A 72,089-nucleotide genomic window follows, 5' to 3' on the forward strand; every position below is an offset into this window, starting at 1 on the left:
CTTACCTCTGAATCTACACATCTCCTCTACATATCTGATTATGAAGCTGCTATGTATTGAGCCCTCTAACCCAGTACTTGTCTTCCATGGCTTCTTATGATCTCAGGGAGCGTATTCCCCCAGTCCCACTGCATGAGATCTTTTTACCTAAAGATACCGCCAATTGAACTTGGGGCTTCCTGCATGCAAACCATGCATTCTACTGCAAATCTATGTCCTCTTTGCCGTTTGCAGTATTCAGGATGGCAAAAGCACCTTGCCCCATGGGAGAATGGGTTCTTCAATAGATGTTAAAGCTAGGAGAGGGTTACACTGGAAAAGAATAGAATGAGCAGTGCTTTTTTCTGGGGAGACGCAGAGGTACGCATACTCCTAAACATTTTGTGAATCTAAGTTTGGCCTCATTGAGGGACAGTATTTCAATACGAGTAGGAAAATGAGAGTACCCCTAAACATTTTTTTTAGGGGGGGGGGGAAGCATTGAGAATGAGCAATATATTGGTGCTGGCAGACTTCCGCTTCTGGTAAATTATGTCTTGCAATAATTCTTCTCTGCTCTCGTGTATATTTTCCAGACCTCTGCATCCAAACACTCACTCTGCTTGGTGTATGTGTGCTTGAAGTAACAGTCTGAAATAATAAAAATTCCCTGCTAAGTTTCATCATTCAGGTTATCACTTGGTGGTCAGACAATAGGGCATCCTTGAACGGGAAAGCTGCCACTATTATGCAAATGGAAGATTATGCTGGAGAATGTAAGAGACCCACATCCTGCTGATAAAGCACTGACAGCTACGCTTTAGAGGATTTTCTGTAGCAAGACCATAGAAAAGCTATTTGGCCTTACAGAGTTTACAGAGAAAGGTGTTTACAGAGAAAGGCCTGCTAAATGTCTGCTTCGAAATTAGGCTGGGGAAAGTGCAGCAGGGATATGTATCTTCACACCAAGTTTGGAAGCGAAAAGAAAAGAAACCAGCCACCCCAAATAGCATTGTAACCAACAGGATTATTTGAATCACTGTGTGCACCTCTCCCTACACCCCAAAATTGCAACCTTTTCTTTCTCGATCTTCTCTGCCAAACAGTAGCATCAAGGCTTGTTCATTCTTCAGGTCTGCAGCCAAATGTAGTTCTCACTTTCCTTTTCCTAAAAGAACCATCATTCCCCCTTGCTATTTAGTTTCCCCTTTTCCTTGTTTGCATTTTCAGTACTTTTGTTCTCCTTTATCCTATGGCTCCTTTTTACAAGGTTATTTTCATTAATCTTCAGACACTCTATTACACGTTACCTCAAAGGAAAGCACAGCTCTTTTGGAGTTGCTAAAACAGTACAGTGGTACCTCGGGTTAAGTACTTAATTTGGTCCGGAGGTCCGTACTTAACCTGAAACTGCTCTTAACCTGAAGCACCACTTTAGCTAATGGGGCCTCCTGCTGCTGCTGTGCCGCTGGAGCATGATTTCTGTTCTGAAGCAAAGTTCTTAACCTGAGGTACTATTTCTGGGTTAGCGGAGCCTGTAACCTGAAGCGTATGTAACCTGAAGCGTATGTAACCTGAGGTACCACTGTACAACTTCTGTACCATAAGAGATGGCTTGAAAGAAAAGCAAGATAAGGCATTAACAAGTGAACAGTTGAGTGACCCAATGCAAAGCTATATCTGCCAAGCTATATCTGCTGAAAGCCCCTCTTCAGCACAACTATTAAAGGCACAGGAGACCCACCCAGTCTTACACCTGGTCTCCCTTGCAAACAGCCTTTTCAAGTGCAGACATTTATTCTCCAGGAGGTCTAAAATTCACAGGTGATATTCCACTAAAATCAGCTAACTATGCAAAATTTTAACCATGGGTTGCTCCAAATGACTGCCTAAAATGGTAAATTGACACAATAAGCCTTTTGTAGTAACTATAAGCTTCACGCTCTGTAATTACACAAAGACGGTGTAAGAAGAAACAATATTGCTGTCAACACTTCAGTTCTTTCCTCTGGCTTTCCTCCGGTTCAGGCTAGAAAATTAAACCCATCTATATGGCATTTCATGTATTACCACTTAGACAACAAGAACAACAACGTTGAGTCAGAAGTCTCTGAGCTATGAAAGACAGTTGGTCTGAAATGCATATACAATTATGAGTAAACAATGTGTGTTGCGCTGTGAAAAGCATGCTTAGCATTACCATTGAAGTAATTCCGAGTTGGAAGTACTTGACATTAGGAGGATCACAATGCCTCTTTTTTCCTTGAGCCGTAATGGTGCAATAACAATTTTCCTTTTACTAAAAATATTATGTTTGAATACATAAGCTGTGTTCAAACATTATTTTATCTTAGTAGAATAAAGGTTATTCCGCAGGAGCACAGATGACCATCTAGTGCTGAACAAGATCTTTTTAACACGCCGTAGCTCTTTTATTGTTTCATCCATCTGGGAATTTAAAGATTAATTAGCAGGTCTGCCTCCATCATGCCTTCTTTTCTTTTTCTTAATCCTGGTGTGTAAGCAGTTTCTCTTTACTTTATAAATCTAGATTCTCTAGGCCAGCATTGTGTCCTCAGTGGACTGTGCTGTCATACAGTCCTATTCCTGCACCCAGCCAACATCACCACAGTAAATGTGTCTTCCTGGTCTTCATGAATCAGCATTTCCCAGCGCTAAAAGCATTTACTGGAAGCAGCAAGAATGGGAAGCAAGAGCTCCAGCCTTGGTAAGCAGTTTGGCTGTTTCCTTATGAGGCAGGGGGACACAGGAAGCTGCCGTATGCTGACTCAGACCACTGGTCCATCGAGCTCAGCGCATTGGCGGTCAACAGGTTTCCAGCCTTTACCTAGAGATGCCTGAGACTGAGACCTTCTGCATGCGAGGCAGATGTTCTACTGAGTAGGGAAGGCAGAGAAACTTAAGTCACTTTCCATTTAAAAGCAAACCTACCTAAACTGCTCTTTCCAAAACCAAGGTGTGAATTGAAACGCGGCCATTCTTCGAAATTCACACTGCTGAGAATTTTGCGATTCAGTTATCCAGCCAAGTAATAATAATAATAATTATTATTTATTATTTATTCCCCAGCCACTCTGGGCAGCTTCCAACAAAACACTAAAATACAATAACTTATTAAACATTAAAAGCTTCCCTAAACAGGGCTGCCTTCAGATGTCTTCTAAAAGCTTGGTAGTTATTTTTCTCTTTGACATCTGGTGGGAGGGTGTTCCACACGGCGGGTGCCACTACCGAGAAGGCCCTCTGCCTGGTTCCCTATAACTTGGCTTCTCACAGTGAGGGAACCGCAAAAAGGCCCTCAGCGCTGGACCTCAGTGTCCAGGCAGAACGATGGAGATGGAGACACTCCTTCAGGTATACTGGACCGAGGCTGTTTAGGGCTTTAAAGGTCAGCACCAACACTTTGAATTGTGCTTGGAAACGTACTGGGAGTCAGTGTAGGTCTTTCAAGACCGGTGTTATATGGTCTCGGCGGCCGCTCCCAGTCACCAGTCTAGCTGCCGCATTCTGGATTGTAGTCACCTTCAAAGGTAGCCCCACATAGTACCATATACTGTACAGAAACGCATATTCTAAGGTAAAATGTGCATTAAGATGCATATATTTGTGAAAATAACAAAAATGCATTGCATCAGGGGAAAGTGCTTTGCCAGAATGCATATATTCAGCAAAATTGCATCAAAAACATGTATATGAGGAGACATTCTTACTCATTAGGACATGGAGTTTGGGGGGTTGTTCTGTGCTTGTTTGTTTCAATCGCAAACTGATGTGGAAATGTGGAGCGCTGAAGACTGGGAAGAGAAGAAACAGGTAGAAACAGAAACGAGTCCTTTTCCAAAGGGAAGTTATTTCCATCCCTATGGTCCATTTCACATTATCCATGGCAGCAAAGATGTGTGCACTGGGGAACGGTAGCTAAATCCTGGCTCTCTGATGCATATATTTATGAAACTCAGATAGCTGCTGGGAATGGAGAGCGGGTGGCAGCAGCGGGTGAACATTGCCACATGGGGCATGTCATATTTATGGGACATGTGAAATGATTTGCAGTTGAGAGAGGAGAGGAGTGGGTATTAACACGCGAGGTTATTCGGGTTATTTCTCTCTAGTTACCCTTTGATTAGAAAGCTCCTGCCCTTCATTGGGGAATGGAAGGTGTGAGTGATATGCCCTGCCTAGTTATAAGGGGTCCACAGAAATAGCAACGAAGGGTTGGAGGACACAGGCGACTGACCCCTGCTGTTAAATGGCAGCATCCTCTGCAATGCAGCACTAAGTGCTCTGCTCTTGATAAGTGTACGCTTCTCCTCCCCCTCTCCCTGCCCTCTCCGCTCCTGCCAGGGAACGTGTACAGTGTACAGGCAGCAAGAAGTATTAATAACGCAAACTCTGCGGCAGACTGCTGTAGAAGCAGGCTGGTTAACAGTTTGGCAGGTCCAGGGGAGCGTGCAAAAGCATCCCTCCTGCAACCCTACAATTTGTGGGATCAAAGCCCCAGCCAGCATCAGGTGGTTAAGATGCAGGTTCATCCTTAAACCCACGCTGGTGCTTACCCTTTCCCTGCAGGGGGGTGGGGGGCTTTCAGCGCTGATCACCTCCTTGAAGTTCAAAGGAGCCTGTCATTTGGGTGCCGAGAGAAAGGCTATCAATTAAGGAGGTAAGCAGCTTTTGAGCAGCAAATATAGCTTGGGATCTGTTACGACTCTACAGCAAGATGATACAGTATTTACAGAGATACAGAGAACTGTTTCTTTAAATAAAATAAAAAAAACCTTCTTTAATTTTCAGGTAGAAAGCAGAATTGTAGCCACAATCCTCCTGTCTTTGAATCAGGGAGATTAAAGAAGTTTATTTCTCTCCACAAAATTAATAAGGGTTGCCAAATAGGTCTCCTCTACCTCTGCATCCTACACTTCAGATCACATATGATTATCTCTCATGAGTGTTGGCTTTCCACACTCAGAGTAGGTTCACACCATACACTAGGAACGGAGAACCTGTGGACTGCCAGGCATTGTTGGACTTCAACTCCCATCAGCCTCAGTCACCATGGTGGACAGGGATGATGGTAGATGTAGTCTAGCAACAACTGGAGGGAAACAGGTGCTCCATCCCTGCTGTATATGCTGTTGTCTCAAACATACATGTACTTTACTTAACCCATGAATATTCGCAGGATATTATGTATGATAACTCTGCTGAGCAGCATCATAGAGTTGGAAAGGACCAAAAGGCTCAAAGTCCAACCCTCTACCAATGCCACTTTCTAAGGCATCCTGTTGACTCATGCCACCAGGACATTTCCCTAATCTTAGACACTTAGTCTAAATTCATATTAATTACCCTTTTTAAAATTACCACTATCCTGGCCTGTTGTTCGTGTCCATGGAGTTTTCTTGGCAGGGATACTGGAGTGGCTTGCCGGTTCCTGCTCCAGGTGGATCACGTTTAGTCAAAACTCTCCCCTATGACCTGTCCATCTTGGGTGGCCCCGCACGGCATAGCTCATAGCTTCTCTGAGTTATTCAAGCACCTTCGCCATGACAAGGCAGGGGTCACGAAGAGTTGGACATGACTAAACGACTAAACAACAGCAACTATCCTGGCTCTCCTTGGACACAGAGCTTCACCTGTTACCATGACTTGAAGATTTAAAAGCTTTGTTGATAAATCATAGAGTTGGAAGGGACCCACGGGTCATCTAGTCCAACCCCCTGCAATGCAGGAATCTCAGCTAAAGCATCCATGACAGATGGCCAACCAACCTCTGCTTAGAAACCTCCAAGGAAGGAGAATCCACCACCTCTTGCTCTCATCACAGTATCCCAACAAGGGATGGCACTGTTGTGACGTGGGGTTTGTGATTTCAGCTCTCTTGACATAATATGCTGGAGACAGTTCTCTAGTAACACTTCTTTATTAAAGCAAACAAGACTAAGACTTGAGGAGGGGAGAGCTACATTTATAGGGACAGGGAACAAGCTAGAAAGGATACATTTTGGAGGGAACAATATCAGGCAATCACAGTCCTGCCTTTTGGAGGCAACCAATAAGACAGAGGATCCAAATACAGCAGCCTAAATGAACCAATAGTAGCTGTACCCTCTGGAACCAAAAGGCAGTTACTTTACCCTAATGCAAATACGGACAATAATAATACAGATATAAAATCCTTTGACTCAATACACAACACCCCTCCCCCCCTAGTGAGCACAGCAGACGTAATCTCTCAGGTACTGTGGGGTCCTACAACTTCTACTTGATCTCCTGACAACAGGTGTTGCCAGTTCTGGATTGGGTGTCACCTGTGGTAGGGGGGCTGCTATAGGGGTTTCATCAGGAACAGATGGAGTCCCAGACATCTCAGGGTCCCCTACCTGTACCTCGTCATCCTGAGGACCAGCAGACCCTGGTTCATTTGCTGAGGCCCCTGGTGACTGCACCTCTGGGCCATTTTCACCCTGGCCTTGTAGCTCTGCATCGTTAGCCAGGGATGAATTATCAGACTCCTCTCTGCTGAGCGCCCGGCGCCTCAGCTGATCTATATGTCTCTTCCAAACTTGCCCATTTTCCAAGGTCACATAATAGGACACAGGTCCACTAGCCTGGGTGACCACACCAGCCACCCACCGCGAACCTCGTGAATAGTTCCTCACCCAGACCAGAGCTTCAGGGGCGAAGTACCTTGTTGTGTCAGTCTCAGCCTGGGGGGTTGCTCTTGCATTACGGTTTGGCATTTTATCCGGGTGGACATAATCCAGCACCGTTACCAGTCTTCTACCCAAGAGCAGCTCAGCTGGCGACTTGCCCGTTGCAGTACACGGCGTCGCATGCTGCAAAAATAACATTCGCGCGATGCGAGCTGACCAGTTACCCTCCATTAAGCGCGCAATGGATTCTTTGGCTGTTCTTACCATGCGCTCCGCCTACCCATTGGAGGATGGGTGAAAGGGCGTGGATGTGACCCCTCTTATGAAGTTATCAGCCAAGAATGCCCTGAATTCTTGGGATACAAAAGCTGCCCCATTATCTGATACAATGGTCTCAGGTAACCCGTGGGTTGCAAACAGCTGCCTCAACACCTTGATTACGGCAGCTGATGCCATGCTAGGGACCATCGCCACTTCTAACCATTTGGAATATGCATCGACAATAACCAAAAAGACCTTCCCCTGGAATGGCCCAGCAAAATCTAAGTGCAGCCGGCTCCAGGGAGATCTGGACTGCTCCCACCAGTGAACTGGTGCTCTGGCCACATCTGGCCGCACCTCTTGGCATGCCTTGCATGTTCGTACCCATTGTTCTATGTTCTGGTCCATTCCAGGCCACCACACATAACATCGGGCTAGCGACTTCATCCTGACCATTCCCGGGTGTCCCATGTGAAGCGTCTCAAGAACCCTGTTTCTCAGTGGTGCTGGGATGATCACCCTATCTCCCCACAGGAGACAACCGTTATGCATGGACAACTCATGCTGCCTTGTCGCATAAGGCCTGAATTTGTCTTCATGCGGACCACCTGGCCATCCCCTCCCCACCCAAGTGAGCACACGGGAGAGAACAGCATCTTTCCTCGTTTTCTCAGCTATATCAGTAGCCATTACAGGAGCCCCCAGAAGTGTTTCCAGCATCATTATGTGCTCCGCTGGAGCAGGATCCTCATTGCTCCCGCTAGGAAGGGGCAATCGACTCAGCGCATCAGCGTGGCACAACCGCTTCCCCGGCACATGGGCCAAGGTGTACTGGAACCCGTTCAGGAATATAGACCAACGCAACATTCTGGGGGAGAGAATTTGTTGCGTTTGTTTGTTCGGGTTGAACAACCCTAACAGTGGTTTGTGGTCCGTTTCAATGGAGAAATGGCGACCGTACACATAATCATGGAACAGGAGCCAGTGTGGTGTAGTGGTTAAGAGCGGTAGTCTTGTAATCTGGGGAACCGGGTTCGAGTCTCCGCTCCTCCACATGCAGCTGCTGGGTGACCTTGGGCCAGTCACACTTCTTTGAAGTCTCTCAGCCCCACTCACCTCACAGAGTGTTTGTTGTGGGGGAGGAAGGGAAAGGAGATTGTGAGCCGCTTTGAGACTCCTGAAGGGGAGTGAAAGGCGGGATATCAAATCCAAACTCTTCTTCTTCTTTTTGATTCCTGCCACAATTGCAAGTGCCTCTTTGTCAATTTGAGCATAGTTGCGCTCCGTGGCCGACAACGTACGGGAATAGAAAGAGATGGGCTTTTCCGACCAATCCGGTTCCCTATGACTCAGCACCGCCCCCAGACCGTATTGAGAGGCATCACATGCCAGGACCAGCGGCTTCGACTCATCATAATGAGCAAGGACGCTCCTGCTACTCAGCATTCCTCGCAAGGAGTCAAAAGCCTTCTGCTGCTCCTGCCCCCATCGCCACACATTCTTTTTTTGCAACAGTCTATGTAATGGTTCAGCTACCGAAGCTTTCTGGGGTAAGAACGAATGATAAAAGTTAATAAGTCCCAGGAATGACTGCAACTCCGTCTTGTTCTGTGGTCGTGGTGCCTCAATGATGGCCTTAACCTTAGCACCTGTGGGGTGGATGCCTGATGCATCAATTTTAAACCCCAAGAAATCCACAGTTGGCACCCCAAAACTGCATTTTTCCTTTTTTAGTTGCAATCCCACCTCCTTGAACTTGAGCAACACTGCACGGACACGCGCAACCAGTTCCTGTGGGTCTTTTCCAGCAATCAAAACGTCATCAAAAAATGGCAAGACCCCCGGCAGACCTCTTAACAGGCGTTCCATGAGCCCTTGAAAAATCCCTGGGGCCACACAAACTCCAAATTGTAATCTGTTAACTCTGAACGCCCCTTTATGTGTGACAATAGTCTGTGCTTCCGCTGATTGTGGGGTTACTGGCAGCTGTTGGTAAGCTTGTGCCAGGTCAATTTTGGCGAACACCTTGCCCCCAGCCAGTTTAGCCAACAGATGTGATACGACTGGGATGGGGTATGAGTTTCCCCTGAGTGCCTTATTGATAGTACATTTGTAATCAGCACAGATCCTGACTTCCCCATTTGCTTTAAGGGGCGTGACGATTGGAGTCTCCCATTTAGCGGAGTCCATGGGTGAGAGAACTCCCTGCTTGACCAATTTATCCAGCTCTGCTTCGATCTTGGGTTGCAGTGCAAATGGCACTCGCCTTGGTTTGAGTCGGATTGGGGCCACCCCAGGGTCCAATTCAAAGTCAACTGGGGGCCCTTTATAACAACCCAGTTTTCCATTAAAGAGACCAGCAAATTCTTTGCATAATGCCTCACTCATCTCAGGGCAGGTTTGGATTGAATTAAGCCCTGATATATTCAGTCCCAGGGCGGGGAACCAGTCAGTGCCCAGGAGACTGGGGCGACTGCCCTTCGCAATCACCAGTTTGAGTACCGCCTGTTTGTCCCGGAACTGTACTCTCATGGCACACATTCCCATGACATGGATGCGGCCCGCTGAGTATGACTGCAAAGTTGCCGGGAAGGGCTCCAGAGAGGGCAACTTACCCCTGGGGAAGAATGTCCTCGCGGTCTGGTCCGACACGATAGTGAATCCAGATCTGGAGTCCACCTCCATGTCGCACAGCTGACCCTCAATCTTCACCTTGACGTGTGCCTTGCCTTGCGCTGGAAACTGCACGACCCTCCCGTTGATCTCCGTTACGTAGTGGCAGTCCTGTAGAACGTGGGTTGCTGTGGGCGGTCTGCGATGCTCCAGTCTAGGTGCTCCTGTCGCTCCCAACGCCGCCGATCTACAGACCCTGGCGATGTGACCTGTCTTCCCGCACGTCCGGCACATAGCATCCCGGAAACGACAACTCTTCCGCTCATGGTTTCTGCCACAACCAGGGCACCTGCCTCGGTGATCTTTGTGCACTGTGCAGGCCTGACGCACTGACTCGACCCCACGGACTGGGCTCTGGCTCGAAGTAGCCTCTAGCTCGTCCATGGCATGCACAACTTCTATCTGTGGCTTAGGGGCCCTGCGACTGGCATCAAGCTCCTCTCTTTCATAATTCTCCGTGGCGGTGGCCTCCTTCAAGGCTGAAGCAAGGGTAACCTCTTCTTTAGCCACGATGCGTCTTCTGGCTTTCTTGCTGCTCAGACCACCGATAAAACGATCCAGGAGAGTCTCTTCCAGATCTTGGAAGTCGCAGTGCTGAGCGAGCTTCCGCAGTTCAGCTAGAAATGCAGATACAGACTCCCCAGCAAGCTGCTCGCTCTTATGAAACTCCATCCGCCGGGCCATCTTGGTCTCAGTAGGCGCCTAATGGCTTGTTAGGCAGGCAAGAATATCTTTGAGAGATGTCTCACTTAGCTTCGCTGGAGCAAGCAATGCCTTGGCCAGCGTGAAGATCTCAGGCCCACAGTAGCTCAGGAATGTGGCCCTTCTTTTGCTGGCATCGGTGATCCCTTGAGCCACCGCGAAGAACTCGACGCGTTCGACGTAGTCTTCCCACGTGTGGGGCTCTGATGGCTGGAAGGGCTCCAATACCCTTGGACTCTCCATTGTCCTGTGGGCAGGGTCGTCTTCTCAGCTGGCCAGTGAGTCTTGTTTTAGCTTCAATCCGGACTCTGAGGCAGGGCTGTGTTAACCGCTCCTCAGCATTCCGGATCCCATCCTCGTCGCCAGTTGTTGTGACATGGGGTTTGTGATTTCAGCTCTCTTGACATAATATGCTGGAGACAGTTCTCTAGTAACACTTCTTTATTAAAGCAAACAAGACTAAGACTTGAGGAGGGGAGAGCTACATTTATAGGGACAGGGAACAAGCTAGAAAGGATACATTTTGGAGGGAACAATATCAGGCAATCACAGTCCTGCCTTTTGGAGGCAACCAATAAGACAGAGGATCCAAATACAGCAGCTTAAATGAACCATCTATTCGCTTCCCCTTCCCCTCAGACCTTTGCTGCCACCAGGTGAAAGGGCTATTTTTCTACAAGGCTGCCTTTTATCCATCAGCCTCCTTCAAAGTTGGCTTAGATATGGGGCAATTTTAAAATAAGGGGGTCCACAAGGTTTTATGAAAGAAGACTAAAAGTTTCCAAAAAAAAAGGAATAAAAGGCAGTGAAAGGGTTTAAACACAAGAAAAGTTATGTGCACACGCAATCATTCCTCCACTTTAGAGCAAAAGAATAAACGAATTAAAAGTGAAACACATTCTGCTTTCCCTCTCTAGACTTTGGCTACATACACACGATATATTCTAAAATCAATGGAGACTGAGTACTTGGGTTTTTCTTCTTCTGTGTAGTCCACACAATCTAGGTCTGTTGCATATATTTTTTTACCCTTGAAAAGTACTTCTTGAGAAACTGGTTTCATTCCAAAAATAAAAGCTCATTGCAGATTGATCCTGCATTATGCCCCCCCCCCCAGTGTGTTCATTTGAAAACAGGTGTAGACAGTCCTAACAATGTGGGGAGCAGGGTATATTCACACCTGTGGGTAGGCATATATCAAATTTGCAATTACCACTTCTTCATTCATATGGGGCATTTCAAGGAGGAAAAGGCATGGACCACCTAATCAGTGGGAGGGCTTTAAATGGATATCAGTTATTCACACCACCCTTCTGGATGGCAGGATCTAGCATCAATCTGGATTGAAAGCAGCATGTTGAGGATGAGCTGCTTTCTTATTCCAGAATGAGAAAAACTACATTTTTTGTGCTACAAACAGTTCAGTGTGTTTGCAGCCTTGATCCCTAAAGATACAGACTTACGTCTGACTTGCTGTTTCTTAAGCCGTCCGTCCTGGCTGAATGTTACTCTGTCACTCTGAGATCCTTGCTCTTAACTACCAAAGCAAGTCACTGGCAGGTATTGCTTGGGGCTACATGACTTGCACTCAAACTATTCAAGGCTCAGTTCCCAACTTCAGGCAAGCCTACTTGTTGTTCACCTCATCTTCAGCGAAATTCTTTCCTTCCAATTTTCTGGACAGGTCGGGTAACAATCCCCAAATCATATTACACCAAAGATATATATTTGTATATAACAGAACATTTCCTTCACACCATTCCAACTAATGCTAACTTTTAACTTCCATGCTCTGCTTTTCTAAACTGCAGTAGAAGCTTATCCGAGATGATCGATGGATGCATGGCCCACCAGTAATGAGAAAAGTACAATTTCAATCTGCATGCCTCACTGTTCCAATATCCCAGGGGTCCCAGTAACATCTAATTCCAGCCCTTTAGAATTAGGTTGCCCACATCTTTTGAATCAATCCTTCCTTGTCAGAATATTTGTACTGGGGTTTTTGGTTTTTTGTTTTTGCATGTTTTCCAGTTTTCATTGCATTTTTCTTAAGATGGAAACAGGAATTGCTCTCACTGTGCACTTATATAGATGAATTTAGAAGTTCTTTGGGGTTCTTTTGAATCTCCTTCTTAATGCTTTATGATATTCCATTGCTAGCTTGGCAGCAAAAAAAAAAAAGTGGCTGTTCTCAGAAAATAAAAATACCTTGCTTTTCAACAAAAGGCAAAATCTCTTTCCTGAGCAAAGCCAGTACATTTGGTCTCCAGAAATGTTTACAGAAAGTTATAAAGATTTCAGTGTGCCTCACTTTATACTTGTTGTTTTATCTGCTGTTTCGTTTCCTAGTCAGGCTGTTTGGAAACAGCTATTGTCTATGAGGAGGACTTGTCAGACCCCACCCACAATACGAATACCCAGTGCTTTTTTTCCCTGGGGGGATGCAGGGGTATGCATAACTCTAAACATTTTGTGAATCTTTCTACTTTTGTCCATTTAGTGTATTTATTTTTCCTGATTTGAGCTATAAAATGATGATTTTCTTGAGTCAAAATGAGAGTACCCCTAAACATTTTTTTTAGAAAAATAGCACTGCCAATACCAATACACACACACACACACACACACACACACACACCTTATGTGATGCAAAAGTGGTTTGCAATGGCAAATGTGGGATAATTTGAGATTTTCCACTCCAGGACTTGAAACACCAAACTATTTTGCTCTAGCTGGTGCACTGTGGAGGCTGATTCACTGGGACAACCAAGCGAAAATGTCAAGCAATTTTTTTTTTTTAAAAAAAAATTGTGGTCAAAATCTCATTCGTATCCCCCACACATTTCATACTACCTTGAATTTACAGAGGCGTTTCTGTCAATCTCTTTTATGACCAATCAGCTCTCTGCACCACCCAGCCAATCCTAATCCTGAAGTATACCTATGGCAATGAGGTCCCTCCCATGAGCTCCAAGCAGAAAAGCCATGTGACTGGGTGAGCTGCCAGAAAGCTAGCCCTGGTAGGAAAACTCATATTCCATTTGTTGTTATGAGGCCTGACCAGCACAGCCGCTATGGCATATATGAAGGGAGTCAGCACTGCTTTAAAAACAATGCTTTTGTTGTTGTTTAGTCATGTCCGACTCTTCGTGACCCCATGGACCAGAGCACGCCAGGCACTCCTGTCTTCCACTGCCTCCCACAGTTTGGTCAAACTCATGCTGGTAGTTTCGAGAACACTGTCCAACCATCTCGTCCTCTGTCGTCCCCTTCTCCTTGTGCCCTCCATCTTTCCCAACATCAGGGTCTTTTCCAGGGAGTCTTCTCTTCTCATGAGGTGGCCAAAGTTTTGCAGCCTCAGCTTCAGGATCTGTCCTTCCAGTGAGCACTCAGGGCTGATTTCCTTCAGAATGGATAGGTCTGATCTTCTTGCAGTCTATGGCTCCTCCAGCACCATAATTCAAAAGCATCCATTCTTCGATGATCAGCCTTCTTTATGATCCAGCTCTCACTTCCATACATCACTACTGGGAAAACCATAGCTTTAACTAGCAATAGTCTAGTGCATCAAATCTACTTTAAAAAAAACACACTGAACCAACTCCCTTTTTCTGTTAGGAAAGTGATAGGGAAATGCAATAAATAGTATGGAATGAAATAGGAAGATGTATAAACAATCCACAAGCAAATCAGGATGAATGTTTATTGCCATGTTAGGGCCTCCTAACAAACAAATCAGAATGATTCCTCAGTAAAGACTGCATGGAACCTAGCCTCTGTGTAATGGTAGGAGAGAGTTTCGATTCAGTTTACCTACGAGATCACCTTACCCCTCAGGTGCTCACTTGACCACCTTGATCGGTGGAATTGGCACTACCACAGGTACCATGTAATACCCATTCTGTATTTGTAAGGACTCGGTCATTTAGTGTGACAGCACCTACACTTGGAAGCTCCCTGCCTATTGATATCAAGCAGGTGCCTTCGCTTTACTGTTTTCAGCGCCTGCTAAAACCATTCTTGTTCAGACAAGCCTACTCAGATGTTTAGAAAGTTATGGTAATTTTAAACTATTTTAGTATTTTTTTACTTTTGTATGTTTTAAAGTACTGTTGTAGGTTTTTTGTTGCTGTTGATTTTATTGCTTTATCTTTTATTTATTAATTATTTTATTAAAGATTTTCTTGCTTTATCTTTTATAAACTGCTTTGGGGAGGTTGTTGGTTTTTTTTACAATCAAGTGGTGTATCATTGTTATGAAATACATAAATATTAGGGGAAATTGCTCACAAAAAATGTGCAAAACTGCATTCAAATATGTACTTTTAAGGAGAAATTTGCACTAAAATGTTTGTGATTTTCCATGAGGATTTTTTATTTAAAAAAATACAAATTGCTGCAGAAATATGGAGAACTGGATTCAAGAATGGAAAAACGAGAAACTGAGAGGGCAGAAATTGACAGCTCTGTCTATCCCTATTGCTGTGTCAGCTCAGGGCAAGCACATCAATAAACAGGTCATCTGGCAGAGCCCTCATTTGCTTACAGCCTCTGAATTGTGAGGCTTCATATAGCTCTCGCCCATTGCCATTGATATACCTATTCTCTGACCCCCATTTTAAAGCCTTGAAGTTTGTGGCCGTCACATCATCTTGTGGCACTGAATTTCATAGTGATATAAGTCTGGGGGATTGCCAAGTTTCTTGTTAATGGGCTCTGCATACGGGTCATTCATATAAGAAAGGAGGCAATTGGGTGGCTGGCAGTGAGAAAGACAATCATAGAATCATAGAGTTGGAAGAGACCACAAGGGCCATCGAGTCCAACCCCCTGCCAAGCAGGAAACACCATCAGAGCACTCCTGACATATGGTTGTCAAGCCTCTGCTTAAAGACCTCCAAAGAAGGAGACTCCACCACACTCCTTGGCAGCAAATTCCACTGTCGAACAGCTCTTACTGTCAGGAAGTTCTTCCTAATGTTTAGGTGGAATCTTCTTTCTTGTAGTTTGGATCCATTGCTCCGTGTCCGCTTCTCTGGAGCAGCAGAAAACAACCTTTCTCCCTCCTCTATGTGACATCCTTTTATATATTTGAACATGGCTATCACATCACCACTTAACCTCCTCTTCTCCAGGCTAAACATGCCCAGCTCCCTTAGCCGTTCCTCATAAGGCATCGTTTCCAGGCCTTTGACCATTTTGGTTGCCCTCCTCTGGACACGCTCCAGTTTGTCAGTGTCCTTCTTGAACTGTGGTGCCCAGAACTGGACACAGTACTCCAGGTGAGGTCTGACCAGAGCAGAATACAGTGGCACTATTACTTCCCTTGATCTAGATGGGGATCAAGAATAACAATAGCTGCGCTAGAAGCAGGCAGAAGCCTGAGAGGGAGAGACATGCTTGATTTTTGCTTGAATCCAAGGCTGGGGCTATGGGAGAAGCAAGACCTTCTTGGGTGTTAATGCTGTGAACTCCTTCATCATAGGCTAAGGTTGTATAAATTGTGTAAATAAACCATATATCATAAAGACACTCCAGTCTCTGCTGTCCCTCATTCCAAGGAAACTAAACACTAGGTAAGTGCCTGGAACCTCTGCAATCTCACACCGCTTAGAGACTGGGGTTGCATGCAACAATATATTAATTATGAATTGCACTACAGGTTGTGTATCCACAATGGTGACCAGAGGAGGAATGTTCTGTGGGAGGAGCACAGAGAGAACAAACACCATGGTGTACATGGAGCAGCAAAACCAGTCACCTTCATCTGCCCCAGCTGCAACAAAACATGTCCCTCCTGTATCGGTCTCTATAGCCACAGCAGGCGCTGTAACTCCCCAGCTTTTGAATTTACCCCTGAAGGTGTACTCTTCCATTGTCTCCCAAGACAGACGGATGCCAGCAACACTCTAGCAAAGAGAAGAAAGGCAAGAGCATCTATAAATATATGCAAAGATAGCTTTGAAAGATAAATATATGCAAAGATAGCTTTGCATCCTGAATTAAATGGGAAGAAGTTCTTTCTTCAGTCTGTCCTGAACTGCTGCCAATTAATTCTATTGCATTTTCCAATGGCCTTGTCATTTAAAAATGACGAGGATCTATGCTTTCTCTTTTCCTTTGAACACTATACCCACCAGCACACACAAACACACATTCAGTGCAAGGGGAGTGCACCTGGGGAAGATTTTATTTCAATGTATTGTAGCAATTAAGGAAGGCATAGTGATCCAACTTGTAAGGTGGCGGCTGGGTGCATTCCCCCTCTTTGGCCTGCCACCAATTGATTTGCTGAGCTCGCATCATTCCCCACGTAAGAAAGGGTGCAGCTCAAGGGCTTACAGAGCATCTTGCAAGCAGAAAAGAGTCAGGAGGACATGTTGGGACACAAGTCTGAGAGCTCCGTAATTTAAAATTTGCAAAACTACTGCCTAGCCCTTGCCTGGTATCCTGTTTATGTCTCCCCCAAAGGATGCAAAACTTTAATTATGAAATCACAGCGTATTCTCTTTCGGTGGATTCAGGAAATGTAGCTGAGTAAACCTCACTCAGTCTTCTGCATACAGTGCCGGCAATGCCAATTCTGTGTGATAACACCTTCAAGATGCTCACCTGGACCTATCTTGCATCTCTATTATTTGGATGGAGAGGAAGGAGCAGTCCTCCACCACTTCCTGTAAGTATTTACATATTGTAGGGTTGTGGGCAACTCACACAACACGCAAGAATGAAATCTCACAAGCCTTTTTCTTTAAAATAAAAACCAGTCACTCTAAATTGAAAGGCTAGACTTGTTTTAATTTCCAAATTTTAATGTCCAAGTGCATTAAAAAAGGAGATTAAAAGCCCCAAGATATCTACAAGTTCTAAGGGTTTGAGTGTTCCATACTTGAAATTGTATTCTCCATTTTCCTAACAAAAACACTGAAGTCAAAAAATGCCAATGGGGAACAGGGCTGTGACTTATATCCTTTTTTAATGCTTCCCGTTTTCTTGCAGTGGAGAAACACTGGAAATAAAAAGCCTTTTCCATTGCTTCATTCAAACTGCTTCTCTCTCTTTTTATTATCTGTTGCTATGCTGCAGCTCCACGTTCCTTGACCAAGCTATTCTTATTCTTAATTTTATTTTATGTTTGGATTCAGCCAGCTTTGATTTAAGAGGTTCATCTGGCCTGGTTCCCAGGCTCACGTTGTTGCTAGCCAGTGTAGGGTTGAGTAATATATACCTGCATCAATGGTGTTTTAATGATGCATTATTCTAATACATCATGTGAGAGATAGTGCTTTCTTGATAGATTAGCCCCATACATCACTGCAGTGAGGCACTCCTTGTGATCTACAACCCAAACAATGTCCATGAGGGGGAAAGGAGAGGGCTAGAGGACGTGATCGCTTCTTAATTTCTGACACTTTCGGAAAAGCTTTCTTCCCCTTCAACTGAGCTCAATAACAGCTCCCCGACTTCAATTTAGGATTGCTAAGTCCAGGTGCACATTTCTTTTCACGCTGGAATGCTACAGCGATGCACACAGCTAAATGTGAATTAGAGGTGTGGAAAAAGAGGATGGAAAAAGGCAGACAGGGAGATGAAAGTTACATATTTGAGTTTGTTTGGCAGAGTGACGCAAATAACAAAAGTGGATGGCAAAATGTAACAGCCAAGCATATCACACTCATATCTTATGGGAGAGCCAGCATATTGCAGTGCAGGTAAACACAGAGAAAAGCCAGTGTTGAATAGACAGGAGGTCAGAGTCAGGGAAAGTGAGGCAACCACCCCAGGTGGCAGAGACGGCCGGGCAGCCCCAATGGCCCTTTGCACCAAATAGCCTATCCTGCACCTCCCTAACAACCCTGCTACCATAAGGTACAGTGGAAGGCACTACCCAACGTTGTTATTAAAATTAGGTTCCACTGCCAGCCCAGTTGGCTTCCGTGTGTTGATCCATATGGCGGTTGCCATCATGTCCTTTGCCTCAAGCAGTTTGTCTTGGGCCAGCCCTGAGAGATGCGACGTCCCTGCAGCAGCAGCAGCACAGTCTTGAGAGAAGGCCTGAAGGTTGTGCATCTCACGCTTGGACTACTGCAACGCGCTCTACGTGGGGCTACCTTTGAAGGTGACCCGGAAACTGCAATTAATCCAGAATGCGGCAGCTAGACTGGTGACTGGGAGTGGCCACCGGGACCACATAACACCGGTTCTGAGAGATCTGCATTGGCTCCCAGTACGTTTCCGAGCACGATTCAAAGTGTTGGTGCTGACCTTTAAAGCCCTAAACGGCCTTGGTCCTGTATACCTGAAGGAGCGTCTCCACCCCCATCTTTCAGCCCGGACACTGAGATCCAGCGCCGAGGGCCTTCTGGCGGTTCCCTCATTGCGAGAAGTGAGGCTACAGGGAACCAGACAGAGGGCCTTCTCGGTAGTGGCGCCCGCCCTGTGGAACACCCTCCCATCAGATGTCAAAGAGATAAAGAATTACCTGACGTTCAGAAGACATCTTAAGGCAGCCCTGTTCAGGGAAGTTTTTAATATGTAATGCTGTACTGTTTTTAACACTGATTGGGAGCCGCCCAGAGTGACTGGGGAAACTCAGCCAGATGGGCGGGGTATAAATAATAAATTATTATTATTATTATTATTATTATTATTATTACTTATAGTGCACAAGCTATGAATAAAGCTCTAAAAAATGGGAACAGTGAGCCTGTTGAGCAGGGGTGGGGAATCTGTGGTCCACCAGGTATTTCTGGACTACCTCTAATCCCTGACCATTGGCCATGCTGGCTGGGCCTATTCCAGGGCAAGTTCCCTATCTCTGCCGTAGAATAAGTAGGGTGAACGCTCTTGTCATCTCTGCGAGCTGCTGACATGGAAACTGCAACTAGAATATTCCACTATGCATCAATGGGCCTTGCAACTGTATTAATAAAGGTCAAGAATTGTCCTGAATTAACTCCACCCACCTACCACTGGCTACTAGCGCTGCCTCTTTTAATCCTCCCTTTTCCCTCTTCCTTTTTTCCCTTCCTTTTCTGTAGCTGGTTCACATCTCTGAGGATCTGCTCTTTTGCATTTTAAATATTTGCTCAGTGCTTAATTTAAGCCCCTGAGACTAATTCTGGAGTCCCGGCTTCCTGCACAACTTGAATACAGTGATTTATTTCTGTCACTGCAACACAGGGCATCTTCAGAAAATTGGTTCCTTCCATCATTAATGTTACTTTTAAAAAAAATAAACAAAACAAAGGAAAAAGGTTTGGGGTCTTTTGGCCTTTTTTTTTTTGGTTAAGCAGTATAAGGAATTAAACTGGATTTATTATTTTTTTTTTTGCCTGTTGAATTATGTATGGTATCCATGGCAACCTTGAAGTTTTCTTCCCTGCTACCTCTTTTTGTTTGCAGGAGTGGAACTTGCAGTTACATCGGGAACAATTCTAATTAACAAACACAGCATCGGAAAACAGTTTCGTCGTGGCCACTTTGTTGCCCAGCCTGTGTGGGGACATTCAACAAATCAACCCAAACGGATAAAGACTGGACTGGAGACAATGCCTTGTTCAAGTGTTCACTGGTCATTTTATAGGCTTAACTGTGTCAGGTGTTTGATGTGAGAGGTCTCATTCACGCATGCAGGTTACCACTGGATGCTGTTGCATGTATGAACCAGCTTGCAGGGCCCATGAGGCCTACTCCATATTGACAGCTAGTTCCTAATTGTTATGTACTGAAGTTCTCACCCTGGGCCAGCAGGGGGATACTGTAGATAGTTATGCAAATGAAGGATCAAAAGTGACGTTCAGTGATTGGATAGTTTTAGAAAGTTGTTACAGTAACGTGGTACTGGAGCTCTATATAAGCAGGCTAACTGAGCCCTTCAGTTCAGTTCTGTCCTGGCCTGTGAATAAACAAGTGCTGTTTGAAGAATCGCTGTGTTGTCTGATATGTTCACCCACAACTTAACACTAATGCATGTCCTCCACCATTTTACTAGAGACATTATTTGTGTGTTTCTAACATACTGAGGATTGCTGCCTGCTGTATACTGTATTAGTTTCCTCCACAATAAACAGTGAAGGCTGGTCCATTAGGACAAATAGGTCACTGGCCCACCAAAGCATTTGGCCTCAGTCATGCCCCATTTGCCTACCTTCTTACTTAGAATCATAGAATCGCAGAGTCGAAGGGACCACGAGCCTCATCCAGTCCAACCCATGGCAATCCGGGAATCTTTTCCCCAATATGGGGCTTGAACCCACGACCCTGAGATTTAGAGTCTCGTGCTCTACTGACTGAGCTGCCCTTGAGGTAGCACTGGCTGTCGGCTTTCTCAATGTCCTTGTTGCCCTTCCAGAACTCACCAGGAAGGAGGAGGATGGGGGCAAAGCCAGAACAAGTTGGCTCTGCCTATCACTGGTTCTTGCTTCATCTGGGTGGGGGGCGCAGCCACAGTGGTGTGCCCATGGCAATGGGGCCATGGCAGTGGTATGGCATACCCATGGCAGGTTAGTAGTGACGGTTTCGCCTCAAGTGGCCCGGACCCGGGTCAGCCAGGTCCAAGTCACACAACAATGGAATAAATCATACTTGAGAGTTCCCTGTTTTGATCACCTTTTCCCTGGGTGGTATTAGAACTTTGCTTATGAATGTACTATGGCGTATCATTTATTTACATTTTGCCATGTAAGCAGCTGTTTTCTACTGGAAGAGAAAGTCTTCTGAGGTACTATCAGTACAAGAGTGTCCTAAATGTTTAATAACACAAAAATGTCACCATGAAGTACACTTGGCTGACATCTTTGGTACCGCACCACTGTCTTCAGCAGAGTTTACACAGTTTTAGGCCTGCATGAAAACTTTAAAGTATGGAATCCACTCTCACAAGATGTACCGATGGCCATTGAAATAGGTTTGGACAAATATAAGGACATCAGTGCCTACAATTAGGATAGATACAGTATGTCTCTGGGCTGCTGGCATCTGGTTTGCCACTGTGGAGAGAGGATGCTGGACTAGATGGGCCTTGGACCTGATCCAGGAGGGCTGTTCTTACACAGTACTTGTTAGATTCTTCAAGGGCATTGCAGGTTAATTTTATTTCAGGGTTCCGTATTCATCCATACAGTCCAAAGGGATTACTCTTTAAAAGCTCTAAAAGCTCTTTGCTCCAGAACAGCATACAGTTCCACTGGGAGATTGAGATGAAATTTTTGTAGGTCCAAAGGATAAGCTAATGCAGTTCTATGAGCACCGAAGGCTATACTTATGAGTTGCATGTTCTCCTATATAATACTGTCCAGCTATTATTATGATCAATTTTGGAGGTCCGCCTTGTATGTCCACCATACAATCAGGTTGGCAGGCACAAGAAGTAGGGCCTTTGTTGTTGTCGTGGCCCTGCATCTGTTGAGTTCCTTTTACCAACAGTGGTTTGAATGGCTCCTTCGATTCACGTCTTTTTAACAGTTTTGAGAAACTGACTATTCCTGGTTACTGTTTTTTGATGGATTTGCTCCCACCCCCACCCCATCTGAAGCTTTTTTTTATCTTACACTTTGCTTCAGTAGCTTTAAGCTATGAAGCAGTCTATGAATTTGTGAGGTAAATGAAGAAATAAAGAAATAGAACTAAGTGCAATGTGAAGTACTTGCTTTTGTTTTTCCTGAATCTCCCATAATTCCGTTTCACTGAATGACCCCGGGTTCTAGTATAGCCTAATGAGGAGAAAAACATCTCTCTGTCCACTTTCCCCACAATAGGGATAATTTTAAAAACCCTTTGTCATGTTCATCCTTACTCTCTGGGCTCCCCCACCCCCATCTAAAATTAAAGACTAGAACTTCAGGGAAGTTTTTCGTGTCTGGTGCTTTTACTATTTTTTTGATGGGAGCCGCCCAGAGTGGCTGGGGCAAACCAGTCAGATGGGCGGCATATACATAATAAATTGTTATATAAAATGTCCAAACTTCTCCTCACAGTGGACAGATGTTCCAACTCCTTGAAAAACCTGAGCTTCTCTTTTTAAACTGTTTTGTGTTTTTTTTTCTGATTTTATTGCCATGAAGGTCTTTATATAGGTGGTCTTTTCCATTTTCTTTCCTTACTATACACCACTTTTTGGGAAACAAGATTTTTTGGAAAAGCAGTACAAATAATTAGGAGGACTAAATGGAATTGTTTTGCTTTTAATTCATTTAACGTTCAATTCCGTCAGTTAGAAACGCAGTTTCAAAAACACAACGAACATCTATGTAGCAACTGCATCTTCATAATGACACAGTGGGATAGGAGTTATTTCGCTCTGATTATTAATGTCTTATTTGGCCTGCTTTTTCAATGCCTTGCTTGCCCATTTGGAATTCCAGCATAAAAAATAAGTGTGTGCAGTGTTTATTGTTGTTACTCACCATCTTGGTCCTATCAACTACAGAATCTATCTATCTATCTATCTATCTATCTATCTATCTATCTATCTATCTATATCTATCTATATCTATCATCTATGGAATTCCAACATACAAAACATAGTCTGATTCTAAAACTCAGTTTACAAATAGGGATGCACACAGGCCCCAAGAAACAATTCAGGGCCTGATCTGGCACTTCAGAGCAGCTCCAATCCAACCTGGGATTAAACCCTGAACCAAATCTGTTTAAACATGTGGTCCAGAGGGGGGGGGAGAGAAGATGCCTGCACTCTGCCTGCATGTCTCTCCCCCCCCCCCCACCAGATCGCTGCTTTTGACAACCTTAGATTGCTTCAGGTGGACCCGATTCATCGCCACAGATGAATCCAGATGAAATTCATCTGGATTTGGTACACAGCCCTATTTAAAATCACTTCTGATGGCTGCAGAAGGATGGTTTACTTGAGAAAAAAACACAGAATAATGACTCCTTCTGAACTGATGTGTTCCTGAGTAACTCTTTGCAAAGCAATACAATACAAAACAAAACAAAGATGAATAGGAAATGTTTGCCCTCTGAAAATAAATGGTAAAAAGCTTTTTCCTGTCCTTTTGTTTTTCCCCCTTTCGCTCTAAAGAGTCTCAAGCTCTTGTTTCAGTGAAGACAGGCATAATTGTGTATAGGGAAAAGTAATGGATTTTATTATGCAGCTCCGGGCTGCAACAGCTAATGAGATGTGTTGTGTCCTAAGGCAATTGGTGCTTGACATTGTTGGCTTAGCTTTCAGAAAGCCACAGAGTTTGCCTATGGGCAGATACATGAATACTGTGTGGTAAACTAACTCACTCCCCCCCCCCCCCAAATCCAGATTCTGTACCAAGTATATATCCTAAAGACACCACAGTCTCCTCTGTGCCTCATTTCCAAAAGGAAAAACGGACCCTGGGTCAGTGTGCCTGGAATCCTTGGACTCAAGAAATTGGGGTGGCATGTAACAATATCCTTATTGCTTTGCAACTACAGTGGTACCTCGGGTTACATATGCTTCAGGTTACATATGCTTCAGGTTACAGACTCCGCTAACCCTTGGGTTAAAAACTTTGCTTCAGGATGAGAACAGAAATCGTGCAGCGGCAGCGAGAGGCCCCATTAGCTAAAGTGGTGCTTCAGGTTAAGAACAGTTTCAGGTTAAGAACGGACCTCCGGAACGAATTAAGTACCAGAGGTACCACTGTATTGCTTTTTCCTAGGTCTAAACAACAGAAAAATCTATTAAAACTCATACAACTCATTTAAAAACAATGCAGTCCTATTCATGCCTACTCTGATGCACGTCTCAGTGAGTTAGTGGGGCTTACTCCTAGGAAAGTGGGGGTATAGGAGTGGGGCCTAAAGGTACAATCCCATGAACACTTACTTGGGAGTAAGCCTCATGTAACATATCAGGGCTTTAATTCTGAGTGAGCATGCAGAGGATTACACTCTAAGACTTCTTTAATTGGGTGACGGTCCCATTCAGCATAGTGCTCATACTTTCCCCTTGCAAATGACCATTGTTCCCTACTCCACAGTGAAAAGCTGGTTTTGAAGAGGTTAGTCTACATGCTGGAAACACAGTTGTGCCCAATGCTACATTTCCCAGAGCCAGCTAAGTCAAATGCATGTACCCACATAAGGTTAATCCGCACTCAGTAGTTGCTAGGTAACACTGCCTTGCCATCAATGACAGTTTGTTCCAAGGATGTGATGCTTGTAACTTGATATGCTGCTTCCAAGCTTTGTGGATGGCTTTCTATTCTGTCATAAGGATTTTTAGATTTCCTTCCTTTTGAAACTCTAATTAACATAGCCCTCATTTCCTCACTGCACACACACACACACACACACACACACACCCAGACAGACAGAAGTTGTTATATCAGTACAGGAGAAAGTGGAGAAAAGATATCTAATTAGGGCCAGTTCTGACAATCAGATTTGTGTCTTTTCCAGGCTGTCTGTTGTCCAGATTTGTCCAGATTGCAGCAATATTATCTTGATCTGCCCAGTGGCCAACCCAAGTCTCAGCTAGCTGTGGCAAAAGAAACAAAACAACACCCAGCCACAAAAACGTTGCTAAGCTATCTGAAGTCTTTTGCCTTCTGTCAGAATTCCTTTGATGTTTCGCCCTGAGGAGAAGCTGCCAAGTTCGTTTCTGATTTTGATTTTGGTGGAATCTGGTGATGCCTTGCAGTTTCCTCCCTTGAAATGCCTCAGGTGTCTTCCTTCTGAGAAGGAAGCCCCAGACAAACTAGCCACAGTCACTGTAGCCCCAGGAGGCTCCCAAAAGAGAGACCCAGCTAGACAAGTGCTGCTGCTAGTGACTTGTTATGAAATTTTGTTTTGTTGCTTTTAAGGATTTTCTGGTTTTATGCCATTGTTTTTTATTTTATTTGAAGTTGCTGTAAACTAGCCCTGTGGTTTATAACATAAATCATATAAATACATAAATACTGCTATAGGTTTGGGGGTCAGTCTAGATGATGTACATGGGTTCCTTCCAAACTTGTGATCCTGTGGCTCCTGTGGCTATGAGGCTGGCATCTGCCAGAGGAAATCTGATGAACCACTCAGTCTAGTTACTTTGCTAAGTTAATGGCCTTAGCTGGTGAGCTAAGTGGTCTCACCAGCATCTCAAAAAGTGAGGTATGTTGCCATAGCAACAGCTAAGTGATGGTGCTTCCCAGGAAGGGAGCAGGCCTTTTCCTTTTCCCCCTCACCTGCAGAGACAGGGTCCTTCTCTGAATAGGCAAACAGGACATAATAACCATAAGAAGAACCCTGGTGGATGAGACTAAAGACCCATCCAGTCCTTCACCCACTTCTCACAATGGCCAGTCAGATGTCTACAGGAAGCCCACATGAGAAGAGGAGGAGTTTGGATTTGATATCCCCCTTCATCACTGCCCAAAGGAGTCTCAAAGCGGCTAACATTCTCCTTTCCCTTCCTCCCCCACAACAAACACTCTGTGAGATGAGTGGGGCTGAGAGACTTCAAAGAAGTGTGACTAGCCCAAGGTCACCCAGCAGCTGCATGTGGAGGAGCGGAGACGCGAACCCGATTCACCAGATTACAAGTCCACCGCTCTTAACCACTACACCACACTGGCTCTCTGGCTGAGAACAACAGCACCCTTCCACTCAGGATCATAGAATTATAGAGTTGGATGGGACCAGTGGTCAGGGATGATGGGAACTGTAGTCCTAAAACAACAGGAGACCCAAATTTGGGAAACACTGATCTAGTTCAGGGATAAGCAACCTAAGGCCCGGGGGATGGATGCAGCCCAATCACTTTCTCAATCCGGCCCACAGACGGTCTGGGAATCAGTATGTTTTTACATGAGTAGAATGTGTGCTTTTATTTAAAATGCATCTCTGGGTTATTTGTGGGGCATAGGAATTCGTTCATTTTCCTGCCAACAAAATATAGTCTGGCCCAACACATGGTCTGAGGGATGGTGGACCAGCCCCCTGCTGAAAAAGTTTGCTGACCCTTGACCTAGTCCAACCCCCTGCAATGCAGGAATCTTTTGCCCAAGGCATGCCTGGAGCCCACAACCATGAGATTAAGAGTCTCATGCTCTAGCAACCAAGCTATTTGTATACTGCCCTTCGTTGACTATCTCTGATATTGGAGGTAATCACAGAACTACGTATTTTTCGCTCCATAGGATGCACTTTTTCCCTCTTAAAAACTAAGGGGAATATTTTTTTTTCCTTGATTTCCCCCTCTAAAAACTAGGTGCTTCCTGTGGTCCGGTGCGTCCTATAGAGCGAAAAATACGGTAATAGCCACCTTGGGAACACAACTTCCAATGATCCATCTAGTTCAGTATTGTCTACACTGCCAGCAGCTCTCCACAGTTTCTTGCAGGGATATTTCCCAGTCCTACCTGCAGATGCTGGAGACTGAACCTGGAAAAGCATACATGCTCAACCAATGGCCTCTCTTATTTTTTGGTCATGTACCCGCTTTACCACTTAATTATGCCCTAAATTAGAGGCCTCTCTGGTGTCATTCTGGCCAGCGTGAACTAAGCTGGAATTGCCATATTGCAGGAGCTCTCTGAGCTCACGCTAATTCGCCAAGGTAAAAGAAGCAAGGCAGCATGTGATGTTATAAACCCCTAGAGAGAAGCTGATGCTGCAAAATTCCCATCTGGTTCACTAAGCACAACAGTTCCAAAGAGGGAGGGAGGGAGGGAGTTCTTGCCTATCATGCTTGATTCTGCCTTAGAGGGAGGCATTTGCAAACGTCCAAGTCTGCCTCTTTCTTCAACCATCCCAGTATTTGGGATCCAAGTGTCCAAATGTTTCTCTCTGCATCACTTGGCCAGGTGCTCTTGTGTGGACCGGGATCTGGCAGGCAAGGAGTTGTTTGCCTAGTGAAAGCTGCTCTTCCCCATACTCACCAGCATGTTGCTATGCAAATACCTCGTTGAGCTTCTCCGCGGATTGTTGCCTTGCTTATGGGAGGCAGTATTTAATGAGTACATGACGTGATTTTCCCTTCCGACCAGCCTTTGTCGGACTCAAGAGCATTTTTGTCATGTTTTCACGGGTGTAGAGTTGTTTGGTCATGCAGGAAGAAACCAGTTCAGCAGTTGCTGTCATGGCGATGAGGTATTTAACCTAGGAGAAAGCCCCCCCCCCCCCACAATTCCCTGATTCTTAAAAATAACACATACACACATTTATTCAAAAGTTATAGCAACATCTGGAGGGCCACAACTTCGTCATCCTTGCGCTACATGAAGAGACAATATCAAAGTGGCCTCAGTGTGATACATCCCACGGGAGTTGCTTGTGATACCCTTGGGAGATTCATGATTCATACTTTCCACAGACATCTGCTGAAGTTTCTTGTTGCCTTACCCAGTATTTCTCTTCAAAGGGACTTTTGAAAATACACGTTTTGCTCAAATATTCTCAGATCTAAATCACTGTAGCATAGATGCAGCCAATCCTTGATGGCAGCTGCTCTGTTGCTGTCAGAAGGGGAGCAAGTGTCTTTTGTTTTGAAACCGGCTCTTTCGAAGTGTGTGCTGGAAACAGTTAAAGCTGTCCTACTTCATTGCACGTGCAATGTTTATATGTTGAGGCTGCAATCCTGTACCGACTTAACCTGCAACGAAGTCCCATTGAACCAAATGCATTGCATAGGATTGTACAGTGGTACCTTGGTTTAAGAACAGCTTAGTTTATGAACAACTTGGATTAAGAACACTGCAAACCTGGAAGTAGGTGTTTTGGTTTGTGAACTTTGCCTTGGAAGCAGAACATGTTCCGCTTCCTGTTGAGTGTGTTCCATTTGTAAATTGAATCCCCCGCTGCTATGGGAAAGCACGCTTTGGTTTAAGAACAGACTTCCGGAACGGATTAAGTTAGTAAACCAAGGTACCAGTGTACCGCAATGCAATAAATCAGTGTGGCTCAAGCAAGTAGGAGCTCTGTGAATCTATCTGTGTGCATGTGTGAGTGTCGCTACAGCAGGATAGAAAGCAGAAGCCGGAACCACTTAAAATAAAAAATTCACTCAAGCCAGCAAGGCTGGCAGATTTCCACTACAGCGGTGGGAAACACAAACCCCTATTTAAGGCTCAGGTATGAAAATACTCCTCCGGATTAATAAACTGAGTAAAATCAACAGATTCCTTCCTGATCCCCGTATTGTTATGAACCAAGATGTATTCAAAAATCTCTACCTCATGAATATATTTTCCATATTACAGCTTGGATACAAAGTGTTGCTGTTCCAGTGAAAGGAGCAGAGGAAGGGAACCTCTTTGGTCACGAAAGGATTGTTTTTGACGGAGCAGATAAGCATTCCATTAGAAAGATGACACCCCCCCCCAAAAAAAAGGTAGGAACATAGGAAGCTGCCTTATAGAATGTGCAACCATGGACCCATCTAGCCTAACCTAGTCTACGACTGGCAGTTGTTATCCAGGATTTCAGAGAAGGGACATTCCCAGCCTCACCTGCAAGGAAATTGCACCTGGAACATTCTACACTCCAAGCAAATGCTCCACCACTGAGCTACAACAATTTGCTCTTCAGTCTGTTTTCGCAAGCTCTTTTGCCCTGCATCTTATTTTATTTATATCCTGCCTCTTCTCCCAGTGCAGGACCCAAGGCGGCACACCACATTAATTAAAGCAGATACAGCTAGAACACATGCAATAAATATTTTTAAAAAGCAAATAAATGAGCAGCCCTATTGAAAACAGCACTGGAGACGCTTAATGCCATTCTAAAGCAGCCAGGTAGCAGGCAAAGGTCTGTTAGGACAAAAATCTTTGTATTTGCCTTATTTACCATGTTTCATAATTAATCCTCTCTCCACCTCGCAATCCCTGTATAGGCTGTGTTTCTGAGCTATGAGACATCTTCCACTAACACACACTTGTGCATGAGTTAGTGTTTATTATTATTATTTAGTTGCTTTCCTCTCAAAAGTGTACCAAAGCAACTTACAAAAACAGGTTGGCACTAACAACTGTAGCTCTTTCCACTCAAGGTCAAGCCCCAGGTCCTTCACAGTTTAGGGCAGTTGGCCCTTGCTTACTTCCAGAGCATACAGCACCACAGTCACCCTGCTCATAACAACCAGTAGGTAAGTCCATCCGTCTTACTGCAAGAGGCAGCCTCTGGTCTCCCTCCAGCCTTTCCCCTGAGGTTTTTAAGTCGTGTGGGAGCTTGCAGCCTCTTATCAGCCTTACCTGTTTGCACCTGCAGCAATCCCAGATGATTATCGGTCAGTCAGTCTTGTAGCTTCTTCCCAACAAAGCGATTTCAACCAAACATGTTCTACAATGCAACAGACTGCTTTGGAAGGTAGATGGAATATCCTTCATTACTGGGCAGCTGCTTATCAGGGATGCTGTGGAATAGTTAATTTCCTGCCTCAGCAGGGGTTGGGCTAGATGACTTTTGAGGTCCCTTGCACCTGTGTTTCTATGATTTCCAGCATGATCTGATGGTGGATAATGCAGTTCTGCTGAGGAAGCTAAACAGGACTGCTCTTGTTAAGAGGCCTGGGTGAATCAGTCATCTCAGACCCATTACATTATAAATTTAATAATAATCAAGTGGTGTCTGTGAAGATTATAAATATAATAAGCATTGTTAGACTGAACCAGTCTGGCTTTGCATCTTGGCTAATCCTTTTTATATTTCCCATAGAACCATTCCTTCCATTTCTGATGTTCATGGTTGTGAGCGCTGTTGCTTATGCAGCCAAAACAGACCTACTCACACAGAATAGGGAGGTATCAGCAGCCTTGGGGGAACCCCGAGTCTGTAGATTTATAAATAAATAAATAAACTGGAAAATAACTCCCAAGGAGAAAAGCAAAACCAAAACCTCTCCCCAAATGGCCTAATGAGGACTGAGCATGTTGCCTGTTGTTTAAGGACAGAAAACCATGTCTTTCTTGTTGCAGTTCTTGTTCTGCTTAATATCAATTTCTGCATGGTCTGATGCTTAAAAAGATCGAGCGATTGCCAGACTGGAATCCCTATCATTTGTGATCAGTATGCATCAGTAACATTTACAGTACTTGATGATTGCAAAGGAGTCATTGTTTGGAGTAGCAGCTGCTCTGAGATACAGGAGTGCATTTTCACCCATCACCTCACCTGCAGGGGCAACTGATGCCACCACAAAGGCGTGTTATGAGAAGGGGCTGTAGCTATCTTCACTAACACCAATCTTGTTTTTCTGTTCCTCCTGGAATGGAATGCTCCAAATACTTTCAATGCTCTGTGTACCTCAAAGGGAGAGACCGCCATTTAATTCTGCCCACAGCATTGGCAAAGTCTTTAAACCTTTTCAGAAGCATCCCCTTGAAGGACAGAAGCAGGACAAAAAACATACAGCCATGCAGAAGCTTTAGCTACAGCACGCTATTATATTGCAGCAGAGAACTGGCAGAACTTGCTACGCCACAGCTTGCTGCCTGGGAGTGTTTGTTTGGCATGCCGGCTGTGCGCAATAAGCAAAGGCATGCAGCCTAGTAAGCCATGATCTGCTGCTTCCTAAAGTGCATGCCTATTTGGAAATACAACACATTTACCGTATTGTCTGTCTAACCACCAATATGGGCTGCAGATCCCTTAAATGCTGCTGCAGACCCGAAACCAAGAGGTCCTAAGACCAAATCCACTGAGCAGCTGTGAGTAAGCCAGTTATCTGGGACAGCAATAGTGGCTTCAATTAGGAGTTGCTATAAAGCAGCGGTGGAGGACCTGTGGCTCTCCAGATATTGTTGAGACCACAACTTTCATAATCCCTGAGCACTGGTCAGAGCTCATGAGTCCCAACAACAGCTGGGGAGACCTGAGGTCTTGTTGAGACAAGGAAGCATTCACCTGGTTCTTCATGTCTCTTTTGATTCCTGGTCTTTAGGAACTAGGATTCTACAGAGCTGCAGGAACCAGAGACGATTGTGTAGAATAGTTCCCCATTGAGGATTTGATGCGAAGATGCTGGCTTCTTCTAGTGAGAAGCATCATCTAGAGAACCTTCCCTGTCCTTCACACTCTTGACTCACAACGTCCCCTATCTCCCCCAGTACACACACATCTTCTGCATAAGCGTAGCCTAGATAATGCAGGAGAACAGATGTTTTATGCTATACATATTCTAGTGTGTGTTTTTTTCCTTGCTACTGGTATTGCCAGTATTGCTATTGAACCCAACTCTCAGGTTCTGCAGAAACAAGCTTTAAAAAGTAGCAGTAGCTGAACGGGACATGCAGTGCTCGGGGTTTCAGTTCTCCATCTCTTTCTGCCTTCCCAGGATTAGAAGTAGAAGACAAGACTGTGTGGCATAGTGGTTACGATGTCAGACTAGGGGCCTGGGAGACCAGGGTTCAAATCCCCACTTGGGAGTGATGTTAGCAGGGTGAGGCCAATCATTCATTTAGCCTAACCTACCTCACGGGGTTGTTGTGAAGAGAAAATGGGGAAAGGGAGAACCACGTACACCACTTTTAGCTCCTTGGAGAAAAGGGGTAAACGTAATAAATAAATAAATAAAATGAGGAAGAAATCCTGGCAGCCCCAGAGTTCAGCTTCTTTTTTGTTTGAGGTCCTTCAGTGTGTAATTTGGATCTCTCTCTTGAAACAATACTGCATGTAAGGAAATTTGTATTTAAAAATTGCTCCTAGCACATTTGTTGGACTCCCATGTTGAAAGCTGTTCTGCCTGTTCCCCATTTCCACCCTCACCCAAATTCTTAATCATGCTTGATAACTTGCTTCCATGCATCTCCCAACAGGATGAGTGGTTAGTAATTTTTCATTTTATTTTTATTTTTGTGTGTGGAGGGGGGACACCCTCAAAAGTGCCCCTTTCTATATATATATATATATATATATATATATATATATATATATATATAGCCCAGCATTCCAGCTAAACACAGACGACAGGAGAAAAAACAGTGCCATTTCCCTGCAGACTACAGAACGCTGAGTTAGAATCAAGCCAGTTTTGTGAGCCACTGAATTAAGATTGTCATAAATATGAAAGGCAAGCACAAGTTCATTTATTTATAGCAAAGGTCTTGGGTTACAAGAGGTCAGTTCTTGCCATCTTGAAGAAACGTTAAACGGGTTAAGTTATTGCATACATGTGCATTATAATTTAGCAGCAAGTCATTCACAGAACACATTTATTTCCCCTTCCTACTGCCTTCTTTATTTAAATTTTTTGGTTTCGTCTCTCAAATTGTATATATATATATTTATGTATTTATTTATTTATATATATATATATGTACGTATATAGATATATAGTTTCGGCTTTTACGAAGCATGTAACACCACCTTTAAGTTAATGGTCTTTTATTGGAAAAAAAGACTAGCATTTACAACTTGGAATGGACATAACTGTCATATCTTGAACAGCGATGTTGATAGTTGTGCTGAAGTCCACAGGCTACCCCGCCAGCTCCAAGTCTCATTACGGAAGGTTTTTTAAAAATGCAAAAGAGAGAAAGAGAGAAAGAGAGAAAGAGAAAGAGAGAAAAAGAGAGAGAGAGATTTGTGTGTCCAAAAAAATGCTCCCGCCCCTTGATGGAGGTTCTCTGTTTTTTAAATAAAAAATAAAAGTTTTGTGAACGGTAACAGCCCAACACCCGTTTCACAATAGTGCAATGCAGACAATATTAAAACCAATGTTAACACAGACATGCCACCCATAACCTCCGCTGCATTTGGGGGTGGGGGGGGAGGGACACTGCTTCTACATCCAGGATAATCTTTTCCACCTTTGGGGGGGGGGATTCCTTCTAAACATTTTGCATCCTTCAACTATTTTTGCTGCATACCATCCTGAGGTATAGACCAATTTGAAAATAAACCAGCTATGACAATTTTATAACTGCAAATTGAGCTAGAATCCACTTTTGGACAAAAGAGTGGATGATTTTTTTAATTTATTTTTTTAAGATTTGGTGTTTTTTTTCCTCTCTTTTTTTTTAAAACTGTTTTAATACAAACGTCTGACTGTGCTCAATTGTCAAGCTGCATGCATGAAAAACTGGCCAGCCCAAACAGTGTAATAGTCATTAGCAAATGGAACTTTGAGGAGTTCACTAAGTGCTTTCTTATTTTTAAAAGGTAGTACAATTATTTATATTGGAAAAAACTGATAAGTTTAACTCGATCTTTTTTGGGAACAGGACCACCAACCATTACATGCAGTTTGTGGACAGAAGGTATTTTGACATTCAGTTTTGCTATACAGAAACAGAATGAATAAATGAACATTATTATTTTTTTTGCAAGAGGTAAGTAAAAGATTCAATTTGATTCTTCTAGAGGAAAAAAAAGGTGAAAGGAAGTCTCTTCATTTTGCAGTCATCATCTGTACGAATTCTGAAAGAGACAAAAGAAATCCCACTACTTTTTAATGCATTTTGAAAGCAAGTACTATAAATAGCTTTTGGCAAACACTGAAATTATGGGACAAGCAAGGAAAGTAGCAACCTACAGCTCCTAGTAGGGCAGGGTTTCCCAAATCTGGGTCTCTAGCTGTTGCTGGACTACAACTCCCATCATCCTTAGCTAGCGGGACCAGTGGTCAGGGATGATGGGAATTGTAGTCCAAAATGATCTGGAGACCCAGGTTTGAGAAACACTGTTCTAGGGCATCGATGGGGAATCACTGGTCCTCCAGCTATTGCTTGTCCACAACTTCCCTCCCCTCCAACTTGCCATGCTGGCTAAGGTAGACAAGAGTTGACATCCCACAACATCTGGAAGGCCTTGTGCTCCTTAGGCCTGCACAATGCTAATAAATAGCTACAGAGGAAACCACACCTCACCTTCATAGTTGACTTGTCCATCTCCATCAATATCTGCTTCTCTGATCATTTCGTCTACTTCTTCATCCGTTAGCTTCTCTCCTAAGTTTGTCATAACATGACGTAGTTCTGCCGCACTGATGTAACCATTGCCATCCTGGAAAGACAAGTGACAAGGGATTGAGATTACAGTAAATATTTTTTTAAAAACCCAGTAGAGGTTGTCACGGGACGCAGGTGGCGCTGTGGGTTAAAGCCTCAGCGCCTAGGACTTGCCGATCGAAAGGTCGGCGGTTCGAATCCCTGCGGCGGGGTGCGCTCCCGCTGCTCGGTCCCAGCGCCTGCCAACCTAGCAGTTCGAAAGCACCTCCGGGTGCAAGTAGATAAATAGGGACCGCTTACCAGCGGGAAGGTAAACGGCGTTTCCGTGTGCGGCTCTGGCTCGCCAGATGCAGCTTTGTCACGCTGGCCACGTGACCCGGAAGTGTCTCCGGACAGCGCTGGCCCCTGGCCTCTTGAGTGAGATGGGCGCACAACCCCAGAGTCTGGCAAGACTGGCCCGTACGGGCAGGGGTACCTTTACCTTTACCTTTAGAGGTTGTCACCCACTCTGAACTTCTCAAGCCAGCCCAGAACCTATATCGTAGGTGGGATGGACATACAGCCTGACCTGCCTATGCTTTAGGGCAAGAATTTGATGGCTTGTGCATGGCTTGTGCATGCAAGTTCCACTTGATTGCCCTTATTCCTAAGTAAGGTTTGCCCACTTAAGGTTGCACAACTATCTAAGAGCAATGCAATTCTACTTTCTAAAATGATAGCCTGAGAAGAGGTAAATGGTGATTATGATTAATTATTACTCCTACTCCTACTACATTCCTATCCCACTTTTCATCCAAGGAACTAAGCAACTGAAGTCTGACTCAACAGGCTGCAGTCCTCAAGCCGCTTATTTTTGTTACCTTGATGGAACAGTTCTTTAGGAAACAAGATTTAACATCAATGATTCTGTCCACAACCTCTATGCCTGCCTTATAGAGCTATCTCTAGTATGGAACCACTTAAGAAATGTCAAGAAAGCCCTTGAATAATCATTTAACAAAACTCTTTGATGCAAGGGAAGCTGCTGGGATTATTGTTTTGCTTCATTTGGTGGGAGGTTCCCACTCCCCACTCCAAACTACAGGCAAGTCCAATAACTAGTAAAAGCTGGGAGCAGTGAAATATTCCCCACAACTCCCATTCACAGGGAACAAATCAAGAGTGTGACAGAATAAGATCATGGAAGCAAATAACCCTGAAAGTATTGGGGTCACATCCCAATTTGGCTCACACAATCAGCTTCAGGATGTTCACAAAGACTTAATATTTTTCTTTTTGAATGTCAGCCACAAGCCAATGCCATCACTAACCACTTTTGAAATCCCCTGAACTTGTTTTTAAAACAGGATTCATGCAGCATGGTAAACTGCTATTAAAAAAAAACATGATCCAGAAGTCCTGCTGGGTATATATGGCGCTAATCATGTAGTTCCTCAGATCTTTGCCCTCTATTTAGCAGGACATTTTATTTAAGCCAGAACCCAGCAATTGATGATATCTGGTATACCAACAATACAAAGAAGTCCAGAGTGTTGGTTTTTTAAAAAAAAATTACTAAAAAATCAGGGCAAATTTGCATTGTTAAGTCATTGGCCCATTTCAGACGTGAGATCATGGTTTGGGAGGAGCCTTTAACACATTGATACAGGGGAATTTGCTCCAGGAGAGGCACTACATGCAGTGGGGACCAGATGTTCAAATTTAGGCCAGGGAGACCAGGCCTCAGTTGTTTACATAGCCACAACCCTCCACGGGGCATCCATGGGGAAATTACCCCCTCTCAAAGTAACCTCATTCAATGGGATAAATACTGACACAACAAGCTTTCCTCCTCCCTTACTTAGAATTCAGCTGAGTCTAAGGGGAAGAGTCATTTCACACATTACAGAGCAACAAACCGAACAATTTGCCACAGAGCATGTACTCATGAAACATCAACCAACCCTGGTTGTCTGACATTCGTCACGTTCTATATTTTGGTAGATGCCCATCTCAAAATGGTTGTGTGAAGATGTCCTCCTTCAAGCTCTCCAGAATGCCTTTTGCCCTTGCAGTTGCCCTTATCTGTAATGAGTTTGGTACACAGTCATTTTATCGTTCCCCAAAAAAGCTGGCTTGGTAAATTACACCAAGTAAGTGGCCCAGTAGAAATTTGATTATGGCCTTCTACATACAAAGCCATTGATGTATACTGAACCTTATGAGGGTCTCTCTCTCTGTCTCTCTCTCTCTCTGTGTGTATTTTTTAACTCCATTCAGCAACTGAGAAAACTCCTTATTTTTGCTGTAACCAAACCAACAACTCAGACATCCCAAACACCCAGTTAATGCCTCCAAAATATACCTTGTCAAAGACTCTGAATGCCTCACGAATTTCTTCCTCGCTGTCTGTGTCCTTCATTTTTCGGGCCATCATGGTCAAGAACTCGGGGAAGTCAATAGTGCCATTGCCTTTAAAATAAAAATGGGGTGGTGGTGAGAAGAGAATAAATTATAGCAAAACTTATTTTTAAAAAACTTTATTAAAAAATGGCAAACACGCTCCTTTTCCTTTTATGACAACAGAGTTTGCTTTCAAAGTTAACAAATCTCAACTTGTTTACCAGGAACAGGGGTGGGGAACATTTTTTCAGCCTGAACACAACATTCCTTATTGCGCGGTCTTCCAGTGAGCCATGGACCAGACGAGGGTAAGGCCAGAAGCAAAAGTGGGCAGAGGAATGGATGTTCATTTTACCTCTGTACCAAAGGCCTGTTGTCACACACACACACAGCCCTCTCTATCTTTCATCCAGGAAAGCAAGCAGAATTATCAGAGTCCAAGGACCCATTCTAACTAGGCAAAAGCACTCAAGGAGGGTGCAAAGAGGGTGTGGCCTGCAGAGAAGGGGTGTGACTAGGGAGAGACTTGAGGGACAGACAAAAAGGTCTAGAGAACTGCACTCAGCCCCTGGTCCTGAGGCTCCACATCCCTGTCCTAAAAGCATGGTTGTTCTGTTAATATATGTGAATGAGACCAGCCTAACTTGATTTAGCATCCTTTGCAGTTGGTTCACCATCCAAGAGGATTCTTCTCTGGACTGCCATTACAACCTGAAACTCCAGCAAACTTGGAGCTACTCTTAATTCTTCTCACTGTATCACTACTGCGGGTCAAGTTGGTAGCTGGTGTATTTAATATACAGACACTACTTAGAAGTGCTGTGAGGGCTTTACAGCTTACCGTGTCCGTTGAAAGACCAGGTATTGAACTAGACATGTAAGAAGCTGGGCATCTCCAAAAGGACTCTTTAAGATTGTTTAAGAGGTGTTACAATGCATTTTGAATTGAGCTATTGTTTGGAGAATACAATGCCAACAAATAAACTCTTTAGCGCTGTCACCTCCTGCCCACTAGGGGCACTCCTATAAGCTCCAATAGGTTTTAGAGTCAGAAGCGATAGCTTCCATCTCTACTATTAAAATCTTGCATTCAGGTCCTGCTTCCAGGTTTCCCACAGGCATCTGGTTGGCAACAGTGAGAAGAGAATGCAGGACTAGATGGGCCAATGGCCTCACCAAGCAGGCTCTCATGATGTTCAACAGAACACAGAAGCGGGCAACAATTCTATTGCCAACCCCCAGAAATAGGTACATGTTCTTTGGTTGACCTTAGAAAGGGGCAATACTGTGACCATTTCGCTTAGCACCTGAACTTAACATGCTCCATGCTTTCAACAGCAATTTGCTGAACAGGCCCACAAAATCCTAAGAAATTCCCTCAAATTAAGCTCTACTCTTTTTAGTAGAATTGATGCCAACTCAACCATTTCTTAAATAATGGTTGTTGTTGAATCTCACTGGGGATAAGATGTGTTAGTCAAATGTTAGGAATGGATAATCTGTTTATGGTGTCGATAGCAGGACAAAAAACCTCTTTAAAAATAAACTTTAAAATACAGTATGTGTAACACCAGCAGAATGTTTATATTATATATATATATATATATATATTCACAATATACATAATAGATATAATACTTGGAACTGGAGTTGCTAACATATACTCTTGGGCATCATGTCACCCTCAGACACCTCCACTGCTACCCACAAGGGATATCCTGAGTGATAGCTCAGTTGTTAAGAGCATGAGACTCATCTCAGGGTCATGGGTTTGAGCCCCATGTTGAGTGAAATATTCCTGCACTGCTGAGGGTTGGACTAGATGATCCTCGTGGTCCCTCCCAACTCTAGAATTCTGTGATACCCCTCCAGCATTTTTGTTTTATTAGTTGGAAGTAGCAGGGGAGGAACTGCCTGCTTTTTGCCGCTGTTTTATTTGTTTGGAGGAGGGGTATAACTGTATTGCAATGAGGTTCTGAATGCAGCCAGTTTTTCTCCTGTGAAATGGGTATTTGTGGTGCGCATTAACAGGCGGGCCACTGGCCCAGGAAGGTTGGGGACCCGTGATTAAGAACATACGAAGCATTAGCACATAATAAGGCATCTGGGATCACCTCCAATTAGCCTCTGTGATACCATCTGGGATCTTAGTCACTAAGTTCTTGCACAACACCCATGTGGTTTCAACATGGACTTGTTCAGGAGGAATTTCTCATATACCGTATATTTTTGGTTCCCCTCCTTCCAGGCGTTTCTTTTTAGGAGGCTGAGACTAGATGATCATAGAGTAGGTGCCAGGAAGCTGGATGGCTCTTCAAATCATAAGCATTGGAAGGGACATCAAAGGTCTACAGCATTCCTCATAGGTAGTCATCCAGCCTCTGCTTAAAAAACTATTAGCAAAGGAGAGCCTGCCCCACTGTCAATCAACTCATCCCGTTGGATGTAGAGAACACAGGCTGAAGAAAGAGCTGAGAGGAAGGGGGCTCTTTTCCCATTATTTGGACCCCTTGGGAAACTGAACAAACCTGCTGCACCTGAACTGAGCGTGAAGAGTGCAGCTGAATGGGACATAGCTGTGGGCAGCCTGAGGAAGTACCATCCACCTTGGGCCTGCCCATAAAATGCAAATCTAGAGTGAAAGACCAGGATGATGCCTGCTGTTTCTAGGAACTCTTCTCATTGTGAGACTTTTGTGGGTGAGCTGAGAGTTTGTTTGGGCCTTGGGTGAGAATTCGAAGGCTGAGAGGGAAGGTATGTCAGAAGGAGAATGAGTTGATTTATATATATTAGTAACTTTATATTAATGTAACATTTTATATGAAACTGCATGCTTTTGTAATATTTTGTTTTAAATTTTCTGTTATTGCTTCAGTTTTTTGTACACCACTTAAGAGATATTCTTAATATATTAAGTGGTATAGAAATTAAATAATAACATTGGGAAGTTATTCTTGCCATCTGAATTCACGGGTTCAGAAAGAAACAAATTTGTTTCATAATTCATTTCTTCCTTTACTGTAGATGAGGGGTGCCCAAACTTTATTCAAAAGAGGGCCAGATTTGATGAAGCGAACATGTGTGAGAGCCAAAGTTGTTGAGCTTTTTTAACAAATTTACCCCAAAGTTGTTGAGCTTCTTTTTAAAGGATTTGACCCCCAATAAATAAACTGCCATAGAGACCATAGAAAACCAGCCAGGGACGTGCCTGCTCTAGACCTTTGGCCCTCCCAATTTTGGCTGGACTGCAACTCCGAATTGGAGTCAAGCAACATATGGAGAAGCACAGGTTAACCCCCCCACCCCCCCTGCTTTGGACTAAACAAATTCAACTCATTCAACTCATTCCACCTTTCCTCACAGACCTTCTTATCCTGATGGATCAGGCCAATAGCCCATTTAGTTCAGCATCCTATTCTCACAGTAGCCAACCAAAACTTCCTCTCCAGGAAACTCACCAACTTTGTCACTCTCCTCCAGGTAAATTATATTTAATATATATCCTTCTTAAACTGCAGGACCAAGAACTAGACGCAGAATTCTGGATGAGGTCTGAGCAAAGAAGAATAGAGGAGTACTAATATGTCACCTGATCTGGACAGTACCAAGAAAAGTAATGGTACCACTATATTTTGCTTTGAGCCAACCTAAAAAGAGAGAAATTCCCAGTGGACATATATATATATCCATATACCTGTTCACCTAAAATACCACCATGATTTATGTACGAATAACCATTTATTAAGTCATGGCTGTACTTATCAGGAGCTTAAAAGCATTTTGAACAAGAAAGCCAGTGTTTCATAGGATTTCTGCAACTAAGCATTTCCAAAATTGAGGCGCTATGTTCATGCAGCAATGTTCACCTCTTCAAAATGCTTACCATCAGCATCTACCTCATTGATCATGTCTTGTAGCTCTGCTTCTGTTGGGTTTTGACCCAGCGACCTCATGACTGTCCCAAGTTCTTTTGTTGTGATGGTGCCATCACCATCTTTGTCAAATAGAGAGAAGGCTTCCTTGAACTCTGGAGGACAGAAAAAAGACCCGTCGCAATTTAGCACCGTGACTGACATGAAGGGCATTATCAGCTGTAAACTGTTTGGTTCAAGCAATGATCCCCACAGACAAATTAAGACCACGTTCCACCTTGTTGATAATTTACATATGCAAATCTGATTGAGAATATACAGACCTACATACTGGACACCAACACTGCATAAAACTGTTTTAATACCTTACTTGGAAGTATCAATTTGCTTGTCCTAGGGATGCTGTTTGTTGTTGGGAGTAAATGAGAGCCAACGTGGGTTGTAGCCTGTCCCAACATGGCAGCCTCCAGAGGTTTTGCAATACAATTCCAATCAGACAGCATGGCCAATGATGATGGTAGTCCAAAAAAAGGAGGGCACCAGACTGGGGTTTCAAAAACCCCACTCAGCCATGAAGCTTACTTGGACCAATCTCCATCTCTCAGCCTGACCTATGTTATATGGGTGCTGTGCAACTAACTCCCATGTTCTGAGTAACTTGGGGAAGGTGGGATACAGGTGTGAAAAAAACAGTTATGGCATTACAGACTGCTAGGCAGAAGAGTAAATTTCCAATGGCAGTGTTTGCACATAACACTAACCCGTGGTTTGTTTTAATCAAAGTTTATTCAACTGAAGTGGCTTCATAGATGTTTCTCTAAGGTTTGGTTTGTTTTTCAGCAGCTCATGTCTCATCCCTTTGTAGGTTGGTAAGGATCTGAGGTGGGGCAGCCAAAAAACAGGGTCAAACAAAGCTGCTGGGTCCAAACCAAAACTTAAAAACAAGCTATAGTTTGTAAGACAACAACAAACCACTGTCATTTGTTGGCTGACAGCAGATCGTGGTTAGTCTGCTTGGCTGGGCTCACACATTCAAACTGACTACAAGCCATAGCCTAGTGTTATGTGGTAACCAGGGCACGGTTATGCCAAACTCCTTCTGTAACCATTAGCAACCTCTGTTCAGAGTCAATGTCTCTCGGGTTAACATCTTTTTTTCCTCCCCTAGTTCATGTCAGTTGTTCAAATAATACAAGCTCCCCATTGTTATGAACTGCAGCACATTAACCACAATTTATTTCTTTAACCAGCCAGCCTAATTCTTCAGCATACAATGCAGCACAGAGAGTGTGCGTTAAAAGTAATTTCACAACACCCACCTCAAACCCAAAGCCTGTCAGGTTGAAAGACAGCAGAGAACCTTATAAGCAATCATGGCCAAATGGAGATTTGAACCCAAAAAGTCTCTCACGTCCCAAACCAAAATGTTCAAGTCAGTAAGTCCAGTTTTCTGTAACTGATGAACAGGAATTGTCTTTATGGTGAGACATGCTGTCAATTAACACTGAGCTCTTAAGTCTTCAAACAAAACAAAAATCATCTTTCTTTCTTTTTTAAAAAACTAATGTTGTCTTTGATTAAGACCAGGGGTTGAACTCAAGATATGGTAGACATGATTATGTAAAGGCCTTTGCACCACTGATATTAAACAACAATACTTAACATTTAAACAATGTTTTCATAGTACTCAGTACAACACAATCCTTAGAACAACCCAGCCAAATGGGTTTCTAATCTCTGTACGATGCAGGGCAGGGGATTGCGCAGCAGGGCTGGAGAGGTATACCGAAGTAGACTCATAGCAGGCTTCTGAGTTCAGCCACTATACTACATTACTTGGAGCAAACTGTACCAAGCTGGAGGAACTATTAAGTATATGTTAATAAGCATCTGTCTCACAAAACACACATCATCAAACCAACAATGCTTGGGTTCCGACCGCATGAACTACCATGTTTTAGTCCAGGGGTGAGCAGACGTTATATGGTGGTCTACTAGTGAACCACTGGCCAATTTTTGTTGCTGGGGTTCTTGCAAAAAGTTCTGGACAGGATGGACTCTCGACTTGGTCCAGCAAGGTGCTTATGTTCTTTAGTAACAGTTCATCATCAGGTCTTTTAGAGAAGTGCCAAAGCCCATTGGCAGAGCACATGCTCTGCATACAAAAAGGATCCACTCTAGATCCTTGGAATCTCAAAGCAGGGCTGAGAAAGACGCCAATCCCCAAATCTGAAAGAGAGCCACTACTGTTCAGAGCACTAGGCTAAAGTGACTAATTATCTGATTTTATATTAAACAGTTTCCTATATAACTGTTTAAAAGATCCTGAATATGCATAGAGGTTCTAGCAATCTCAGCCTAACAGCGTCAGCGTCGTCATCCAACAATGTTTCAAGTCATGGCAGAGGTGAGGGTTGACCTAAAGACATCCAAATTCATATCATAGCTCAGTCTTCTAGCCACCATGCTACATCAGCTTGTGGGGCTGACAAGAATAAAATGCATAGGGATGGAAAATGGATTAGAGGGGAGGAAAAGAAGAAGACAGCCCACACTTGGTCTAGCTCAGCCTCTGCCAACCAACAGCTATGCTGGTTGGGGCTGATGGGAATTGTAGTCCGAAATGTCGGGAGGGTGGCAGGTTGACCAAGGCCGCTGTAGTCAGTGCAACTGCCCACAAGACTATGAAATAGCCTTCCTCTAGTCCTGGTCCTGCACAAACGGAGCAGAAACTATGGTTTAATTAAGCCTGGAATTAAGTTCCATGTGGGAGGAGAAGGGAATTTGCAGTTCTCCAGTCCATGGTCTGAGGATTGCCCAAATGCAGCCAACATCATGTGAAGAAGAAGAAGAGTTTGGATTTGATATCCCGCCTTTCACTCCCCTTCAGGAGTCTCAAAGCGGCTAACAACCTCCTTTCCCTTCCTCCCCCACAACAAACACTCTGTGAGGTGAGTGGGGCTGAGAGACTTCACAGAAGTGTGACTGGCCCAAGGTCACCCAGCAGCTGCATGTGGAGGAGCGGAGACACGAACCCGGTTCCCCAGATTATGTGACTGCCGCTCTTAACCACTACACCACACTGGCTCTCACACTGTGCTGTATTTATTACTGTGGGCTCAAGAACTGGCAAATTAGATCTGGGGAAAGCCAGTCTCCTGTACTCCACTGAGTGATCCTTATGCACTTTGAGTGATTTTGTGCTTGCTTTGTGTAGCTTCTACCTATCTGAACTTTCAAATTAGTACCTATTTCATGACTACCAACTGGCAAGAGTAACTGCCAGCTCCTGGGCATTTTATCTTCAAGTAAGTGATTATTTTGTTATTTTCGTTACAGCACATTTACAGAAAGAGTCAAACAAATCCATCTATTTCTCTCCTTGGGTTGTATCCAAGTAAACTCTACTCAGAGTAAACCCGCTGACACTAATGGACCAAAGTTATTCACATCAAAGGGTTTACTCTTGTGTAGAACTAACATTGGCTGCAACCATTTTTCTTGATCCAGATATAATTGTATCATGCACAAGAAGAGGACAAGGAATATGATCAACCAGTATGTTTAAATGACAACAGTAATAAAGTGATATATTATGTTCAAGAAACATAGTACAAAGTGGGGAACATTTTCCTGCCCATTTTTTTTAAAAAAAAACACACAACACAACAAAAAATCAACCTACTCAGATAGGAATGTACCATCCTGAGAAACAGCCAAGCGATAGCAGCCACCAAGAATGTTCTGCAATATTTTTGTATTCAGAATAGGTTGCTAGGCCAACAGAAACCATCTCCCTCCATTTAGGATACTTACCAGCAATCTGTTCTTCGGTCAGCTGATCGGCCTACGTAAAGAATAGAAAAGTATTTCAGAACATTGTTTTTACCTGTAGCTATGTCAGTCAAAACCACAAGATGCAATTGCAATTCAGAGGCAAGATGGCATAATGTTATGTTAACGTTTGGCACATCCAGAAGCGATTGGCAACAAATCATCGCTCTGTCTGCTAAAGGGAGAACAAACAGGATTGAGGCAGCACAGCAGGAGTGTGCACAGGGTGCCCAGCCAGAATGGTAGCTTGCCAAGACAGGGAAGTAAGACCTGCTACATCAGTGATCAAGGAACAGATCCTACCCAGATTAATTTCGTATCATGGTTTCATTACAGCCAAGAGGCCGCTAGTCTTAGCCTGATGCAATGCATGATGTGGGCCATCTAGCAATGCTTAATTCTTCAGGTGCTCCTTCCAAAAACTGACCACAGTCAGACATATTCAGGACTAATTTAAAAGCTTGTTTTCCGTTTTTGCATAAAGTCTTAATTTTAAGGCAGCTGCATACTCAGATATCACTACTTAAGGCAAACACAGGATTGCGTTTTAGCAGGTCAGTGTGCTGAAGAGTACAGAGCACAACCCAAGCAGCATTTAGAATAACTACGAAGTCTCTGTCAATTTCAATGGGATGTGCAAATTATGTACTGAACTCTGGCAAAAGAGGGAAAGAAAAGCTTAACTTGGGCCCCCAAGAAATAAATTTGCCTTCCTGTAGTCTTGAAAACCCGCTTCCTCCACCTCACATAGGTCTCTTGCCAGGGTCAATCCCCACCAAGACAGTTCAGACAGACACAGCTAAATGGCTGCTGCAGGTGGGGGCTTTGAAGATATGCGTCAAAAACACAGCTGCGGTTTGCAAGCCTTTGTTGGCAACCACCGATTTGCCAATGCAGTGGCTTGCCATTGAATTAAGGTCATCCCAAAGCAGGCTTTTCTATTCTTTCTTTAAAAAATAATAATCAAGAAACAAAAAACTCACAGCATTTGCTGCTGGCACCTAAAAGTGAAACCCTGTCCTATCTCCACCCAGAACTCCAGCACTGGATTTCCCTCCAGTGAGGCAAGTTGACATAGTGATTTACATAACATATCAGAGCAATGCAGAACAGGAAACAGGGCCACACCTAATAGTGGGGGAAAATGATGCAAATCAACAGAAGCAAGAGTGTAGGAAACACTCTCCCTGACATGTGAAGGATAATAATCTAGGTTTTGTACTTGCAAGTTGCTACATTATGCAGCATCCCAGTTTGCCAACATTTTTTGGCAGGCACAAAACACAGAGTGCCGTGGCTATGGCCAGATAGCCAATATTGTCTAGAAGCAGCCACCCCACCCATCCAAGTAATTAAGGAGGAAAAAGGGGGGGGGGGACTGTCGGTTCTGGTGATGTCACCCTTCCTAAACAGGATGAAGGGGGAGCAGGAGATCCACCATGTGTGGCCCATATTCATATCTGGCCATGCAAAATCTTATCCTTTCCGCTCCAGGAAACCAAAGCAGAGATTTCCACCCAGAGCACACACCCACACCCCAAGACGTCACAATATTGCAGCAAATATCTGGTGTCTTGCCGTGGAAAGAAAGAAAGAGAGGGCCAAAGACTGAATGAAAAAGGTCACAACCTAATAAATGCTCTTCGGGGGGGGGGGGGGGGACGACCCTCATGTCAGCATTGGATGGGGTTAAATCAAGTTGCACAGAAAAACAAAACAAAAAATGGCAAAGAAAGTAGTCCGCTTCCATGGTGCAAAAGAGGAATAAAGGCTTCCTCTTAAACAGCTACTGCACAAGCAATAAATCTGTTTGACACTAACAGGAGTCCATCGGTGACCCATCCTTTTCGTGGCACCCCCATCTTGCCAATTTTGCTTCTAACACACTTTCCTGTACGCAGATCATGCCCCTTCCGTCTCACGCCCACCTAAACCTTATCCGAATCCTCCTGAGGTAGCAATTGCATTTCAGTGTCTTCCTTGAGGCTTACAGGAAACTGATTAATAGAGTCCCTATTAAAACCACCCCAGCTTTTCACCCGCTACTCTTGCTGCCTCTTGGGGTCAGGGTGGAGACCGGAGAGGAAGAAGAGGTGGAGAAATGATGTAATGCTGCCATCATCCAAGGCTTTTTAAGCACTGCTGCATTTGAGGGGCTTGGGGAAAGGGGTGGGGGAGAAGGAGAAACAGCGCAATAACTGCAGATGTTTCCCCCTGCGCAGTGCAGCTGGTGGGGGAACCAGGATTGTTTCCATCTTCCTTCTGAACTGCCAGCTCCTTCTAGCAAGCCTGGAAATTTTTCCAATTTCCCCCACCCACCAAGGGGAAAGGGGTGATCTCTGTCTGCAATAGCCTCATATATTCCGAAATCTTCGGATTTTTATATTTGTGTTAAGGTAGGGAGCCTTGCCCCCATCTGCAGCCACAGCTATGCCATGCACTGAAGATCACACCCTTGCCTAATGCACTTGGCATAGACCCTGGGAGGGAAAATAAAAAGTCGTCATTTCACTCATTAGCACAGGCAGAAAAGGAACCGGGAGAGAGGGCGCGCTAGAGGGGCTGCCGAGTCCAACCGAGGGGCGCCTTTTCTTTTTCTAAGGCAAGTGTTTTGGTGTCCCTGGTCTGCAGTAAGTGGTCTTGTGTCCCCAGGAAGTCAGACCGCGCCGGAATCTGTACAGTATTCCCCACTCTCCCCCTTGCGATTTTCCACGCGGGTGACAGCTTCGACCCCTTCTCAGCTCAGCTCCCCGATCCATCCTCAGCTGCAAAGAAGGAGCCCTGCATCGACTCTTCTGGGACCCATCCAACTAACTACAAGCAAGCTATAAACATAAACAGCCCTTTTCCCGTGCGGGGATGGAGGCTGGGGGTGGGGGTGGAAGAGAGACTCGCGCCCCAGGCAAGGCGCAGGCAACCGCCTCCATCCTCGGGAGAGGCGGAGGCCCCACCGTGGGAACCTTCTGCCCACGGGCAAGGCGCGGGCGCAAACACTCCCTCACTCGTGGAGTGGGGTGTCGGCGGGGGCAGCGGCAGCAGGGCGCGCCTCCCGCGCACGCTGCCGCCCGCTCCGCCATCTGCCCCGGAGCGCATGCAAAGCAGAAAGAAAATAAACGAAGCCAAGCCGGTCTCGCTTTGCAGGCAGCAGCGTCCCTGCCCCGGCTGCTTCTCCGAGCCTTTCCAAACCGCGCGATCGGTGGCCTCTCCAGCATCCCCACCCAGCCTCCGGAGGCGCGAACTGCGAGGAACCCGGCTTGCATTCATCATGCATCAGGGCAAAGCAGAGCGCGCCAGTTCCGGGCAAGCGGCTTCTCTGAAAGACAGGAACCGGCCGCAGCCCCGGGTTTTTATTTCCCTCCCTTCCTTTTGCTGCGGAGGGGAAGCGAGCCCCGGAGCTGGGAAGAGGGCGCGTGGGTGGCTGAGTTGGAGGGTGAAGATTTGGGTTGGGCAAGAAGGATCAAGGGTCGGGAGCGAAAGCGCAAGTCAGGGCTCCCTCTCCACCCCCCACAGGACATCCGAGAAGACCCCGCAGCGCAGGCAGCCGTGAATGGGGTGGGGGAAGGCAGGCGAGAGAGACCACCGATCCTGGCCAGCTGTGCCCAAAGAGGGTCGGCGATCCAGCTGCGCCGCAGCCCGCCCGCCCCCCGCCCTTCTCCAACGCGAAGATCAGTCACACAAGCTCGCCAGCCGAGCTCCGGGACGCGGGCCTGACCGAGTCCCCGGCGCAGCCGCCGAAGCTAGCCAATGCACGGGAGCGGCAGGGTGAGAAGAAGCCGGGCTCCGGTTAGGCTCCCGCCAGCAGCAGCCAAGAGGATCCCGCCGCAACACCAACTTCCGAGAAAGTAAAAGGGGGAAAGGAAGAAAGAAAGAAAAAGCAAGCCGGCCAGCTCCATCGCGCCCAAGCCGATCCAGATGCTCTTCGTCCATTTTTGCAAAACTGCGAAAGGAAGCCAGCTCGCGCGTGCTCCAGGCCAGCTCCAAAGCAACCCGGAAAGTATCGATTGCCTAGATCAGCGCCTCTCCTCGCAGGTCCAAAGCTACCTACCATTGCGGCTGGTGATGGCGCTTGTCTGTGCACGGGCGAAGGTGCCGAAGGCGGGCGGCTGCTCTCAGCTCTCGCTGCCTCCTCGCTTCGCCAAAAATGCTGTAGGTGTGAGGCTGCGCGGCGCGCTTTTTATACGGCGCGCTGTATCCCTCCGCCGGAGCAGCGCCTTCTTTTTCCCTCTCCCTCCCGGGACTGGGGCATGTGGCAGCAGAGTGACTGCAGCAGGCAGCCCTGCCCCCCTCCCCTCCCCTCCCCACACCCGCCCCGGCCCCTCCCCCGCTCCCTCCCAGCCGCCAGCCCAGCTGGCAGGCGGCGAGGAGGAGGAGAGGGGTCGCTGGGCGCGCGCTCCATCTCCCTCCAAGGAAACGGCGGGCGGCAGCAGCAGCAGCAGCAGCCGGCGCATTGGCTTCGGAGCGCCTGCCAGGGGTTGCAGCAGATGCTGCTCGCGGCTTAGGCGGCTTCCGTGTTCCTGCTTTGGTCCGAGAGGCCGAGCTGTTCCGCAGCAGGCAGGGAGAAGGGCAGGCAGTGTGTCTGCTGCTTCCCTCGGAAGCCCCGAGGTGCGGAAGCCTGGCAATAAAAACAAGAGCGAAAAGGGGCCTGGCGAGGATGCGTTTGGGGCCGGCCCTACTGTTAGGGAGAGCGAGGAGGAGAGATCTTGAGGCGACTGCTTTGGGGGTGGGGGGAGGGCAAGAAGAGGAAGCAAATGGTTGCCTAGTTCACTTATTGTTTCTGGAGTTTTGCTCCCAGGGAGGAGGAGAGGAGCCTGCGGGAATTTTGTTTCCTTTAAGTTAAGGTGCCAAAATGAACTTGGCAGACCTCGGGTTGTACTGTGCACCTTTGCACCTTGGCTTGGAGAAGGAGGGTAGCTGTTCTGCCTCAGGTAGCAAAATGTATTGGGCCTGCCTTTTTGTAGCTAGAATAATAACAATCATTATGATCATTTGTGTAATAAACCACTGCAAGGCTGCACACTCAAACTCAAAAGCTAGCCATTTTGAATCCATTTATGGGATTTCTGAGTAAACGTGCATAGGATTGGGCTGTATGAAATGGAAGGTTTAGAGTGGACATACAGCCCATTATCTCAGTAGAAAGAACCGGTCCTTCCTATTTCAGTGCTGGTCCTGGCCTAGTTCATTGTAAAGTTGCATAGCAAGAGAGAGATTTAGTTGTGAAATTTGTATTAACCCCTGGTTTAGTTTTGGTGGTGGCCAAGGAGAGGAAGGTTTTAAAGAATGAAGTTTCCATTTGCAATCCACATCTGCAAATACAAGTCTGGTTATATTTTTGTACCCCAGATTCAGGGAAACTATTTCCAAAAATTGGGAATATGACACAGAGGAATAGTTAATGCCCTTCCATGCCATTTTTCCTAATTACATGGGGTGGGGTGGTCTTTCAGCCTCAATTCAAATTCTTTTTTTAAAAAAAAAGTCAGGAGACCTGATCAAAGATTTTCCAGCATCAAACTTGCATCTTCGGTAGCCTTTCAGGCCTAAGCTTTTTGGATGGGACCTTGAGTAAAATTGTGGGGAATACGTACCTATGTGGGAGATCTCGTTTTGCATTCTTACTGAATTCAAAGGGATTCTACCAACAAGTTGTTCATCAAATTGCAATGTCTGATGCTGTTTTGAGTTGGGGATGTCTTTGATTATGGCGGGTGGATCCATATATTAAGTTTTATTTATTTCCTAGAGCTTATACTCCCTCCTTGGATATAAATTATACTCAGGGGGGTTCACAAGGGCTTACAGCAACAAAACAAATGTTTAGTTTTGCCTGAAGAGGTCAGGAATGATAAAAAACCTTACTATGCCTTGATGGCTGTGTAATCTTCAAAACAGTTATTGATCATCAAGCCCTTTGTAGAGTTTAGGTATAATATGACATTTAAAGCTTTTTTTTATAATAATCGGTAAGCTGTTTTTTATACCATTTCTCTTCAAAACAAGACATCTCATTAGAGTTCAAGGAGTATGATCAGAAAACATCTGGAGCAAATGGGTTAGTTCAGACTGGGAAGCGTGTGAGAGAAAAAGCTGCCATTTGGTGAAACTGAACCACTTTGTGGTACAGGGACTCTCTTTAGAAATCTGATGGGAGAACAGCAGATTTGTTGTCTTCTTATAGGAATCTGCTAGCTTCCACTGGGCTCTATTTGAACATTGTCAGGGAAGAAAATATTACAAAGACGATGGAGTTTCCAGTGCTTTCTCATTTGAAAGATATGAAACTCTATAACAGTGCTATGCACAAGGCCATGGCAGCAATCCTAACTCCACCTAAGGTAAAGGTAAAGGGATCCCTGACCGTTAGGTCCAGTCGTGGCCGACTCTGGGGTTGCGGCGCTCATCTTGCTTTATTGGCCGAGGGAGCTGGCGTACAGCTTCCGGGTCATGAGGCCAGCATGACTAAGCCGCTTCTGGTGAACCAGAGCAGTGCACGGAAACGCCATTTACCTTCCCTCCGGAGTGGTACCTATTTATCTACTTGCACTTTGACGTGCTTTTGAACTGCTAGGTTGGCAGGAGCAGGGACTGAGCAACGGGAGCTCACCCCGTCACGGGGATTCAAACCGCCGACCTTCTGATCGGCAAGTCCTAGGCTCTGTGGTTTAACCAACAGTGCCACCCATGTCCCCACTCCACCTACCTTAGGAGTAAATCCAGTTGCATTCAATAGGATTTACATCTGAGTATAGACATGGTTAGGATTATATTGTTGGAAGGGCTATAACTCCCTGTTGCTTCTGTATGTCTGAACAGATCTTTACTGTATTCCAATGGGCTGCTGGAGAATGTCCAAAACATTTTATAGTAATGTTTTCAGCTCTGGGTGCTAGAACAATGCTCCCCTTTCAGATCCCCTCTTTCAACACTTAAGAGTTTCTTCCTCTTCCCCCTCCACCCCCGTAGATCTTTGGAAGGTATCTCAAAAGTTTCCACCTGCAGATTTCCCTTGTTGGTCTTGATTGCAGTCATTACAAAGCCCAGTTCTATTATGAAACAATTCACAATATCCGCTTCCCAGATATCATGTTACAGCAGACAGGGCCAATTTGTATGCCTAACTTTCCCCCATTTTCTCTCTGGTGCTTGCTCACCGGTCTTTATCTGAGGCTATCAATACTCTCCATCTTTGTCTACCTTTCCCTCAAGACACGTCTACATGTTGACTTTTAATGATGGAAGTACTGCATTTATCTGTGTATAACACGCCCCATGTATAAGACAATCCCTACTTTTTTTGGACCGCAACAAAAAAATGGGGGGGGGGAGAGATTGCCCAGAGTTGTTGAGCTTCCTTTGGGGTGGGGCCATCACCACCAATCACTCTCCACCCTGCCCGCCAAAGCAAATTGCACGCATTGCTGCGGCCACCAATCATCTGCACGCTCACCACCAAAAGCCCACCTGCATACTCGACACAACCACAGCCGATTGCATGCACGCCTTGCCGCTGCCGTAAATAGCCCGCCCAATTGCTGCAGCAGCAGCCAGTCGTCATCAGGCCTTGGCGCAGCAACCAATCACACACCCAGTTGCCGCTGCCAATCTCCTGCTAGCTGCTGCCACAAATCACCCGTCCCCCCTCACTGTCTGTGTATAAGACGACCCACAGTTTTTGCCTATCATTTCTAAGGAAAAGATATCGTCTTTTACAAGGAAAAATACTGTAAAATATTCTTATAGATGTTAAGATGTATTTGCGAAGAAGTAGACTCCACCGTGGGAGCGGGGCCGGGGCGGGAGAGTGCTAGAGTCCTGTCTAGTTGTGTGGGATCAATTCCAATCTGTTACCTCCGAGGATGTGGACAGGCTGCTTGGACGAGTGAAGCCAACCACCTGTCTCCTGGATCCTTGCCCATCCTTGCTTATAAAAGCTAGCCGGGAAGGACTGGGTGATGGGCTTCGTGGGGTGGTGAATGCTTCCCTCCGTGAGGGAACCTTCCCAGACCCGCTGAAAGAGCCGGTTATTAAACCGCTTCTTAAAAAACCATCTTTAGATGCGGCCACGATGGCCAACTATCGCCCAGTCTCAAACCTTCCATTCTTGGGCAAGGTGATTGAGCGGGTGGTTGCTGAACAACTCCAGGCATGCCTGGAAGAAGCGGACCATTTGGATCCCTTCCAGTCGGGATTCAGGCCTCATCATGGGACTGAAACTGCCTTGGTCGCACTGGTTGATGATCTCCGGCGGGCTAGGGACAAAGGTGAGAGCTGTTTCCTAGTTCTGCTGGATCTCTCAGCGGCCTTTGATACAATCGACCATAACATCCTTCTGGACCGTCTTGAGGGGCTGGGAGCTGGGGGCACTGTCATACAGTGGTTCCGCTCCTTCCTCCTGGGCCGTGTTCAGAAAGTGGTGGTGGGGGATGAGTGTTCAGACCCCTGGGCTCTCACTTGTGGGGTGCCTCAGGGTTCTGTCCTCTCCCCCATGCTTTTTAACATTTACATGCAGCCACTGGGAGAGATCATCAGGAGGTTTGGGCTGGGTGTTCATCAGTATGCAGATGATACCCAGCTCTACCTCTCTTTTAAATCAGAACCAGTGAAGGCGGTGAAGGTCCTGTGTGAGTGTCTGGAAGCGGTTGGAGGATGGATGGCGGCTAACAGATTGAGGTTGAATCCTGACAAGACAGAAGTACTGTTTTTGGGGGACAGGAGGCGGGCAGGTGTGGAGGATTCCCTGGTCCTGAATGGGGTAACTGTGCCCCTGAAGGACCAGGTGCGCAGCCTGGGAGTCATTTTGGACTCACAGCTGTCCATGGAGGCACAGGTCAAATCTGTATCCAGGGCAGCTGTGTACCAGCTCCATCTGGTACGTAGGCTGAGACCCTATCTGCCTGCAGACTGTCTCGCCAGAGTGGTACATGCTCTGGTTATCTCCCGCTTGGACTACTGCAATGCGCTCTACGTGGGGCTACCTTTGAAGGTGACCCGGAAACTACAACTAATCCAGAATGCGGCAGCTAGACTGGTGACTGGGAGCGGCCGCCGAGACCATATAACACCGGTCTTGAAAGACCTACATTGGCTCCCAGTACGTTTCCGAGCACAATTCAAAGTGTTGGTGCTGACCTTTAAAGCCCTAAACGGCCTCGGTCCAGTATATCTGAAGGAGCGTCTCCTCCCCCATCGTTCTGCCCGGACACTGAGGTCCAGCTCCGAGGGCCTTCTGGCGGTTCCCTCACTGCGAGAGGCCAGGTTACAGGGAACCAGACAGAGGGCCTTCTCGGTAGTGGCGCCCGCCCTGTGGAACGCCCTCCCATCAGATGTCAAAGCGATAAACATCTACCTGACATTCAGAAGACATCTGAATGCAGCCCTGTTCAGGGAAGTTTTTAATATGTGACATTTCAGTGTATCTTTTATCTTTGTTGGAAGCCGCCCAGAGTGGCTGGGGAAACCCAACCAGATGGGCGGGGTACAAATAATAAATTATTATTATTATTATTATTATTATTATTATTATTATTATTATACCATCTAAATCACTTTAGCTGCTAATTTCCCAGATCCATGCATCATGCTGTGTGCTGTGGGACTGCTCTGCATTCCCACAAGATTTACCACACAATCTATTTCCTGAAAAGGAAGAATTGATTTTTTTAAAAAAATTGGCACTTGCAAATTTCTGCTTTGACTTCAGTCGTCTTTTGGTGGCAAGTTTTATTGCAGCGCCAACAGACACAGCAGTTCCCCTCAAATTGCCTAGTGCTTTTCAAACAAATCAAAGCTGCAAAATGTTACTTGCCTGGTCAGTGACTTCCATATCCATGCCCACATTCCAGCATGAAAACCATATTCCATTCCAAAACAAAAAGAATTCCTTCCAGTAGCACCTTAAAGACCAACTAAGTCAGTTCTTGGTATGAGCTTTCGTGTGCATGCACACTTCTTCAGATACTGGTATCTGAAGAAGTGTGCATGCACACGAAAGCTCATACCAAGAACTGACTTAGTTGGTCTTTAAGGTGCTACTGGAAGGAATTCTTTTTGTTTTGACTATGGCAGACCAACACGGCTACCTATCTGTAACATATTCCATTCCAGTCTCTCCTAGGTAACCTGCTTGCATGAACAGCTTTGTAGCAAGCTTCCATTTCATTTCAGGTGCTTCTTTAAAGGCTAATTTGGAAGTCCACACAACTTCCAAAGTCTGCTCTATATTGTTGTTCTATATTAATTTTATATTAAGATATCACCAGTCATCTGGTATCTTGGTGTTGTAACACCAGTGTGGTGTAGTGGTTAAGAGCGGTAGTCTCGTAATCCTGGGGAACCGGGTTCGCGTCTCCGCTCCTCCACATGCAGCTGCTGGGTGACCTTGGGCCAGTCACACTTCTTTGAAGTCTCTCAGCCCCACTCACCTCACAGAGTGTTTGTTGTGGGGGAGGAAGGGAAAGGAGAATGTTAGCCGCTTTGAGACTCCTTAAAGGGAGAGAAAGGCGGGATATCAAATCCAAACTCTTCTTCTTCTTCTAGGCTGTGCCAGCCATATCTTTTGTTGGAAGAGTTGTGAGTCAATGACTCAGGATGGAAGACTGATGTTTCTTCAATAGGAGCTCATTTCTGGAATGTGGCAGACACCTGGGGAATACCGTATTTTTCGCTCTATAAGACACACCAGACCACAAGACGCCCCTAGTTTTTGGAGGAGGAAAATAAGAAAAAAAAATATTCTGAATCTCAGAAGCCAGAACAGCAAGAGGGATTGCTGCGTAGTGAAAGCAGCAATCCCTCTTGCTGTTCTGGCTTCTGGGATAGCTGCACAGCCTGCATTCGCTCCATAAGACGCACACACAATTCCCCTTACTTTTTAGGGGGGGAAAAGTGAGTCTTATAGAGCAAAAAATACGGTATTTTCCACCCCAACATCACCGAGGGGGGAGTGCATTTCATGTTAATCCCACAAGTTTTATTCATTATCTATTTTGTTAATTTCTTCCGTTTATGAATCACTTCCCATAAAATATCTTGAAGCAATTGCACTGTGAAAACATTGACAGAAATAGTTGGAAGTGGAACCTGAATTAGCTTTATCAAATATTTCAAGACAACAATCTGGATTTACACAATAAAGAATTAATAAGCTCTTTATCACAAGCAGCGAGACACAGCATAACCAGATACTGGAAGGATCTTTCTGGCACAACAATAGACAATTGGTACAAAACAGTTTGGGAAAGAGCCCTCCTTTTGGAAATAAAGAAATAAACTATAGTTGGCATGTGGATACAGTAGATTGTTTTCCCCCAGTGTGGTTTAATTTCATACCAGTATTCCAGAAAATGAACAATCCCTTCCATCAGCATTTGTCTCTATCTGATTGATCTAAATCTAAACATAAATTATTATCTTCACTTTGAACCCCCTCCCACATTCATCAGTATAGCAACATTTGATATTGTTTCATTGGTAACATAAGAGGAAAGATGACTTATTACTCATACTTAATCTAAGCACAGCCACAAGGGTTCCTGATTGAACGTTTAGCTACGCGATGTTGAATGTTATCTGTTAACCCTGTTCTATCCTGTTTCCCCTTTGTTTTCGTTTAAATCAACTCACAAACCAAGAACTTATACATGGACTATTAATAATGAGCCATATGCTGTATATATTACTGCAAATTTATTGTGCTGTTTTTGTGATATACAAATGACATGAGTATACTTGGTCTATTTATTTGTTTCCTGCATTATTCCTACAATCCTTGTTCATAAAACCCAATAAAAGTTACCAAAAAATAAAATAAAAAGGAAGATCTTCAGTAGGTGCCAATAAGACAATAGAGACAGCATTCCTGATGTCAAAGATCCTTTGGAGGTGTTCAGAGCGCTCTTCTTCCTTTCCTGTGAGACCCCTGAACAGAGTCCTGGATTTCGTCTGCTGCTCCAAGCCACAGTCCTAAGGCTTGCACCAAATCTGAATAACTCCCTCTTTCCTTGGAGTGTTTTCTGCCCAACTAACGACTGGTCCAGATTGCAGACCCTCTTTCTGCCCAACATCCCAACCGCTTAAGGAGTTTACATCAAATTGGGAATGATTAAGTTTCCCAGGATATTTTAATATAATCAGAGAATAGAACTGTCGAATTTTAGAGTTGGAAGGGTCATGTAGTTCAACCCCCTGCAATGCAGTAATCTCAACAGTCTTCTGTTTAAAGGTATCCTTTACTTGAAGAGCTGCCTAGTTTAAAGGTGAAGAACTGGAAGTATGTGGAACAGAGATCCCGAACGCAATTCATTTGATCACAGTTTTCCCCACTATAGAGAAGAAGAAGAGTCTGGATTTGATATCCCATTTTATCTCAAAGCGGCTAACATTCTCCTTTCCCTTCCTCCCCCACAACAAACACTCTGTGAGGTGAGTGAGGCTGAGAGACTTCAAAGAAGTGTGACAAGTCCAAGGTCACCCAGCAGCTGCATGTGGAGGAGCGGGGACGCGAACCCGGTTCACCATATTACGAGTCTACCGCTCTTAACCACTACACCATACTGGATGTATTGTATTTCTATTTAAATTATAGTAATTTTTTTATCACAAGAAAGGTGTTTCAGATCCCTGCACCTTTTTTTCTGCACCATTTCTAGTACAGTGGTACCTCAGGTTAAGAACTTAATTCGTTCCGGAGGTCCATTCTTAACCTGAAACTGTTCTTAACCTGAGGTACCATTTTAGCTAATGGGGTTAAGATGGCATGGCCAGAACTGTACATAACATTCCAAGAGTGGTCTAACCATAGAGTCATATAATACTCAGCAGCCAGAGGGGTTGAGGAATAAAATTTCCAGTGGAAGAGGGTGAGGCATCAGTGCCCCAATGTAGCTCTATGCGCTTCCCCAAAGACTATCAGAAGCAAAATGAATTATGCAAAATACCACAACTGTGCACAGTAGTGCAATGGAAGAGAAACCATGCAAATTTTCCTGATTTATACAGGTCACAGAATTCACCTTTTCTTTGCACAGAGTTGACAAATAATTCTGATTTATGTTTTCAAAGGGTGAATTGCACCCAGATTACAGCATATTAATTACAAAGCACTAAAACAGGAAATCCATAGCCAAACCAGAGGTTGATCTGCCAACTGGGCTTTTGGGTCCTGCAGAATAGATAGGTTTCAACCATAGCATGCAGAGCTTCAGAGAAGCCAATTATTTGTTTGAGGTGAAATGAGTCTTCAAAACTTCAATGTTATGTTTAAAGAAATTAAACTGTTATTTATTTATTATTAATTTCCTTTGATATGCCTGCCTTTCATCCAAGGATTGTAGGGTCATGCACAATAAGCATAAATAAAATTATATCCATACACAATATAAATACAATAAACATGACCTTCATGACAACAAATTGAGAGGCAAAAAACCCCTCAAACCCAGAACAACAAACACTAAAGCAATGTAACTGTTTACAATGCTAGATTGGTGACCAAAATGTTTGCAGTTATATATTCTAAGTATTTGTAGAACAATGGGGTTTACACAAATCTTTAATTAGATAAGAAGTCTAGGAAGTACCTTCAAAGATTAACTGGCTGGACAATAGCATCCTATTGTGAAGCAGTTTATAGTGATTTTCCACTAGATTAGGTTATGTCACCATTAAATATGGCGAATTATGCCAATTCGGATTCACATACCAACAAGAACGGGCATTGATTCCATGAAGTCCTGGTGATATATACTGTACTTGATATGCTTGACAACTTGGAATATACGAGTCTGCCTGTGAATTGGGTCAAACTAGGGTCTCCAGCTGTTTTTGGACTACAATTCCCATCATCCCTGACCAGGTCCTGCTAGCTAGGGATGATGGAAGTTGTAGCCTCAAAACAACTGGAGACCCAAGTTTTGGCAAACACTGGCATACAGGCTATATCAGCCTTGGGAAACCTTTCTTCTCTCAAATCCCACAGGGAAGGGCTGCAGTTTGGCAGCAGAACACCTGCTTTGCATGCATGTTCCAAGTTCAATCGCCAGCATCTTCAGGTAGGTATGGGAGAGATCCCCTCCATGGAATCTCAGGTCCAGTCAAGATGGACCAACTCAGTAGACCAACGCAGTAGAATGTGACTTCTCGTGTTATCTCAGAGGGAATTTGTTGGGGCTGGAGCCAGTGATGGGCAGGATCTGAGCCAAAAGTGAGAGTGGCACCCTGCCTCTTCTCTTTCTGCCACCTCCCCCCACATTTTGCCCCAATGACAAAATTAGGAGTCTACATGCAGCTCACCTTTGGCTTACACGGTGGTGTGTAATTGGCAAAATAGCCCCGAGTGGTGGTGTTGCCAGGGTGCTGCATCTTGAAGCACTGGTTAATATAACTTTTAACTGTTCTTTTGTTTCAAAATAGTAATTAAGCAAGCATTAAACTTGGAGCCAGGCCTCTCCCAGAGGTCCTTGCTGGCCAGCAATTTGTAGTTCCAGTTAATGTGTAACATTAAATAGACCTCTAGATCTCTGAAACCAACCTCCTTATCTTTTGGAAAAGAAAAAGATTAGCCATTCAGCAGATAATATGCCTTTAAAAAAAAAAATCAGTACCTCACGATTTTCTTCTCAGATTACCTTTTCGTGGTCTGGGATGTGTTTAACTTTTACTTCCCCCTTCCCCAACCCCCAGTTCTATATTGTGGATATTTAGTTAATATGTAACATTAAAGTTGATGTCTAGGTCTCTGCAGAATCAACGTTGTTCTCTTAAGAACTGAATGGAAGCTAGAATAGACTTCATGGATCAAGTGACCAAGTGGTTATAAAATTTATGTTCTAGGGAACCCCAGAATTCCATGGAAGGTTACTGGGTTTCTTAGCTTGGAAATGGAATCCTCAAACACTAGGTGCTCCCTTCTTCCAATTCTACTTAAAAGCACAGGGAGATGCAGAAGAGAATTAGGTGTGTTCACTGCTTCTCACTATCAGGCCTCATGAGCAGCAGAGGTCCCTTCAGGCATTCTGGAAAAACAGGGAAGACAGTAAATGAGAGGAGCCAGAGAGTTGACTACAGGGCCGTGCTGTCCATGAGGTGATGGAATCCCAGGAGCGCCTCTGCAACGATCTGGTCTGCTTCCGTATGTGGAACTAAGGAGAGTCCCATCTTGCCCTTCACGAAACGTCTTGGGGCGGCCCTGGCCGGGTTCCTTTCACCTTAACCACTTTGTCTCGGTGCTTCGAAAGGCCGAAGGTCAGCCTTGCCATAAAGCTACTGTAAGATGTATAGAATACCCTGAACAAAGAGTTTTTCGAAAGCTGTTCACATGAGGAAATTGAGGGATTAAGTCCGAATCTCAGCTTTCACACCTCACGAAAGCTCTGACAAATAAACTCCTCCGTACTACAAGTATATCAAGTTCCTTTTGTGTCATGTATTCTTGAATGGTTATTTACTGTTTTTCTTCCTTGTTAGGCCAGATGCCAAATAGCATTCATTACACGTTTCCCCCCCCCCCCTTAATCCCAACCATGAGTAAGGGAAAACTATATATAGTTTCTAATGCCACAGTCTTGAAAATCACTGAAATAGGCCCATGGAGTATTGCAGTGTAAACAGCTTCCAACTTCATTATACATTTCATGCACTCATACCTGTGAGCCATGGTGTTTTAAAGTGGTTTTTTAAATGAATGGCAGTTGTTACCAAGGTATCCAAGCAACTACAGTACAATTGCACCTTACTCAGGAGTTTGGTTCCAAGGCATGTGCCCAAATCCTTGGACCCAGCGAATGGGAGAGAGATGGAGAGCGTGCTCTGCACGCCCAGAGCCCACACAACATGCAGGCCTTGCGCAGCAAGCAAGGCTGAGAGGTTAAAAGCTCTTTCTGCAATGAGTAATCCAAGTGGACCTTACAAAGACAGCCTATATAAGCTGAGTTAGGGGATCTATTTTCACTTGCAGGTCTGTTTCCCCCAAGCCACACCCTCCTGCCCCACCTCGAGCAGGTAAAGAGATCACTAGAACAACTGGGCTTCCGGACAGATCACATTCCTGCCAAAAGCAGAGCTTGAAGGCAACACGGACCAGGTGATTAGCAAGTCCTGCTATGTCTGACCTTCATTCAGGAGTTTCCAATCAGGAACTTCACAAGCACGGTTTTCATTCAACCCATGCCTGCAAAGGAACATTTTTTCCTTTGCCGCTTGGCTTGAACTCAAGGTATATTGTGAAAGGGAAATGGGTTGACTGATATCATAGCAATATCAGGTGACAGGCAGGTGTGTGGCACAACCCACCTGTTCAGTGGCATGTAGGGAGTCGGGAAGTGCAGGATCTGGCCCACCAGTTGGATCCTGTTCTACATCCCTGATGTAGACTATCCAGAACTTGATAGAACAGTGATCTGGCTTTAAATGTAGATGTTAAAAGTAGTTGTGGTGGCACTGGAGAATAACTCTGCAATTACCCCTCTCCATACAGGTGTTTTTATTATTAGAATCTTTCTCATAGATATTTGCCCCATGTGCAGCTACATGTATGCATCTCCATGTCGTGTCTCATTTGAAAAGGACAAAAAGAAGCTTGCGATGGCTGTGGTTTTGTATATGCTCATTTTTCCTTCTTTTTATTTTGAGCTAGTGGGAAGTCATTTTGGTTCCACATAATGGCAGTCTTTCAGGTCCCTTCAAAGTGGTCTCTCTCTCTCTCTGGATCAAGACTGTCATCCAACCTGCTAATTTCTATATCCATGCACCTTTCAGGATCTTTATTGAATTCAGCACCCTGTGCAAGACTCTCCACCTAGGTGCAAAGTGGATTCTCTCTCCTGCAGTCTAAGCCTTAGAAAGCTTAATGTGAATTGGACTCCCCTCTGAGTTCTCATTTGCAAAGGACATGGGAGCATGCATCTTAAAAATGAGATGCTAGGAACCTAAGACGGGTTTCTCAAATGCAGTCTGAAATCGGCTGTGATTGAGAATTACCCGTTCGGTCATGCTTGCCCCTGACCTGAAGATCTTTTCCTTCATGAAGTGAGATTGCAGTTGCTAGATTTTTGTCTTCCTGTTGGGTTTTTCTAGGACGACTATGTTACTTTCAGTCCCCAGGCTTTGTTCTCTGAATTTCTGTGTGCTTTTGGACAATGGGTCTTTCTCTTTTCTGTCTCTCTATTATTGATTTTTCTTTCCTCTTATTTTGGTTTTCCATTATTCTTCGTCTTTAGACTAGTTTGCCTTTTATTGTATTTTATGTTGAAAGCTTTTAATAATAAAAAAACTTTTTTAAAAAAAGGAAATGGGTTCCACTAGCCCAAATACCTGCAAAGTGAACCCAGACTTTAAAACATATCTTTGGCAACTGAATCATGTAACAGAAATGTTGAGTTTCGTTTTGTTTTTGCCCTGCTTTATTACCAACAACATGAACAGATAAAATAACTAACTAGAAATATATAATTTATATCAAAGATTGTTCTGCCTCTTTCTTTTTAAATAAATCTGTTTTATTACATTTTGGATCTTAAAAGCAATTGGACCTAGAGGGACTGCCAGATTGGCTCACTTTATGAAAAGAGCTCCACGCTAAGCTGGGGCAGTTGATCCTATCTTGGATGGTAAACAAGAAACAGAGCAGGTCCATGACAGCTGGCCCAGAGATAGCTATCCTGGCCAGAGTGATTTTCATCCACTTTGAATGGGCATCTATTTCTGCCAGGGAGGGGAACTGATACAAGAAAAGCGCTCCAAACAAGTCAAAGGGCCAAACAGTCAGGTTCAGGATTCCCATTGCCATTCCCATGCTGGTGTTTCTGACCCATGGAATAACTTCTTAAGAAGTTGGAATAATGGACAGCTCAGCCCTTGCTGTTCTACATCTACATTTCATCAAGGCCACCAGAAGGAGAGGAACCCACACCCAAGCACCCTCTAACGTATCTGGAAGCAGCTCTGGCTGTGAGCCCTTTTCTCTCACTCTGCCACGCCAGTGCAAGTAGATGAATAGGTACCACTGCGGCGGGAAGGTAAACGGCATTTCCGTGCGCTCTGGTTTCCGTCAATGGTGTTCCATTGTGCCAGAATCAGCTTAGTCATGCTGGCCACATGACCCGGAAAGCTATCTGCGGACAAACACCGGCTGCCTCAGCCTGAAAGCGAGATGAGTGCCGCAACCCCAGAGATGCCTTTGACTGGACTTGACCGTACATGGATCCTTTACCTTTTTACGTTTACTGTAATGAGCATTACAGTGTTAGTTTGTAACAAGTAACCGGAGGCTGGGTTTACTTTTTCGTCCTCCCTTCCAAACCCTTTTCCTTTTGTGTTGTATCTTCTAGGGGCTCGTCCACATTTCTGCTTTCCCCTGGGGAAAACCCTCTGTTTACTGCTGAACCAGAGCAAATATTAACCGGGTTTTCTCTGGATTGTCGTTCGCTTCCAGTTAGTGCTAAAGAGTAGGGTTTCTGCAGGAAGGAGGAAGGGCGAAATAAAAACTGCTTGGATACATGTCTAGAAAGCACAGAGAAGCAGAAGTGTGGATGAGCCCTAAGATTGTGAGCCTGGTGCCGGAAGCTTCTTTATTTTTTATCTAAGTTGCTCTGGAAGCCATTTTTGCCTCTAAAGGGAAAGGGAAAGGGACCCCTGACCATTAGGTCCAGTCGTGATCGACTCTGGGGTTGCGGCACTCATCTCGCTTTATTGGCCAGCATGACTAAGCCACTTCTGGCGAACCAGAGCAGCGCATGGAAACGCCGTTTACCTTCCTGCCAGAGTGGTACCTATTTATGTACTTGCACTCTGACATGCTTTCGAACTGCTAGGTTGGCAGGAGCAGGGACCGAGCAACGGGAGCTCACCCCATGGCGGGGATTCGAACCGCCGACCTTCTGATTGGCAAGTCCTAGGCTCTGTGGTTTAACCCACAGCACCACCCGCGTCCCTATTTTTTCTAGAAAGGGGCAAAAATGCTATAAATCAGGGGTAGCTAAACTCTGCCCCAAGGCAACTGCTCCTCCTAGCCAATTTTTCTAGCTCTGCACCCGACCCCAAACCCAAGTGATTTTGATAGCAGTGGTGGCAAAGAGAACAACAACAAAAAAGAAAATTAAGCAGACACAATGCTGGGATTTAAACCTCTCTACCCAGCACAGCACCTAAATGGGGATGCAAATTGCCCTCTCCCTGGTCATCATATTGATCACCTGATATGTGGGGAGGGAGTAATAACCCTCCTCCTCCAATGATCTGCATAGTTCAGTGGAGAAGAGGAACTGCCCCCCCCCATGTATGCATGCGAGTATGTGGAATGGCTACACTCACTGCTGGCAAAAGGACCCCCAAATTGCTGGCCAGGGATGAATGTAGTCCTCTTGTCAGCAAAGGTAAGCCACCTTTGTTTTCGCTAAAACAATAATAAATTCAAGCCAAACCGGGAACAGGCTGCATTCAGTTTCTCCATTAACAGATTTCTTGCCAAAGGAGAACTCCCCTTTGGAGACTTAATTCCTAAATACCTGTGAATGTGTGTTCAAGTGTCCAGATGCTACTTTGAGATTATCCATCTTGAACAATCAGAAAAGTCCTTGGCTAAAGCAGGATGCTGCCGAATCCAGACAGCAATTTGCATAGGTACTGGAGAGGCTTTTCCTACTTTGTTTACAGTCAACACAATTTCCTGGGGCACCGGCATTTTCTGGTGCCCTTCCCCTTGGTAAGAACTGTGGATGCATGTAAACACACATGTCTATCAGGACTCAGCACATTTATTTTGTCGTCCCCTCATAATGCAAGCTTGCCTTTTCTTTCCAGCCCCAGCTCCCCACATCCCTTGCATGCTACAAGCAGGATATCTGCCTCCAAAAATATTTTTTAATGATGAGCCTAGGGCTTGCCGATCAGAAGGTCGGCGGTTCAAATCCCTGCGACTGGGTGAGCTCCCTGCTCCTGCCAACCTAGCAGTACGAAAGCACCTCAAAGTGCAAGTAGATAAATAGGTACCGCTCCGGCGGGAAGGTAAATGGCATTTCCGTGCGCTGCTCTGGTTTCGCCAGAAGCGGCTTAGTCATGCTGGCCACATGACCCGGAAGCTGTACGCCGGCTCCCTCGGCCAGTAAAGCGAGATGAGCACCGCAACCCCAGAGTCGTCCACAACTGGACCTAACGGTCAGAGGTCCCTTTACCTTTGCAGGCATTATATTAAATGTGCCTTTTGTCTATATAGCAAAGAGAGAACAAATCTGGACACTCAACACCAGCAGGTTCATAGTACTAAGGAGGCCTCCCAAGATAAGGCCTATCTCCAAAATGAATATTGAGCAAATGGCAACTTGCTACCCCCCCCCCCCCCGCTCCTGTTTACATATGCAGGGATGGAAAGGCAGAATAGGTTTTTACAACTTTGAAAAATGGCTTTGGGGAGGGGAGGAGATGGTTTAGTGATGTCAGATGGGTTTCTAGCCAATCATTGCTGTTACAAGCCAGCTGCTGTTGTAAACACACATAGCTGGCTTTTCTGAGCTTGTTACAGATAAGAGGTGCTTGTTGAATTCCATGATTCTAAGATGCAGGACATGCTAAATTTTGCAAAACATATGAAGATAATTTGGTTTCCTGGAGGAAGGCTCCTGATCCAGCCACAAGTTTTTGTCCTTCAATAATTAATGGAAAGACATCAATATAACTTCCAAACTTTGCATTTAATAGTTTAAAAGCCTTGTGTGTCCTCGTCTCCTTTTTAGAATAAGCTTTTATTTTTATTTATTTTTATTATGTTTCCATATGTGATGGAAGCCACCCAGAGTGGCTGGGGCAACCCAGCTAGGTGGGTGGGGTATAAATAATAAAATTGTTGTTATTATTATTAATTTCACAAACCATACATTCAGGTTCCTCACACAGGAACCCTAACAGGGAAACCTGGCATTCTGGGATCGGAAAATTCTTACCCTACAACACATATTTAGGGAGCATCTCAGCCTAACTTTTGATTCCAAAGGACCAGTGAAAATATTGCCAACTTTCTTTTTCTTTTTACACGGAATTAAAGAAGGTAGTACAGACATTTATAAAGCAGGAGCTGAACTTGTTGAAGCGCCATGTTGGCTGATGCAATGGTTGAACCACCACCCACAGAAAAAGCAGGCAGGTGACTGGATGGTCACCCTTCTGGACTATTGGTATTTTGCAGGAGTAATTCAAGAGCATATTCGATAATTAGGTTTGCATAACTGAGTGCCAACAAAGGTCCGTATAGTTAAAGCTATGGTTTTCCCAGTAGTGATGTATGGAAGTGAGAGCTGGACCATAAAGAAGGCTGATCGCTGAAGAATTGATGCTTTTGAATTGTGGTGCTGGAGGAGACTCTTGAGAGTCCCATGGACTGCAAGAAGATCAAACCTATCCATTCTGAAGGAAATCAGCCCTGAGTGCTCACTGGAAGGACAGATCCTGAAGCTGAGGCTCCAATACTTTGGCCACCTCGTGAGAAAAGAAGACTCCCTGGAAAAGACCCTGATGTTGGGAAAGATGGAGGGCACAAGGAGAAGGGGACGACAGAGGACAAGATGGTTGGATAGTGTTCTCGAAGCTACCAACATGAGTCTGACCAAACTGCAGGAGGCAGTGGAAGACAGGAGTGCCTGGCGTGCTCTGGACCATGAGGTAACAAAGAGTCGGACACGACTAAACAACTAAACAAAAACAAAAAAAAATGAGTGCATAGAAACACCACACAAGCAAACCAAAATGAATGTTCATTACCGTATAACCTCTTTGCAATACAAATCAAAATGAATGCTCAATAAATATAGCATGTAGTCTAACCTCTGTGTAAGCAAGTCAGCATTAATGCTCAATAAATGGGTTGTCTGGAAGAGCCAAAAGAACAATGAGCTGTGGGTTTGCACACAAAGTTCTTGCATTTTTGTTTTAAGAATTTTTATTAAGTGGTCCTATTAATGTACAATTTCCTTCAGTTTTATCATCAAAGGTTTCCTCATATTTTGTGATGGCTTTTTAAAATAGTTTACGGAACTAAGCAACAAACCACCACCCAGTGCTCAGCTTATACAAGACTGATGTGAGTTGGTGGGATATATACCGTATTTTCCCGTGTATAAGACAAGGGTTTTATATTTAAAAGTAAGGGGGAAAAGTTGGGTCGTCTTCTAGATGGGTAGTGCAGAGGGGGGACGGGCGACTGTTGGCAGCCGTGAGTAGGAGATATCGGGCAGATGATTGGTGTCTTCTGTGAGGCGTGCAATTGGCAGCTGCGGTCAGGCGGGTGAACGATTGTCGGCGATCCCCCCCCAAAATGCTCAACAACCCTGGGCAATTCCCCCCCCCCAAAGAAAGCTTAACAACTCTGGGCAACCTCCCCCCATTTTCTTAATTTGGAGTCCCAAAAAATAGGGGGCGTGTTATACACGGAAAAATACGGTATATCACTGATAGATCGATCTATCTATCTCACTGGTTCATGTTCATGGCTTCCAGGAAGGTAATAAAAAATCTTTATTATCAGACCGCAGGTACCTGACTTTACACTTTGTACTATTAGATTTTGTATCCTCAATATTGTTCTGAGAGGACTAGGCCGAGTTAAGAAACTAGTAGACCAAAGTGCTAAATCTTTTCCTGCATTGTACTACTTTAAGTTGCTGGTTGGTCATTATCATTTTATCATATATACCCCGAAAGACTGTGCTAATCATACCAGTCCAGCTCAGCGATCAACAGAAACAAAAGGTGCTACAGATCTGTTTTATTTTTAAATTCCCAATATGCTTAGATCTTTAATTACTTTTAAAAAAAAAAAGGCATTTTTTTAAAAAAGAAGCTTTTTAGGGGGCACTGTAGAGAATAAAACTACAGTCCGAAAACATCTTTGAGTATTTTTCTTTTATTTGATTATTGCTAATGCCGTGAATCACCCTCAATCTCATGGGTTTCAATAGTAGCTAACATAGTGCCCTCCAGCCTTGTTGGACTCCAACTCCTATCAGCCCCAGCCAGCGTGGCCAAAGGTCAAACATCACTATTATTTAACACATCAATAACATGAAAAAAATGAATAAATCTAAAAACATGCTCTCAAACTGTGATTTCAGGGTTGCCAAGAGTATCATACTTCAGCCATCAAATGCCTTGGATAAACAAGAATGTTTTAAGACCATTCCTGTCAATACCAAGGGAGGCACACCTCATGAGGGAGGGCATTGTACAAACGGAGCCATCACTAAAAAGGCCCTGTCATGGGTCAATGCCAACTCGGCAGCCATGAGTGGCAGCACCAGCAAGGCCGTCCAACATCTGGAGGAAACCATACGGGCGATGCCAGAACTAAAGCGTACTTGTTTGGATGTCCCATTCTGTGGTAGAATCTGCAGCACTTGATACGCTTTAACTTGTACCTGAGTGTTCACAGGTCACACACATACATGCCATACGTGGACACTGGTGCCCCCAGAGCAGCAGCTTGCAGCTCAAGTCCAACACCCCATACATGAGAATAAGAAAGAGGGGATTTATTTCCTTACTTAATAATAATACTCAACTTTCACTCCAGTGCCTCTGTCCAATTTCACTTACTTCCTCTGGATGGTTAATTTAGTATTAACCTGGTAGCTGAGAAAGGGGGCGGTGGTTTAGGAGGAAAACTATTATTTTTTATTAATTGGTACCTGATTTGCTTTTGAAATACTGTTGTTTTATTGCACTATCATTCCCCCTATGCACCATGAGGCTAAAAGGTGGAATACAAAATTCACAAACAAGTAATTTCCCAAACATATCTCCTCCCTATCCGTCCTTTCCGGCGTGATTGGGTTTTTATAAGGCTGAAACGAAGGAGATGAAACCTGGGTCCCAAATGCTAATCCTAGGCAGGCTGAAGGAGCTGTGGGGCACCCATTATATTTCACGGAGCTATGAGGTCTGGGAATAAGGGGCCATTCTTCGCTCGAGGGGGATGGGGGTCAACACTTTTCTTCTCTGCTTTCCCCCCAGGCAACCCAAATGGTTGCAGGAGCCCAAACCTCCTTTAAACATCTCCAATTGGCATCCAAAGAAAAGAAAGCTTGCTGCAGAGTTTTAAAATGGATCTGCAGGAAAGGAAGTCTTGTGTTTTTCCCCTTTTATTTCTTTCTCTTTTACAATACGATCCCCCAATTTTCTGCTTCTTTGCCGCTGCAAAAAACAACAACAACAAGCGCCGCATTTGAAACGGTTGTAAAAAGCCCGTTTCAACTTGAGATGCGCACAAAGGAGCCCGCCGGGCCGTTAGCTCCCCAAGACCAGATCTGTGGGGTGCAAAAGCGCCTGAGCTGGAGCAGGAGCGGCTTGCAAGGCGAGGCGAGGCGCGCGCTCAGCAGCAGCCGTGCAACGAATCCCCAAAGCGAGGCGCGCACAGCGCCTGCCTCCGACGACGACGAGCCCAGCCCCGGGCAGCTGGAGCAAGAGCGGAGAAGCGCTTGCATGCGAATTAATCGGGGAGGGATTACATCTCCTCGCGGAGGGTTACCAAGCGCGCTCCATCTCTTGGCCCAGCCCCTTAACGCTCCGGATCTGCCAAGGCGTCTTCGCCGGAGGTTTTGTGAGGAGCTCTCTGATTGGCCGAAGGGACCCTGCAATGGTTGGCGGGCAAGAGCCGGGCGCCCGGATTGGCGGCCTCGTACCTGCAATGCGTCAAGCAGTGATGCTGGAGTGAATGTGCCGGAGAAGGGGTTTTGTGTGAATGGCGGGGGGCGGGGGGAAGGAGGGCGACTCCTTTGCGCGGGGTTTGCCCCGCCGCCGCCGCTCGCATCTGCTAGGGTGGCTCGGTGGGTGCAATCGAGGTTTTTCTCTACGATTTGCATCAGGGGCGGCTGCAGCCCCGAGCAGGCGCGCGGGATTTGGATGGCCAAACCCGTGTCAGGGCTTCTGGCTTTTTCCCGGCTTCCTCCCGCGTTGTGGGGATGCTGTCAGAAGCGTGACCAGCGCGTCGCCACCCATCTCTCTCTCTCTCTCTTTATTCCACCCTCCCTCCTGAGTAGGACACACACCCCGAGAGCAGATCCTGGCTGGGCAGGTGGTTTTGCAACACGCCCCAAACCCGGACCTTCCCCTCCGATGCTTGCAACACAGACCCGCATCGTGGCGGCGGCGGCGACCGTCTGAACAGCGCCGTGCCCTCGCGGGCGCAGGCAACCCAGAGGCTGGGCCGAGGGGAAACCGCGAGGGCGGGACGGGCGGTAACCGCATCCCCAAGTATCGATGTCGCTGGCCTCGCCCGGAGATCGTAGGGACGCGCTGCTCAGTTTCCAAGCAGGGCTGGGACCCGGTGACACTTGAGAGAGGAATCTGTAAAGAGCAAGCTTTAAATAGGTAGAAGTAGGGCGAAGGCTCTCGATCGTCCTTTCGTGCTCCGATGCGAAAGGCGCGTCGCCATAATATATATATATGTGTGTGTTTCATATGTCTCAACTATCATTTAAAGGGGGACGAGGAGAGAAAACCCACGCTAGGGGAGAGAGGGGGAAAAAAAGAGTCGGATTCTTCTCCGTATGTTTAAAAACGCTTGAATATTTATCTATCTGTTGCTATCGCGGTTTTAAAAATTTTTTATTTCCCCCTTCAAGAGCTGCGTTAAGGGTGACTCAGCAATAAGCCTCTGAATGCAAGGCATTCAGTTCGATGAGGCTTCGACACCGAATAGCTTTTGGAAATAATAATACTTAATACTCAGAATACTTCTCATACATAGTAGGAAAAGTTCCTGTGCAAAGCTGCCTGAGCCAAATGCCCAAAGTCTCTATAGAGTACTGCTTTTTAAAAGGTTTTCATGATTAGGTTTACAGTAATATATAAATTTTAAATAATTCCAAGTTTTGTTTGTTTACCCTTTGATAAATTTTGTATATTTTTAGTTTTCTCCCAAACCAACGATGACCATCCAGTTTTAAATATGTCATCTTTTAAAAAGTAAACTATTACAATACACTAAGTCATTTGACTTTTCCATGCCTGTATAATTCCATTTTTAGTATTTGTGATTTGAGGGTTTGTCATTTGTCTGAACTGAGCAAAGGAAGATTGGATACTCCACTTCTTTCCCCTCTTTCCTTGTTCTGTGGTGGGTTTGTCTGTCTGTCTGTCTGTTTGTTTTTTTGGTAATTTAACCCAGGGTAAGCTAAAAGCAATACCAAGTTTGAAAAAGTTAAGTGCAACGTTGGTGTGGCTTCTGACTATTTTGAGCAAAATAATTTGAAGTATACCAAAACACATTTTTAACTCATTAAAAAAAGGGTATTACATATTTCTCGTATGTGTAGGATTAACCAATAATGATTTAATACATGCATAATCAAAACTTAGTCTGCTGCAGTTTGTAGGAGGACCAAATGCAAAAGAGAACAGAGGAAATTTCAGGAGATGCAGCTTTGGATGACAAACCTGCACATGGCCAAATTGCCTCTTTCTCGCTGTATTAAAGCACCTGTTCTCCTTTGTGTCTGGTCGCTTTAGTACATTTGTTTGACATCCCCCCCCCCCCCCCCGCCGCCAAGATCCTAATGAATGGAAATCAGTACACAGGCCAAAAAAAAAGTCTGTGTGCATGTGTGTTTGGTAATTACTTGTGGGACCTGCAGTCAAATGTTGCAGTTTGAAGTGCTCCTGTTCAGTGTTTCAACTTGACAGCTGAGCCATTTTCCAGGACACTCCACTCAATTTCCTACCTCTGGGTTTTCTCCTCAGCATCCTGCAACAGACATTCAGCATTCTGTAGCTACTGAGCATGCTCAGTTCTCATTGGGCTGTTTGGGAGTGCCCCCCCCCCATTCCCCCTTTCCCCCCCCAATACCTCTTTTGCAGTTTTGCAAACCTGAGAAACTTCCTCTTGCTTCTCAGAGGCCCTGTTTGGGCTACGGATAAGAGTTCGCTATCATAGAAAGTGATAAAATCCTAGCATCTACTTGAAAAGTAAATTATTGTTTTGCTGTTTGTATGGGTCTCAAGGTAAATGACATTTTGTTGTTGCCTCTTGCTACAGTGATGAAAACATTGTTGCTTGTCCAAACTCTCTACTGTTAATAAAGAACTTGGTGTTTTGAAGCTGAATGGAACTGGGACTCATAATATTTGGCATATAACAGTAGCCCGGTTACCTAGTTTATGCTTTGTTAAGAATATATGTAAGTGTACACACAAATTTGTTGAAACAGGTTGTAAGTTGATTTTAGACTTGCTATATTAATAATTATGGATGATATCCCACATTTGTTCTACTGCAGGTAGATGCATTGAAATAAAGGACCTTCAGCGACATAACTGCTTTCATTGGGTATACCCTGAGTGTCATTTACGGTAGTTAGATAGCACTCTATACATTCAGTGAAGGGTACTTTTAGGGCAGTGGTTCCCAGACTTCCCCCTGCCCCTATGAATCACTTGAAAATTGCCTAATGGTTTTTCTGCCAGTCATAGCAATTGTGCTGTGCCTTCTAGAAGCTGTACAATTTATACTTGCACCTTAGTCCTTATTTTATTTCTTATATATTGCATTTTATTGTGTTTCAATTTTAATCACAGAATTACATTTTTAACACAGTAAAATGCAACATAAGAAATAAAAGAAACAATGGAAAATACAGTTGAAAATCAAATTGAATATTTAATACGATGGATATGCCATCTTCCAAGCACAAATTCACAGGCGCTCTGTAGACCCCCTGAATAAAGCGTGGAGACCACATTTTGGCAACTCTTGTTCTAGAGAAAAATGGAGCAGAATATTAAAAAAATAATTGTGCATGTTTTTAATGGGTCACAGTTTAAAACCTTCAGATTCGTTTCTTGAAAAAGTTACATAATTAGACAAGTGG

General features: G+C 44.8%; 2 protein-coding genes across 3 annotated transcripts; one reads left to right on the top strand and one right to left on the bottom strand.

The window, feature by feature from the left end:
• Positions 1–32,271: 32,271 nt before the first annotated feature.
• Positions 32,272–48,529, bottom strand: CALM1 (calmodulin 1). Of its 2 annotated transcripts, XM_083738741.1 has the most exons (6): positions 48,290–48,529; positions 44,227–44,257; positions 40,422–40,565; positions 36,501–36,607; positions 34,076–34,211; positions 32,272–33,626 (listed from the first exon to the last, which is right to left on the bottom strand). In XM_083738741.1, exons 1-6 carry the CDS (start codon positions 48,290–48,292, stop codon positions 33,598–33,600), a joined length of 450 nt encoding a protein of 149 aa, XP_083594867.1. In that variant the 5' UTR covers positions 48,293–48,529; the 3' UTR covers positions 32,272–33,597. The 2 variants fall into 2 exon arrangements, with proteins under 2 accessions (XP_083594867.1, XP_083594868.1); XM_083738742.1 differs by lacking the exon at positions 44,227–44,257 and having other exon boundaries at positions 48,290–48,432.
• Positions 48,530–68,424: 19,895 nt separating this feature from the next.
• LOC310839832 (uncharacterized protein) lies at positions 68,425–71,319 on the top strand. The gene is made up of 2 exons (XM_083728770.1): positions 68,425–69,591; positions 71,258–71,319. The coding sequence occupies exon 1, from the start codon at positions 68,482–68,484 to the stop codon at positions 69,382–69,384; it is 903 nt and encodes a 300-aa protein (XP_083584896.1). The 5' UTR covers positions 68,425–68,481; the 3' UTR covers positions 69,385–69,591; positions 71,258–71,319.
• Positions 71,320–72,089: the final 770 nt, after the last annotated feature.

Source organism: Podarcis gaigeae (genome assembly GCF_964106915.1).
Source record: "Podarcis gaigeae genome assembly, chromosome: 1".
NCBI lineage: Eukaryota > Metazoa > Chordata > Lepidosauria > Squamata > Lacertidae > Podarcis > Podarcis gaigeae.

Excerpts from the sequence above, each read along its gene's own strand:
- CALM1 (XM_083738741.1), bottom strand. Across the intron at positions 36,608-40,421 it reads CAATGAGGTAGATGCTGATG|GCAATGGCACTATTGACTTC; the intron begins GTAAGCATTTTG and ends TTTATTTTAAAG. Across the intron at positions 33,627-34,075 it reads TGGACAAGTCAACTATGAAG|AATTCGTACAGATGATGACT; the intron begins GTGAGGTGTGGT and ends TGTCTCTTTCAG.
- LOC310839832 (XM_083728770.1), top strand. The coding sequence starts at position 68,482 with ATGCGCACAAAGGAGCCCGCCGGGCCGTTAGCTCCCCAAGACCAGATC.